Source organism: Eschscholzia californica, unplaced genomic scaffold (genome assembly GCF_041429995.1).
Source record: "Eschscholzia californica isolate CP2 unplaced genomic scaffold, dmEscCali1.0.p SCAF_4, whole genome shotgun sequence".
NCBI classification, from domain to species: domain Eukaryota; kingdom Viridiplantae; phylum Streptophyta; class Magnoliopsida; order Ranunculales; family Papaveraceae; genus Eschscholzia; species Eschscholzia californica.
In genome coordinates, this window is record NW_028238461.1 from 32,244,267 (window position 1) to 32,316,355 (window position 72,089).

At 39.5% G+C, this 72,089-nt stretch overlaps 1 pseudogene across 1 annotated transcript; it reads right to left on the reverse strand.

The window, feature by feature from the left end:
• Window positions 1-3,420: 3,420 nt before the first annotated feature.
• Window positions 3,421-44,895, reverse strand: LOC147544164 (uncharacterized; annotated as a pseudogene). Its single transcript, XR_015223545.1, has 16 exons — window positions 44,775-44,895; window positions 11,362-11,662; window positions 10,954-11,112; window positions 10,585-10,677; window positions 10,382-10,497; window positions 10,117-10,285; window positions 9,250-9,424; window positions 8,977-9,105; window positions 8,155-8,706; window positions 7,416-8,025; window positions 7,016-7,085; window positions 6,356-6,472; window positions 6,013-6,258; window positions 4,626-4,798; window positions 3,782-4,065; window positions 3,421-3,687 (listed from the first exon to the last, which is right to left on the reverse strand). The product of XR_015223545.1 is annotated as an uncharacterized LOC147544164 (transcript).
• Window positions 44,896-72,089: the final 27,194 nt, after the last annotated feature.

A 72,089-nucleotide genomic window follows, 5' to 3' on the forward strand; every position in this document is an offset into this window, starting at 1 on the left:
AAAACACCTAAATGGTGGATTGAAAATTTAGATATTTCGAGTAGTGGAGTTGAATTAGTGAAATAGTGATAGTAGAGGAGGGCGAGCTCCACTAGTCGGCGTTATAAATTACTAACTTCTGATTCAAAGAAAAATAGTACTAATTGTAGACGGTAAAATGTCTACGGGTCGGAAAGTCTAACAGTCAACGGGTGGACGGTCAAAAGTCTTGTCGGGTCGGGTCGGATGCTTCGGGGACCGGCTACGTGTCGAAAAGAACCTGCACACAAAAAGAGAGAAGAGATCGTGAAGCCTCTGGGACACCGGGATGGTGCCGGCCTAAGGGGGCTCCGACGGTCAAGTCAGATACTCGGTCAAATATAAATAAGAAAGTCAAAGTGGGCAATAGAAGGGTAACCGTCGTCGGAGTGCTTAGGTGTCGCGGCTCGTGGAGTTGTCGGAACAGATCCCCACGGTAGTGATATACTTACTGTACTAAAAAGGGTGATGGTGATGATATATTGTCGTTAACTTGCTGGTCGTAAGTGGGGCTTGCGATAAGGTGCTGGTCGTAAGTGGATCGGACGGTGAGGATCGTTGGATGGATGATGACGATACGCCTAGCGTCTTATCGCTAGGTGAGTGATGCGGTAAGGAGGTGGCCGTATTAGGATGACGATACGGCCAGCTAGTTACTGCGAGATAGTGTTACGGCTAGCTAGTTACTACGAGATAGTGCTACGGCTAGCTAGTTACTGCTCAATTCGGGACTACCAAGCTTTTATCCTCCAACTTCTAAGACGATGAGTCAGAGACTTTGGAAGAGTGAAGAGCTCTTTGAGAGGCTTATCGAAGAGAATGGTAGTGAAGATGGATTGGATTACTCGAGTATTGCTGTCGAATATTGCATGAGAGGTATATGAGACTTGAGAGCTTTCTTATGCGATAAGGTGGTGGTGGTAATGGTGTCGATACGACTAGCCAATTACTGTTCAATTCGGGACTACCAAGCTCTTATCTCGCAACTTCTAAGACGATGAGTCAGAGACTTTGGAAAAGTGAAGAGCTCTTTGAGAGGCTTATCGAAGGGAATGGTAGTGAAGATGGATTACTCGAGTATTGCTGTCGAATATTTGATGCCCTTGTCTGAGTTTTGCTTCTCGTATTTATAGTGGTGGAGAGGGATTGCCTTGATGACAACCAGCTAGTAACCGACGTATTTATTCCGTGTCATTACTCCTGAGAGATACGTTAAGGGCTAGAGGATCTGACCATCAGATGAATATTCGAATTTCTCGAGGGACGGCTAAGATGTTACCGCGTGTGCGGTAAGCTACCGGCCGGTAACGCCCGTCTTTAAGTGGCAGATACGGAATATTTACCACTAGTGCGGTTATGGATTGCGCAATAACCCTCTGGCCGTAAGATTGCCTAGCACTGGCAGGTGGCTATCGCGTGACACGTGTCAGATATGCTTAGTGCCAAGCGGGTATGGATTCGGTGACCGGAGTAGCGACTTGGGCCATTATCGGGCCTTCTTATTTAGCCTCGCGGGTTTTACCCTTACAAAGCGGTTGTTCCTTTATTCTACAGGCACCTCGTGGGGCGAATATTTGCCCATACACTAATAGTTTCTTTCTATTTCACCTTTTGTGTGGGAATGCGTTCTAAATTACTAACTTCTGATTCAAAGAAAAGTAGTACTAATAGTTTCTTTCTATTTCACCTTTTGTGTGGGAATTTAGGGCTGATTTCTACTTCCTCTCCCTCCCTCTTACGTGGGGATCGCTATTTCCAAGGCGGCTGTGGGCAGTAAGTGTCTCCACAGACAAGAGGAATAAATGTTCTGAAACTAATTTCCAAAGTTTTTTTTTTTTTTTTTGATGAAGGAACTAATTTCCAAGTTTCATGCAACATTCTTCAATTGAACAAAAAAAAAAAAGTTCTCATACAACATAATAGGTTGGATCCATGAATAATAGTGTGATTACTTTCCAAGATTAATAATAAACTAATTTTGAAATTCATTGCTTCGGTCAAAAAAGTGTGTATTTACACATTAATAATCTAATAAATTTATTTTTTTAGGATAAATTGAAAATATTTCGTAGAATTTTAACAGCAAATAATGATCATTTGAACCTAACATCTTTGATCGTACGCTAATTTCGTTTTTAGGATTTAAAATGGTCCACTGAATCAAAGAAAAAAATTGACAAAATAAAATTGGCTCACTGAACCAATCTTTATTTTGTCAAATTTTTCTTCGCATATGTTGACCACCTTATACCACTATGAACCTCTAAATATTCAAGAATACATGTACTTTTGGATTGCTCGCCTCGGCTATAGTTAGATTCATTAGTTTCGTGAATCTCATTTAACCTAAAAATGAAGCTACCCCAAAACGAGACCAATAGATTCAAATCGCCGACCTATAAATGATAACTATTTGGAGTCAAAACTCTACGGAATATTTTCAAGTTAATAAAAAAGATAATGAATTTATGAGAATATTACTGTACAAATAATCCCTTTTTTCAAAGAATCAATGAATCTTAGAAGTAGTTTGACAAAATAAAACCTCAGCCGAGAGGTCCAATCACAGTCGATGGACCCTTACTTTAGGGCTCTATTAGGATCTCTCCTTGATTCTTTATAAGTCGAACGAATCTCGTCAAGAGAAGCCGATGAAGAAGCTTCGATAAAACATTCCATGTCTTTAACCTCTTTGTTGTCTATCACCATTTTTAGGATTTGATTGAGGAGGCGAACCGCGGGATCTCTTCTTCTTTGATGATTTCATTTCTCCACTACCAATTGCTAGGTAACTTCTGATTCAAAGAAAAGTAGTACTAATAGTTTCTTTCTATTTCACCTTTTGTGTGGGAATGCGTTCTAAATTACTAACTTCTGATTCAAAGAAAAGTAGTACTAATAGTTTCTTTCTATTTCACCTTTTGTGTGGGAATTTAGGGCTGATTTCTACGAGACTTATCTTTTAGATGTTACGAACTTTTTAGATTATGCACATGTTGTTAGATATTCCGATAAAATGTTTAAAAATTGCTCATGGTAACTTATATTCGATACAAGCATAAGAATCTGTCCTCTTCATAGTGTACAAGTAATAGTTGAATTGACAGTACCAATAGTTTCTCGTACTAAAATTTTTCTTTTTTCCATGTTGAGTTTCTTCTTCTTCTCTCATCTCTAAGTATAATTGTTCTTTATTCTTTTCTCTTTCTTGTTTTGGATTTCTGTTTTTCTTTAATCAAACTTTTGCTTTTACCCCCATCCTTTTAGTTAACAATCTCTTCTTCTTTCTCTTACTTGGGTTTTTTATGATACGGGCCAACCAACCATGATTAGTTATTAGTAGAAGTTAATTAAGCAATATAATGAATATTATCAATTTATTTTTCAATCAATCCAAGTAAATGATGTGGAAAGTGTTTCCTCTGTTTCTCTTTAAACTGCCTTGTTCAATCGATTCCATATCCTTCCATCACTTCCCTGGTAGCCTGAGATCACCAGCATTTAATAATGTTCCACTAGGTTCCAGTGCCTTATGTATGGAGGGTCGGTTGTGTAAGAACCTAGTGGTCCACGATACCATTCTCCATCATATGTGATCCGATCCATAGCTTGTTCAATGCTTAAAACCTCACACGGTCTTAACCCGGAATTGCTTTAGCCAATTGTTTCCTGAAAGATCAAAAGCATTACTTCGGTCCGTGAAACGATTTTTCATAATAACAGAAGATTATAGAATACGAGAGACCAGTGAAGAGTTTCTTACCTAAGATCTTCCGGGATGTACTTATTGGGCATGTGGTCAGCTTCCAGTATTGTGGTCAGTTCAGAGCCACTGGCCCAAAGAAATAAAGCGTGGCTAGGAATTTTCACTCCTGGCCAGATACCACCATTAGCTTCTAGAACAGCTAAATCACGCCTCTTGCTCTCAATAGCTTCTTCTTGAAGTTGCTTATACGTCTTCTTCTCATGTCCCTCAAGGGTAACCCAAGGAGGGATTCCTTTCCGTTAGTTTGTGAAAGAAAGCTGTACCAGCAGATCCTAGTCTAACTGGAGATATTCAGACAAGACTAGATTAGGATTTTCGCGTAATGAAGTATAAGCTATCCTAGTCCCTAGAATAAGTTTTCTGAAAACAACATATGAAACATGAAGCCCCCAGATATAAATAATTGATCGAAATATCATACAACTCCAGAGGGAAAGCATCCTAATTGCAGTATGCAGTGCAAAACCTAAGATGCTCGTCAACTAGACCACACATGTGATGCTCCTATCTAGAGACAGCTTCGACAAGAACCTGGATTATTTGTTCTTCAGTCTAAAGTTTGGTATTTGGTTAATATGAGCCTTTTAGCTCCGATATAAAACACATTTCAGATTATTAAAAACGATTGAGTACTTAGAATGGTTCACTCAGTAAAAAGTTAAAATAAAACATGTCAAATAGTACTTTCACTACAAGCATGTTTAACATGTAAATGATATTGCTACTAGTTCCTTAGAATGATATTCCAACATTCAACAGTTCTTCATTACCCCAATGCCCGATTAGGATAATAATCAATTCCAAATTGTGGAAGTACCAGATAGTGGGATACAGAACTAACCTTCCCAAGTAGCAACTGCACTCTCCAAGCCGTAAACCATGTGAATAGGTGCCCACTCATCCATATCCTCCCCCCAGATGAAGGTGTCCTCATCAATCTCAGCTATCACTCCAAGCCCTAATTGGCCATCTGGTGTACCCAAAAGGGAGGATTATTGCGCTGATATTGATTTACTGCAAACAAAATGGAGTTAGTTCTTCTCCCCCACTTAGATTTGAAATCTGTTCCATGTTTGGAAATGATGGTTGTCTTTTATTTACAATATCATTATTGTTCAACTTACAATAAAAAATTAGATGAAAAATGTAATTGCCCTGCAAATATCAAAATCATGCCCTGTCCGCACACTATTTTCGGTATTCGGTGAGGATATGTGTAGGGCATAATATCATTGTTGAAATAGATTACCCGTTTATTTGACCTTGTACTTGGCGATAATAAAAATTGGGAAAAAAGAGGTGGAAAATGACAATGCTGCCTTCAACCTCTTTTACTTGCTGTCATATTATTACGATTAAGGAGGCCAATGTAGCATTGTAGTTCAACTTCTTTGTTGATAAAAGCTAGGGTCCAAACACCCAAAAGGAGGACTGACATATTTATGCCTAATTGGGGTACTTCATATCCATATATTCGTTTTGAAGTTAGTTTCCCAGAGCTTCTGCAACAAAAGTTTGTTGGATTACATCATCAAAATCCTAAAAATCCACAAGGCATATATAATCTGGCCCTGGTTGTGCAACATTTTCCTAGGTCTTATCTACTGAGGTTTCCTTTACACCTCTATTCACCATCCAGGTAAGGCAAAATATCCGTTGGAGGTAACAAAACAAGGAAACTGAAGCAAATGTATCAACATTTATATCTCGTCTAGGCCCATGATGAAGAGGATTTCTTCACACATCATCACTTTTCTGTATCACTACACTGTATAAACAGATGGACACCGAGAACTCGAGCTCCAACTTGGAACAACTATGAATCTGCTCTGAGGAGAAATTACTGATCAGACAAAAAAAAAGTGATGGATATCTCACTCAAAGGCAAAATGACCGGCCCATCACAACCCAAATTAGTCAGGACTCGGGAGAGATTATATCATTACAGCAACACGTGATTAGCTATACGCTCGTCCATAAAACCCAAGCAGGAAATGAACGAAACAAATTTCCCTGTTATCAAGCGACATTTTATGTCACTATATCAACACCTCTCATGTTTCAATGTCACTGACCACCCCTAAAATCATTTCAAACTCGTGACATCTAGCCTTTTAAAGCAAAGAATTTCCAACTGGAAATACCGGAGCTCTACGGAACAAGGCGACAAGAAATAACTAAATAAAATATATTTGTGCTATTGATATGTGTGTGTGGGAGAGGCGAACCTGTAGAGCAATCTTCAAGCAGACATCTCGAATAGGGGGCCGTTGCAAAATCAGGTTCCACACAGCACTGAGGCCTTCAGTAAGTCGATCACCACCAGGAAGTTCCTTGTCAATCTTTTCATTGCTCTCTGGAGAGCATAACAACTCTAACAATTTAAAAGCAGGCTTTGGCAGATACGGAACTTCACCAAACTAAATACTTAGTGATTTATCAGACGCTGGGAAAGAGTCACGGAGAGTTTCTGCCTGCACAGGTTATACTTCAGTTAGATACATCAAGAAAACAAGTTGCTTTCCTTTTCTCGAGTTGCAAATAGAGTTTGGAAGCGTGAACATTACACACCACAGTCAGAAGAAATGTTTCATATACTGAAGTTGCAGTTGTGGATGAGAAGAAGTCGTTCTCTTTTTCTGCCTCTCCAAATAATTTGTAATGTACACGTAATGTCAACTCGTGCCCCTGAAAACATCCAATCATTCAGGTCAGTGATCATGCTTTTAGTCATAGAAACACAGCGATAAAGAAAATCAGTACCATCTCACCAACAGGAAAGTAATTAAGTATTGCTAATCAAAAGCTTAAAGGAAACTTTGAGGCTTATGAAAATATACAAATAAATAAAGCACTGAAAAAATTTAATGCATGAAAACAGCGGGGAACCTTTGACTATTATTCGTCAATGCCCCACGATCCTCACTCTGATTCATAAACTACATCTCTGTGGTATCCTTATCACTCGTTACTGCTAGTGCTAATGGCTTAAGGCCAATGGTTAGAAGTCAGTGGTGCTAGTTGCTACACCCAAGTAACTATGATGCACCCATCACTAATTAGTGGCAAAACAAGTACACTATGTAAGTCGTGTTCACGACAAAATGCAACTACGAAGCTATAACCAACTTATTTTTTCTTGCAATGCTGCAAAATTAGCTTCTTAAGTATATATTTGTTAATCAGCAGAAAAACGTGAGAATGAAAAATACAACTGGGATGAGTGGATACCTCAAAAGTTCAAATAATCTGACAATATATGTTTCTGTAAGAGCTTCCACGCATCTAACTCCAATGCACACTGCAAGTTTTACTAGAGTAAATAAGCTTCCATCTTAATAAACAATAAATAAAGAAATGGTCTTGCAAGTTTCACTTAAACAAACCAGGCTTCCAAGACTACGACTGTTAAATCCCACTCTTTCATTAGCAACCCATACACTAGAAAAACCATGCTAGAACAAGCATCCAAAACCAGGAAAAGCAAGCATTAAGAACATTGGAGTATCTTATAAGAACTAACCGAGTAGGAAAACAAACAGTCACAGAAGTATCGTCATATCTGGTTATAAAAACTTAAAAACTAAATATATATACCATGAAATACCAAAAGATTTATTATCAGTACTACCTCAACTCCCAAACACGCAAGCAAAGAAAACCGAACATCGGAGCCTCCTGCTATAGCTATTTGCTTGTAAGCCTCTATTATACGCATGAAAGCTGATCTTTGTATATGATCTTTTTCTTCGTCGGTAAGATCAATAACAGGTGCAGAGATCTTTGGAAGGATATACTGACTGTATAAAACAATAGGACTCGTCGTGGACACCACACTGTCTGAAGCAGCTACACTTACACCAATTTCCTCAGACCTATCTGCTGACATGGAAACAGACGAAGGGAAGACCGGGAGAACACTGCCATCTGAACTTGTAACTTGTTCAGAATTTGCTCCTAAATCAACATTAGTAAAATGAGCACCACCAAAATTTTCCGGCATAGCATCTTCACAAGAAGTGGAATCCAGACTAGGTATTCCACTTTCCATTGTCCCCATGTCATGGATTTCTGACGGAATAGCCTCACTGCCATCCGTCCCCCCAATTGGACCAACAATGGTATATGGAAGATTAGCATCAATGAGTACCCCCTACTGTAGTTGAATCATTCCTGCTAGAAGAAACTGAAGCTATCTCCGAGATGGGTGCTGCTAGTTGCTCATTCAACTGATGATATTTCTGCAGTTCCCACAGAGAAATGAACATTGTAAATATGTAACACAACAGAGATTAAATAAACTGTACAAAATTAGAGTTATTGATCCAGTTCAAGGTAAATTCATGTTGCCGAGTCGAAGAAATAATTACACTGACATCTTCTACTCCCGATGATTGAGCATGTAAATGTGATGTGACCTGTGAAAACATCGTAGAAAGTGAAGGAATATCTGATACGAGCGACATCAGAAGTGTCGCAAGGGAATTACTGCCACCTATATTTGAAAAAGAATCCATGTTCAGCGTTGGTTCTTCATCTTCTTCAAGTTTAGGAGCAAGCCGTCGCGGATTAGCCATGACTACTTCAGCGAGCAAGTCGGGATAGATACTCGAAATAAGGATCTCCAAAGATCCAGCGGCTTTGTCACCTTGAGCTACTAAAGCGCCAAACATGGCAACAAGTTGCTGCACAGGTCCCGTCTCTTCATCCATCAACGGAGATGTTTTTCCAATCAAAGGACTACTCTTATCTAAATTAGGATTGCTATCCCTATTTGACCTTTCTGAGAAGTCTCCGGTGGGTTTCGCACGTTTTCCAGGCTTGTTGTTATTCTCCTGTGTATAACTGATCTCTTCAATCGCAGATCTCTTCCTGCCGGAATCATGTGTAGATTCACAGGCTTTCATCAAAGGTTTCTCTTCCTGCGCACAACACCACCGCGGTTGCAGAGTTAAGAAGGTACAAATTCAAATAAACATGATGGATCCAAATGCAAATAACTTGCACGATGGGTTTTGACAAGTCATGCTCTTTGCTAAAGATGATCTAATGAATAACCAGATCATATATTACCATCACCATCTCAAGCGAATGGCTTCGCCAACCATATAGCACTATAGCTTATGTATTGTTCAATCACCATACACAAGCATTAATAAGTATGAAACGAGAACAAGAGAGCAGACAAATACCTCAGAAGGATGTGACTCACATTTTCCAGTTTCCGAACTTCCAAAAATCCCTGCAACTTCAGGAGATTCCTGTTCGGCCAAATCTTCAGATTTGATTTCTTTCATTGCACCAACTAGCCGATTGCGCCACTTCAAGAAGCAAACAAAGGTTTTATTGTATTACTTTTACATGCACAATAACAGATAGCACCAACTAGGAAGAATATCTCCACTCCCACCTACAAGCTAAAACTATGTGATTTACTCGTAAGAAAATAAGTAGACGGGACATACTGGCGCAGCACCGAGATGTGTACATTCCAAGCAGGAAAGGAACGCCTTCTTCAAAGCATGATGTACACCAATACCACGTAGCCCTTTGACAACAGAGTTTGACGGATCCAGACCAAGTAAAACTGGCACAATACGCCCATAAAATGCAGGCCTTTTGATTGCAATTGTGGAAAGACTGAAAGAAATATTAAAAAAGACACAATCATAAAACACAGAAAGACAATATTTGAACCTCATAACCAATTCGCAGATTTTATATATATACAGGTTAACAGGGAAACTACAGAACAAGATTACAGACTAAACTTGCATGACGACAATGTAAATCAAACTTATATGCTCTTAGACAAATTTTAAATATGATCTGTAAGATTTTGGGAAACCAAAATGGCCGTTCAAGACTTTACTTTGGGGAACATGATTCTGTTATTAGGACTTCTAATGCTTAGTTTATTATGGATGTCTTTACTCTTCAGATATTTAAAACTCATCAATGTGAAAGAGACAAAGAGCACCAGAGAGGATGGGGAATCTCTTATTTTCCAACACGAATGTCAATTATACTAATATATCTATAATTATACAAACATTCGTATATAAAAAACATATACGCAAGAAAAACCTACTAGTTGAGGTACTACCAACACTGCCCTGATAGATAACAAACTCCTTAGTTTTTGTGCAGAGAATACTCCTTTAATATCATTACCATAACAGATAAACAAATACTGCTTGTGGTACTCTGGTACTAGGTTTTGTAGCATATAATTGTGGTAAGACCATAACATATAACTCTAGCTTAATATATTTTGCGTATGTTCCGTAAATTGGAACAGACGAAATAGGAATACAATACGAAATACCAACCTATTGATGAGAACAATGACTGTCAAATTACTGAGTGACTTCACCATCGGAAACCTAAGCTGATCGAGCAATAAGCCCAGACTTTGACTAGCTTCAATTGATAAATTTCCAACATTTAGAACTGGATGCCCTCCCCGCAACCATGACATATTAAATCCTGCTAGTTTTCCTACAAAATATTGGCAGACAACAGTAATGCACTCTTGCACAGACAGTCTATAATGTGCGTCCAATCTCAACCTTATTTGGGAAAAATCTGATTTACCTTCAGATGATTGATCAGGGGGGAGGCTCCGCAGAACCATTAGGGTCTGGCGTGTAAAGAAGAATATTTGTTTCGACAAATTTTACAGCTAACAATCTTCTCCCATCACTTCCAGGCTTGCAGATGAAAAGCATCAACAGCAAATAAGGTAAAGCTGTGAATGAAAAACAAACGTGAAAATCTCAGACACAAGCTTCAGGTACCTGAAATGCTGATGGGTATACTGTGTCTTTGAACTTTAACATCCAATCCCACGATGATTCGAGAGACTGATCCAACTCACTTGCATACAGACCCTACAACGTTACAAATTAAAAAAATAAATTGGATAAGCAGCGCCTTCCCATGTTAAATATTCAGATGCACTCGGCATACAGCGCGTTACCCTACTTCCTTTTTTCATTCAGAAAATTCATAGAATTATAGTACATTATGACATCTGATCATAACTAGTGAGTACTGACAGTATTTTCATAGCCGGGCAACTCTTAGTGCTTGATTCAACACAACCCTTTTAATTGACTAAAAGTATACTGAAGACACATAAGAGCTAACAATTTTTATACGTTTACCTGAACTGCGACCTCCTCAAGTGTACTATGAAATAAATCTATACCACTGGTGATAGCTTGTCTAGCAACTGGGGGTGTCCCATCTTTCAGGAAAGACATCAAAACAGGTACAATTTCAGGTATGAACTCGGATAAATCGACCCAATTTCACCAACAATCCTGTTATTTTATATATATATATATATATAAAAGAGACAATCAACAGAAAAAGAAAATTTTAGAAATATGGGTAATGAGAAATCAAGGACGTAAAGAATGATCGTCAAAATGAAATCTTGATTCAAGAATAGCCAATTTCACCAATTATCCTATTTTTTTTAACCCAAACTTCAAAACCCCCATTCCAAGTACATGATTATCCTAATTAGACGAAGAAAATTATTTTTTTAGAGAGAGAAAGAAACTTACTTGGCGAGAAATTTCCGAATGGGACTAAACCTATCAGTATGCAATTCGAGGAGATCCGTGATGAACTCAGACAGCAAAGAAGGATCATTGCGCAAGAAAAGGTCCTTCAATTGAATCAAATGATCAAGCTTCAAGGGTTTATTAGTAGCAAGTTTGATCGAGTTCAATAGACTCGCGGCCTTCTCCCTCGTATTCTTTTTTTTTTTTTTTTTTTTGAATTGTTCAGCGTGTCTCGAACCCTTGACCTCTAACTGGAAGATTATATCTCTTACCACTCCAACCAAGGGTTGTTGACTTCTCCCTCGTATTCGTTGCCATCATTCTCACCATTTTTTGTTTCGAAACCCTAATTTCACTAGAGGTAGAGGGTACTAGTGATGCTTAAAAGGGCGGGTCGGGCCGGGCCTAGCCAACCCGGGTTGAAAGTGTCACGGGCCGGGCCTAGCCAACCTGGGTTGAAAGTGTCCCGGGCCGGGCTCAACCCGGGTTGGCTATACAAGGGCCCAGCCCGGGGCTGGGTATAGACCCAGGCCTGGCCGGGCCGGGCCAGCCCGGATTTTCTATAATATATATTTTTTTAAAAAATTTGAAAAACCAAAATTTAAATTAAAAAAATACAAATCTATTGTTTATTTTGAATATAACAAATTAAAACTTTAGAGACGATTTTCAATAAATAATGACATGATTTAGAAATGACTTTTGGAAAGATTTTAGGAATAGTTAATAGGATATAATTTTCATAAATAAGATTTTCATAAATAAGTATAGAAAAGATTTTTAGAAAGAGTTTTTTGAATTGATTTTAGAAATTACTTTGTGGAAATAATTAATAGAGGGTGACTTACATAAATAAATTAATAGGTTTAAGAAAGATTCTATGAAAAGATTTTTGAGAAATGATTTTAGAAATTATATTTTGAAACTAATTAGTAGAGGATGATTTATATAGGCCAACGCTTTGGGGAAAGCTAAATAGTTTCCGGGGTGTGAAATTTTAAAGGAAATATGTAAAATTTTGAAAATTTTCTGCGGAAATATATTTTATGGGGAAATTTTCCACCTCACCTCTCTCTCACCACCTCACCTCTTCTCTCTCTCCTCCATCTCATCTCTTCTCTCTGCCACCTCATCTTCTTGCCACTTCATCATCTTCACCGACAAAGGTCGCCGGTCGGTCAATTTTCCGGCCGACGACCTTCAAACATAAAACATAAAACATAAAAAAGATTTTTTTTTATTTCATCTCTCCTCTCTCTCTAAAACAAATTTTTTTTTTTTTCATCTCCTCTTTCTCTCTCTAAACTCCGGCGAAGGGGGTTTCCCTTCGCCAGAGTTTGTCCGGCAGACCTTCCAGATCTGCCGGAACAGACCATGAAGGTCTGCTCGAACAGATCTTTCAAGGTCTGCTCGGACAGAGAGATGAGATGGAGGAGAGAGAGTAGAGGTGAGGTGAGAGAGGTGAGGTGGAGGGAGGTGAGGTGGAGGGAGGTGAGGTGGATTTTTTATTTTTTCCCCTAACAACTTACAAAATAAAAATGTCAAATAAAATTGACCAATTTTTGACCAAGTCTTCACACCCCGGAAATTATTTAACTTTCCCCAAAGCGCTGGCCTTTATATAAATAGAAGATGGTTTACATAAATAGGTTAACAAGTTTAAGAAAGATTTTTGAAAAGATTTCGTGAAAGTGATTTTAGAAATTACGTTTTGGAAATAATATAGAGGATGATTTAAACAGATAAATTAACAAGTTAGGAAAGATTTTTCAAAAATATTTTATGGAAATGAATCTTTTAGGAACGATTTTGTTGGATAGATCTTTTCGAAAAGGAATGTTTTCAAATTCTCTATGAAATTTTTAAAATAAGGCATGAAAAAAAAAAAACAGGTTTTGACGGGCCTGGCCCGTCGGACCCAAACCATAGGCCCAGCCCGGGCCCAGAATAGAACCCGGGTTGGCCAGGCCCGTTTTTTGTACGGGCCGGCCTGGCCTTTATAACAACACTAGAGGGTACCGTCACCAAGTAACCGAGTTTTAACAGATAATCACGCCATTGTGTTTTATTTTCGCGTACTCAATATTTTTATACACTTTTATATTCCCGTAGCTAAATGTAAGGGTGGGAATCCAGCGGGTTCGGACCGTCTCGGGCATAATATAATCGGGTTCGGACCGATCGGTCACTACAATTGCCTAGTCTGCGACTAGTTGCCGGGCAGATCGGGCCGGAGAGGAACAACCAATTCAGGGCCCGTAGGCCGTCCGAGCCCACCCTGCCCGAGCGGGCTCCATCGGACTCGGGCCGGACGGGTTCGGGTAATTTTATTAACAAAAGTAATAAAAAGAAATAAAAAAAACCCTAAGTTCCAAGTTCATTTAAAAGTAAAAAACCCTAATGTTTCAAGTTTTCTGTGAAAGGTCAAACTGACAACTTTGTAACACATTATTCCGACAGTTTTTTTCAAATTTGAATTCAGATATTCTCTTTTGCTTAATGGTTGTATCCTCTGTGCTTTCCATGCTGTGGATGTTGACTTTGTTTCATGTGTGTGTGGACCTTAGAGTGAGATGAATGAGAATGAAGAGAGAGAGAAATATAAAAGCTACCCATCTCTTCAATCACCTATTTTCTTCAATAATCACAGCATTGATGCCAATATACAACATCCCCCTCCCACCCATTTATATTCATACTAAAAGAAAGACAAACTAAAATAAAAAACATAAATTTACATCAAGAACACCTCCAAACAAAGATAAAAACCCCTAGATAATCATAACATCTAAATGAAACCCTAGATTACAATTTTATGAAAACCTAGGGTACCAAAAGATTTATGTTAGAAGAGATCTATAAATATTTTTCTTACTTCTCCATGCCTTCATCAAGCAAAACAGATCTATAAACATCATTACGAAATTCTCATATTTTTACCCCATTTTTTTTCAACTTCCTGAAGCATAACTAAATGCTACATTCTATCAATATCATTACACCATTATCATCCCAAAAAAATCTACATGTTATACAAGTCTATTGCTTCTCCGAAACAGATCTGACCCAATAGAGTAGATTTATTTCAAAGATTTTACAACTTTCTACAATTTAAAATGAAATAAAATATAAGATAACTAATAACGAATTTGATGTTCAAAGGCTTCAACCGCTTTCTCTGATCTGTAGATCATCATCGTACAACCAACCGAACATTAAACTTTTGATCCAAACAAGGGTCTCATTAGTATTCTAACCATTTTCAGAGAAGAAGAAGGTGAGGGAGACCGAAAATGCGATGGTTTTGGTTTCTCTGAAATTTAATGTGATTAATAGATAGAGGAGATTAGATGAGATGAAGTGGTAAGTGGTTAGGAATTTAAGGTTAGTTCATTGTGGTTTCTGTTTGAGTTAGAGAGAAAAATCTGGAGAGAGAGAAGGGCGGAGAGAGAGAGAGAAAGGCGGAGAGAGAGTGATTAGGTTAGCTTTTAGGGTTTCTGTTTTGGGGGAGGGTTTTTATAAGATATGAAGGGTTAAGTTGTTTAGATCCAACGGCTGAGAACTAATATGAAGAGACGCCCTATCTCAGCCGTTGGAGCTAAACAAATACACGCGGATCCTAAGTTGGGTATCGGGCTCTCCATCGGAGGTTCCATCGGGTTCGTGTATCGGACGGGTAGAACGGGTTGGGACTCGGATTTGAGGACCTAGTCAAGTCCCACCCCTATAAGCCCGAGTCGTCGGGTCGGGTAAGCCCGGCTTAGGTAGCACTCAGTCTGCGGGTCTAAACGGTCCGGGCGGATCGGATCGAGTCCCGAGTTCCCGAACCGTTTTCCCACCCCTACGTAGCTTCGATGGTACTTGCACTAGCGAACAAGAATATGCCTTGGCAATAGAACTACGCCACGCAATATACAAAATATTCTACGTTAGAGATCCTACGTTAAAGGATGACAAATATCGCCCCATGATATGCATAGAGTGACCTTTCTTATCTTATACAAAAACTAGTCAAATAAGCCAGAATGCGGACTCCGAAATCGTGAATAAAATTTTAGATGACTATATGGTGTTCAAAATCACGCATTGAAATTCTAAGGTAGAATCAATCAGAATAACAAATTGAGGTGAAATAAGGAGGTGCACATTGGATTGAACCTAAAGTCTTTTGACAAACAAACATTTTTTAGAAAAAAAAATATATTTGTTTCGAAAATGTCTTTCGTGTCGTCTATAATCTCGCTCAAATTTCGGTAAGAAAATGCGTCAGTAGAAAAATTCTCTCTTCAAATTCTATTTGGATGCATTATGCATACGTTGAGTGTTCAAACAAAATATAGAGAAAGTATTGTATTTTATCTCTAAAATCTATTTGGATATTTACTCCAAGTGAGATTTAGCAGGGACAAAAATTGGATCAATTTGATTTACAAGATTGGTTGGTGGTGGGAAAGGGGAAAAGAGAATTCTTGTTCTTTTAGTGGTGGGTCTAATACCAATTATTTTATAGTGTTATGCTAATTTTAGTTCTCTTTTTGTTTGTTTTATTGAAATCCTACTCCAATTCAAACATCTAAGTGTGAACCCATTTAATAAAAAAGAAAAAAGGATTTACTCCTTCAGTTTTTTTTTGTTGAAACAATTTACTCCTTCAGTTAGTAAGAAGATATAAATACATAGTTTGAGTTCAAATAATTCAAAGTTTAAGGTGAGAAAGATATAAATACACCGCCAGTTCTCCTTTGTTCGAACCAGTCGACTAAATATGGTGCTGCTCCAAGAACAAGAATGAGGGTAGGTATAAAACTAAGAATATAGAAACTAGAAAGAAACACATAAAGGAAAAAAAATACATAATGGCAATTACAGTACCTTGTTGATTCACTCAATTTTTCCTTGTTGACTGAGAGATAGTAAGATAAATAATGCGTGTTTTCTCTGATAGACTCTAAATATGAAATTTTGTTGTTAGAAGTACAAAAATGCAAGTAGTGATTCCGATATCCAAAATAAAGGAAACAAATTAGACTCATTGTTCGTGATATATTATGCATTTATGTTTGTGTGTAATATAACAATTTCCCTAGGCAAAGACTCAACACAAAGGTGATTTATTCATTACGATATATTCGAACTACTCCTTTACTGGTTGTGAGACTGATTACCTTGAGTTGATTTCCAATCTTTCACATGCTTTCGACGTACTCTTGCAAAGGTACACGAGGACCTAACCAAGATGGGTGAGGCTTCATTGAGTCCTTACCACCAAAGTAAACTATAACCAACGACGGTTGCACCAAAGCATCCTTTGACAATATAAAGTTGGTGTTAGAATAAACACAATAACAAGTAGTCAGTATCTTATCTTAAACATGTAAAAATACCTGTGGAAAAACTTGTTCGACCACTTGGAGTGAACGTTATTTTTTCGTGACTATGTTTTTTATTTAGTATTTGTATGAAACAAAGAACATATCCCCCACGGTAATTGAGAATTTGGTGTATAATTGTAATTTTCAATTACGAAATACCTTACTTTGCGAATCAAAATAAAGTAAACACAATATTCCATTTATGTGAACGTTGTTATTTCGTGATTGTGTTTTTTATTCAATATTTGTATGAAACAACGAACAGACTGCCCACGGTAATTGAGGATTTGTTGTATAACTGTAACTTTCAATTTCGAAATACTTTACTTTGCGAATCAAAATATAAAGGGATTTCAAATTGTTTTTCATCATGTAACAAAAATTTAGCTATACATCTTGTTCTTCTTCATCATGCAAGAAGAGTTACATATCTAATCAAGTTTTACTTATATGTGGATCTAAATTTTTTTTTTTTTTGTTGAAAATGTGGATCTAAAACTTAACATAAATAGATTAAAAAGGAGAAAGACGAAACAATCAAAATTTTAACACATCCACATAGGACAAACTGAGACCTATTTGGTCGTACCTTTTTTCTCTCTCTCTAGGATCTCCCTTATGAGACTCCTCAGCCTCTATTTGTTTCCGCCCAGGGAAGAGAGAGAAATTAGTGGGGTACTGGGGTGCCATAAAAAATAAAAAATTTGTTGAATGGAGTAATAGTTTTCTTCCAATAAATCTGCTAAATAATATAGTTTTCTTTTTCATTTTCATAACACTACAACAAAAACAGGGTCTTAAATACCTTAGGGTCCGTTTGATACGTTTGATACGTGTGCAAATGTGAGTAAGAAAATCCAACCTTTTCTAATGGGTAAGAAAACTAATTCTTTCACGTGTAAAATTAAGCTTTTAAATGTTTGGTAGGGATGTAGGAAAACTAAGGGGGTGCCTTTAGAATTTAGTCTATCCTAAACTTTTACAGGAGTGACTTTTGAATTTAGTGCATTGTTATTTTTTGGAGGTGCCTTTAGAATTTCGGTCATCATCTTCCCTAAAACTGGAAGTGCCTTTAATTTTATGGAGGTGCCTCTAGAATTTAGTACATTGTTACCTTTTTGGAGGTGCCTCTAGAATTCCGGTCATCGTCTGCCCTAAAAATTGAAGTGGCTTTAGAAAATTATGGAGGTGCCTCTAGAATTTAGTGCATTGTTACTTCTTGGAGGTGCCTTTAGAACTTCGGTCATCATCTTTCCTCAAAATGGAGGTGCCTTTAGAATTTTATGAAGGAGAGGGTGAGAAATCAGTTTTCCCACCTTTTAGGTGGGGAAAAAAATTAGACTATTTGCCCACTTTTTTTTTCTTAAGAAATCGATTTTCTTACCCATAGTGGTCAATCAAACGGCGAAAAACTGATTTTCTTAAAAAAACGATTTTCTTACACACATTTGCACACGTATCAAATGAACCTTTGTTGTTTTTACTTTTCTTGTCATTTTCATTTTGTGTTATGTGATTCGGGCAGTATTCCATTTCAACTTCGAATTTGAATTAGATATATCACCACAAAAAAGAAAGTAACACCCAAATTTTAGAATGTGATGGTTGATATGGTGCCACATTATTACGAGTAATGATAGAGAACAAGAAAAATTGACACTCTGGACACTCCTATGTCGTGATTCGTGTTTTTGATGATTCTAATCTACTAAACAACGAATCGCGGAAAGCCACATAGGACGTATGTCCAGAGTCTGTCTAATATTTCTTGTTCCCTATCATTATTCCATTATTATACAGAGAGTTCTTAATAAAAGTGGGTCCTCCGGCCTATATAATCCTTTTATTTCATAATGTTAATGTTCGTTTTACATATCGTAAAATAATATTTATATTATCTCAAAGTATTCCTCGGATAGAATATATGTATATATATTTAATAAATAATAAAATTGCACATTAACATTCTTATAGTGACTACAATATTACATTTCAACCGATTGACAGTTGTATGAAGATGAGTCGGCATTTGTTGTATAGAGAGAGAGAGAGATGCAATTTCATTACATGTGGCTTACATGCATCTCCGGCCTTCTATCGGATGATTAGTAAAGTATCTATCGACTAACAGCCTCCACACAAAATCAACTTCATTTCTTGGAAGCCCAGCTAAATTTATTTTCAAACTTTTAGTTGAGTGAGGACGGTTAAGTTATGAATTAGTGTCAAATGGCTACACCAAATGCACCACGTAGTCGATAGAAAGTCGTCGGTAGAGATAGCGGGTGACAGCCGCAGACAGAAAGTCGTCTGTGGAGATAGCGGGCGACAACGTGCGATTTCATTATCTTGTCATCTTCTTATTCTCTCTCTCTCTTTTCTCTTTCCCTCTCCCTTTCTATATCCTTCTCTCTTTGAGTTTCGGCAAAAAGAATGTTACCTTCTCCGAAAAGTATACGTCTGAATAACCAGACGAAAAAAAATATGTCTTCTCTGATTTTTAGACAAAGGTTGTCTGGATCCGGGCTTTGGATCCAGACAAAGCAATCTGGTTATACCAGACGAAATTTCGTTTACTAGAACTAGATGTGGATTCAGGCGAAGGGGTCTCCCTTTCGCGGGAACCATATAAAAGATTAGAGAGGGAGAGAGAGCTTACAGACGGAATTAGCGTCGTCAGAGTAAATGGTCACCGAAGTTGATGGTTGTGGGAAATTACGAACGGATCGTTACTCGGAGGCGATGTCGGATATCACTTTAAACTGCGAGGCCCGACCTGTTGATTTCACGGAATCATGTGGGTTGAACTCCTATCAAATTTCGGATACTCACGGGTTCTAACAAACTCGAGTGTCCATGCCAAATTTAAGCATATCAGTTAGGTTGTGTTTGTTTTTTTCATTAGTGAAATCTGAAAATTAAGCTGAATCGTGCATTTGTCTGAATTGGCTGAATTAGAGCCCATTTTATTCAGACTTCAAAACAAGTCTGAAATGAAGACATAAATTCTGAAATATGTAAAATGTCATATATGCCCATATGTTTAGAACAATCTTTTTTCTCCACCACCACTACCACCACCAAAACAAACCACCACCACCACAGTCCACCACCACCACAGTCCACCCCACCATAGTCCACCACCACCAAAGTCCGCCACCACCACAGGTCACTACTATATACCACCACCGATAACCACTACCACCACCACGCCGCCGTCATAGAAAACACCACGAAGACAACCACAAGAAACCCCACGAAAGCCTCTGTAGAAAAGTATGTGAAAACTCGTCGGATCTGTGAGGGTTTTCTTGGACCCCTAGGGTTTTTCAATCGACCAAAGATATAGGTCATGGATGAAAAGCTTTAATGGTTCCCTAGGGATTGTGGGCTGGTTTTGCTACATATACATATCTAAATCCGTAATAGAACATAGTCCGACCAAATTTTAATCGTATTTGAGAGATGGGTTTAGGGTTATTTGTTCATTATTTAGGTTTTGTGATCTGCTGTGTAGAGAGAGAAAGGGAAGGAGAGAGAGTGAGCAGGAAGAAAATGAGAATCTGCCCCTGTGATTTAGGAAAAATTACACCACTAGCATGAAGGAGTTGAAGGAGATGTCCTTCGACCAAGGTGACAATGCGAACGATTTGTCGGATAGGACAATTGATGTGGAAGATCATCAAGTCCGATTGATTTAGGGATCGTAGAGTTGTAGCTAGAGACCAACTACGATCGTCGAATTACGAAGTAATTCGCGGCTAACTTCGATCGGATCCTACAACGGGTTACACATAAGAGTGACAAATTGATCTAGGATATGACTAGTGGGAGTGAGATATAATCATGGGAGTGTCCCATAAACATATCTCATAGGCCTAAAAAGGAATTAGGCAAAGATAGTACAAAAGGGCCAAAAACAGGGTTTTTGGGCCTAGACCGGTTTGGGTACTTCTAGGACTCGGATTGGGCTGAATTTTGGAGGGTTAGTTGCTGATATAATAAACATTATATCTGCCAATTTTCGTGGTGTTTGGGCACCTCCTCCTTAGGGAATTGAGAAAATACCAATAGTTGCTATTTTCGACTATTTCCCTAAATCTTATTCTAAAGGGTGTTTTAGGAAACCTAAAAGGAGGTGGATTCTTATTAGGGTTCTATATAAACACTCTTAGGGCAGAGAATAAGGTGTGGAATTTCTCTCTAAGCTTTCTTACTCTACCACATCAAGTAGAGAGGAGAAAGTGAGCTAATTCCCAAGCTATCTATCTAGTCAAGAAGAAAGGAGTTCTTCTTTTCCAACCACCATTGGTGTGCTAGCTATACAACAAGGTGGGAGATCAAATTGATTGCTCGTGTCCCAAGTAGAGGAGCTACACTTGAAGCTCTTGGTCTTCTTCAATCAATTCAACTAGTTCGAGGGAAAAGCGATTAAGGTAATCTACTATCTCCATTAGATTAATTACTAGTTTTGCATGTGATCCTGGGAATACTAGTGTAGACATTAGATGTCATATTTCCGCTATAAACACTAGTAGAAGGGTGTAAATCCCTACAGTGGCGTCAGAGCCTCTTGCCATTAACTAGTTTTTGCTAAGAATCGAACTAATTAATATGCTTAATAGTTTGAAAATTGAGTTTATAAAAGTATTTTAAAAGATGTTTTTAAAAGTATTTTAAACTCATAATTTGATGGGATTCAATAAATTTTCAAATTGAGAATCAAATTGATGATTAAAAGTGTTTTAAAAGACTCAATTTCATTGAATTTCAAACTAATCCATGCTTGATTATGTTGATAGTTATATTTGAAAAGGTTTTAAACATAAAATTTGATTAATTATGAATTGGATTCAAAGATTTTTTCAAATTGATTTCAAAATTGTTCTTTGAAAAATCTCAAAAACCTAGATTTTGATCCAAAATTGGTTTGATTAAGAGTTGTTCTTTAAATTTTGGAAACTTTTGAAAAACAAAGATTTAGAATTTTAGAAGTGTTCTAAAAAGAGTAGTTTTGAGTTTGGGAAACTCTCAAAACAAATTTGGAAAAATTTAAAAAGTTTCTAAAAGTTTTGAAAAATTTTAGAAGTGTTCTAAAAGGAATTTCAAAAATTTAAGAAAAGTTTTAAAATTGGAAAATAGCAACTTAAAGTTGCATAAGAAAAAAAGAAATTTTCTTTTTGGAAACTAGGGTTTTGAAAAACCCTAGTGTCCGGCCAGGAAGCTTCCTGGCCGGACCAGAAGCTCCTGGATGCGTCCTCTGGACGCGTCCAGAGCAGCTGCTGAGACGCGTCTTGAAGACGCGTCCAGAGCAGCTACTAAGGACGCGTCTAAGACGCGACCAGCAGCTGCGAAGGAGCTTCCTGGACGCGTCTAGGACGCGTCCAGAGCACTTGAAGACGCGTCTGGGAGGTTCTGGGTGTCTCGGACTAGTCCGAGACACCTAGTGCTGGTCCGGTCCAGTACCAGACACGTCTAGGACGCGTCTGGTACATAAACTAGCGTCCTGGCTCCGGCCAGGACGAGACCAGGCCTTGATAGGCCTCGGCCAGGACATGCCGGCCCTATGGGCCGTGCTATGTCCGGACCTTGTCCGAGCCCTTTTTGGGCTTGGGCCGGGACTTGTCTAGGACTTGTCCCGGGCTTTTTCGAGGATTTTCGGACCACGAAAAGGGACCATCATTCGAGTGGGAGTTTTTGCCAAAATTTTTTTTCCGATTCCAACCAAATAATTCCAAAATCAATCCGGGCCATCCAAGAGCCCAAAACGGATTTCTCTTTAAATTGATTTATGAAATCATTAAGAATCGAACTAATATTTTTTCCGAAATTGACCCGGGCTTTCTCGAGCCCAAAACGGAGTTTTTCTTAAAGATGAGTTTAGAAATCATAAAAGATAAAACCGGAAAGCACCATTAGTTAAATTCTTCGAATTTAGACTTAAGGTCCGTAATGTGACATGTGATGTCAACAAAAGTATGTCCCAAGATAATCATGCATATATAATTCTTAGCCTTGATATATTATATGATTGCATGTGATGTGAATGCGGGAAACTAGTATGGCCATAGATTTATTTCTTTATTCTTGTTTTAAGCACGGATGGGTGCATGCTTTGTAATTAATTTTAATTTCAAGTTTATACGATCTGCGAATCGTTAGAGTCTTGTAATTAGAGTTTAGGGTCTATGAGTCCATTGAAGAAACTCGAGGATGAAATCCAAAGGCGAGTGGGAGAAATCAATGGAGGTTCAAAGATGGCGATCTAAGACGAACCAAAAGGCGAAACAAGAAGAAAACCAAGGGTGATTAGATCTTCTAGGTTAGGGGCCATACTAGGATCCATGTCTGCTTGATTTACTTTCTCGCGCGCATTTACTTACTTATTTACGCTTTATGTCGTGGATGTTAGTTAGGCTAAATAGTTCACTATAACAAACGCCAGACTAGCGTAAAAGTCCCCAAAAGTAATCTTGAGTAATCGCCTATCCAGATTAAGACACTCGTTGCGCCCTTGTTCGAGGAAGGTGGGTCGGCCTTCGCAGAGTACCTCCTCTACCTTGGGACAATGCGGGTAGGTCTATAGAAGAGGCCTACACGTCTAAATGGTTCTACTCAACGAGATCAGCAAGAGAGTCTTGGATACTCGAGGCAAAAGGATAGATTAGTCATTCATTAATGAAATCTATTAACCAAGAGTCATAAGGTATGATCAGTGAAGGAATTCACTCACCCGGAACGACGGAGTCAAAGGGTAGGGCCTTCGTCCGCTTTACTTCGAAGAACTGGGGTCTTGGAATCACTTATTCAATCGGGGACGATTTTTATTGAATAATGTGGGAAAACTAATGTTTTTCAAAAACGATAACGAGTTTTAAAACTTTGCCATTTCTTTATGTAGTTTTAAGATGACACAAACGATTTCAACATTGAATCACACCTAAGGGAGGTGCTGATCCACTTCCTAGAATGGAAGAATGAATCCGAGAATAATTCTCAGATTCAAAAGGAAGGTCACTAGAATACCCAATCCCAATGTTGACTCATACAAGAGAAGGTCAAAAGCCATTTGCAAGCAATCGTATAACATTCTCTTTGGAAGAATAATGAATGCTAGCATAACCATTAAGACAAACTGAGGAAGAATTTCCCACAGTCATAAATGGAGAGGTACGAGACCTCCAAGGCAATCTAAAAGTCATCCTAACGGAAGATAACAGAATACATCTATCACCCAATTCAATATTGATTGAACAAAGATAGATAAGACCTTAGATGAGTCACTCAGGTTGTTACAAACAAACTGAGCAGAACATACGGGAATATCCAGTCTAAGAAAGGTTCTTGAGATTTGGTACAAAGAATCTAAGAAATAGATTCAAAAGGGCAAAAGGATCAGTCAAGTGAGACAAACATTTGATCAAAGAAAAGCAGCTACCGAGTACATGATCAAGAGTATTTCTCATTACTGTGAATGTTTCTGAACAATGGCTAGACCATTTAAAAGGAAACTACCTTTAGCACCTGGAGGACAAAAGGAATGGAATTATGAATTCCGATTCCGTATCCTTGTTAAAAAAGTTAAAAACAAGTATCGTAAAATTCCTTCATCAGGTATTTAAGACCAGATGAGCGGCTCAGTGGGAGCTCAAGGAAATCACATACTTGACTAAAAGAAGTAAAGATCCAAGAGGGAGCAGAAGCAGTAATGCTAGGGATGCTGAAAGGGATCGAAGTCTTCTTTTAGACACTGATCTAGCTTAGAACTTAATAGTGATTATTTTGTTCTTCTAGAAACGTCTGATGTTTTAAACCAGTGATAAAATTAACTGAAGGTTAACATTGATAATGGCTAAAATCAAGAGATTCAAACTCATTAAACTTCAGCATTGTCAATTGGGTCTTAAGGACTAATTGACAAAGTCACCCTTTTCAAAAGGCATAAAGACTAGTAATCTATTAGGACTCATACGGTGTTATGCAGACCTATAAGTTTACTTGCAGAAGCTAACGAGAGAAACTTCAAATACGTACTCTGACAACTTCATGAAGTATGGAAACGTACAAATCATAAAGTATAAGTCAGAATGTTTGAAAGGTTCAAACAAAGTACAAACCGAAGTAAAGAATCACTTTGACAAGATAGTGAAAACTTGAGTCAAACACTTGATAACCATCAAAGGAGTTGAGAAACAGTTTCCCAACTCTGCTCCATGGAACACATCCGACGGATGGTGGATTCAGTGGGAACAATCGAACATTGCTATGCATAATTCGATCAAAGATGGGTTTAAGTCAGTCTTCCGAATATTTTGGGACATATTCTATAAACGATTGTTTTCACACTTACCAAAATTCCGTCTAAAGCTAAATTTGTAAAAGCATTACAAAACTAGCTAATATCTGACGCAATTTCTTTTTTAAAAAGTAATTTGGGCTTCTTCCATAACCAATCAAGAGAACAAAGTGTTTGTTGCTCATGATAGTATTCTTCTAATAATTAGCACACCTAGTAGTCTGGGAGAAAACACTAATTATTACAAGAATAAGTGGGAGAAAAGTACAAGTCGATTTAATTCGATCATGAGAAAAATCATGGAGGGTCATGAAGAACAATCATGAAACTTGTACAAGTCGATTAAATTCGACCAAGAGCAACAAACTGCGACTCCTTGGAAAAGGAAAGGTTAAAGACATGATCTTATAAACCCACCGCACAAAAGCGAATGTCATTCGCCGGAGAACTCTCAAAACAAGTGAAAGTGTCTCTAAAGGAATATCTTAAAGTAATTGAGAAAATTCCAAATTGTTGTTCAAAAGCCCTAAAAGGTCAAATCTCAAAGACACAGAAAATAAAGGTTATTTCTGAAGAGATAAAAGACCTGCGCAGAAACGGAAACTGACTCTAGATTTTGGCTAGAACCCAAAATCATCGTGGAATCCATATCTCGTCAAGACATGAAGCTTGATAATTTAAGTCAACAAAAGACCTAAATTGGTTTTCCAAAATAGAAAACTGAGAAGGATGGAAACATTCGTGTTTCCCGAAACGAGACAAGAAGAATAAAGATTCTTCCAATCAAGTTATGTCCACAAGCATGCTTCAGAAATCTATCGACGGATTAAAAGCACGCATGAGTTAGAATCTTCAATTCAAAAGGCAATCAGAGAAATTTGATTCCTGGAGAATGAAGAAAATCTTGAATCACGAGTTTCAAGAAGGTAAGTGGGAGTAAACAAACCTTCCGGGTCCGTATGCAGACTACATACAAAAGATTGAGTACGACATAAGGTGTTGTATGACAGTAACGAACTGACTCAATAAAGGACCACACACAAAAGGATAAAATGCCATTTTGGGCATCTGAAGATCTATAAGCATAGATCAAAAGGATGATAGGATTAGAGAGACTCAGTACGCTGAGATGCTTGAGATCCGAAACAGAAAATCTAAGACTCGGAAAGTCTAAAAGAATTTCGACCCAAAAACTCATGACAGAGGGCGTTGCAAAACTCGGAGTCTAAAAGACACCGATGAGCTAGCACGCATGAGAGAGACATTTATGTTCGAAAACATAAAGTCAATCATGTTGGACATGATTAGCATTTAAACATCCGAATTCGGATTGGAAAACCGAAACACTACTTAGTACATCCTAGAAGGCTAAAGGATGAAGTAGTACAAAGTTGAACATGTCATCGTAGCAAACTTCCAGACATGGAAGGAAAGTAGGCTAAAAGTGTTTTAAGCCGGGAACTGTTGCAAATACTACACAAAGAATTAAAGGCCTTAACTCTAGTAAAGATTACTAGATATTATCAAGGTTGAAGATAGTAATCTTCAAATTAATTGATAATAAGCAAAGTTTAAAACCGACTACCACGGTAGTCAAACTAAACTGTCACCTAAGACATAGTATGAGATTCATACACAGTCTAAGGCATGAGGTATAAATTTTAAACCTCGACAAGTAAAACTGAGTGGGTAAAAGGAGTTTTACGGAAGAGGCTCAGATTTACAACTCTCGTTATCAGAAATAATAAGAATTATTTCACCAGTCGTCTAAACTTGGTTTAGTGTTTAAACGACAGTCCATCGATAATAAAACGTTCCGAATAGGTTTGTCAGATACGTGATCTGATGAATGAAACCCTATTAAGTGAACTTGGAATATTTATTATCAAAAATCCCTGGTCCAGGTCATTGCATGGACAACAATGACTCACGAAGACTAGCACGGGAGTCGATGGGTTAGCGCAGTTTCATGGGCTATAGGAATAGTATATTCTATTCGACTACGTGGGTGTATAAAAGGTTTATACACTGGATAACCCTCAAATGAGAAGTACATCACTCGTGATGAACGTCAATACTTCTCATAAAGACAATTGGAGAGATTCCTCAAAACATGAGTGCTCCACTCATCTTATGTAAGGAATGCCCGACTTTGGTTCCGTTAAACGCCGCGCCGTAAAAGGAGGTTATAAAGACGGATACTGGGAAGGACATGATAGAAATAAAGTTGCTATTTTCGACTATTTCCCTAAATCTTATTCTAAAGGGTGTTTTAGGAAACCTAAAAAGAGGTGGATTCTTATTAGGGTTCTATATAAACACTCTTAGGGCAGAGAATAAGGTGTGGAATTTCTCTCTAAGCTTTCTTACTCTACCACATCAAGTAGAGAGGAGAAAGTGAGCTAATTCCCAAGCTATCTTCTAGTCAAGCAAGAAGGTCTTCTTATTATCCAACCACCATTGGTGTGCTAGCTATACAAGAAGGTGGGAGATCAAATTGATTGCTCGTGTCCCAAGTAGAGGAGCTACACTTGAAGCTCTTGGTCTTCTTCAATCAATTCAACTAGTTCGAGGGAAAAGCGATTAAGGTAATCTACTATCTCCATTAGATTAATTACTAGTTTTGCATGTGATCCTGGGAATACTAGTGTAGACATTAGATGTCATATTTCCGCTATAAACACTAGTAGAAGGGTGTAAATCCCTACAATTATCAAGGTTGAAGATAGTAATGTTCAAATTAATTGATAATAAGCAAAGTTTAAAACCGACTACCACGGTAGTCAAACTAAACTGTCACCTAAGACATAGTATGAGATTCATACACAGTCTAAGGCATGAGGTATAAATTTTAAACCTCGACAAGTAAAACTGAGTGGGTAAAAGGAGTTTTACGGAAGAGGCTCAGATTTACAACTCTCGTTATCAGAAATAATAAGAATTATTTCACCAGTCGTCTAAACTTGGTTTAGTGTTTAAACGACAGTCCATCGATAATAAAACGTTCCGAATAGGTTTGTCAGATACGTGATCTGATGAATGAAACCCTATTAAGTGAACTTGGAATAATTATTATCAAAAATCCCTGGTCCAGGTCATTGCATGGACAACAATGACTCACGAAGACTAGCACGGGAGTCGATGGGATAGCGCAGTTTCATGGGCTATATGAATAGTATATTCTATTCGACTACGTGGGTGTGTAAAAGGTTTATACACTGGATAACCCTCAAATGAGAAGTACATCACTCGTGATGAACGTCAATACTTCTCATAAAGACAATTGGAGAGATTCCTCAAAACATGAGTGCTTCACTCATCTTATGTAAGGAATGCCCGACTTTGGTTCCGTTAAACGCCGCGCCGTAAAAGGAGGTTATAAAGGCGGATACTGGGAAGGACAGGATAGGCATGAAGTTAAGTGGGAGTGCAAGAATGGATTGTGTCACCCTAATCACATTAGGTACAAAGTATCTCAAGGCCACTTGATGAGTAGCAACTGAAAATGCGTGGCCGCGCTCAAACGGATTAAAGTTAATCGTTTGTCTTTTACAGTTGTACTCGGATATCAAGAAAGTCTGAATGACGTGACGTATCAGATGGGATACTAAATTGACACGGGAATCGAGGCATTGCACTTGTTCTAAGTCCAAGTGGGAGTCTGAAGGAGTTGAAGGAGATGTCCTTCGACCAAGGTGACAATGCGAACGATTTATCGGATAGGACAATTGATGTGGAAGATCATCAAGTCCGATTGATTTAGGGATCGTAGAGTTGTAGCTAGAGACCAACTACGATCGTCGAATTACGAAGTAATTCGCGGCTAACTTCGATCGGATCCTACAACGGGTTACACATAAGAGTGACAAATTGATCTAGGATATGACTAGTGGGAGTGAGATATAATCATGGGATTGTCCCATAAACATATCTCATAGGCCTAAAAAGGAATTAGGCAAAGATAATACAAAAGGGCCAAAAACAGGGTTTTTGGGCCTAGACCGGTTCGGGTACTTCTAGGACTCGGATTGGGCTGAATTTTGGAGGGTTAGTTGCTGATATAATAAACATTATATCTGCCAATTTTCGTGGTGTTTAAGCACCTCCTCCTTAGGGAATTGAGAAAATACCAATAGTTGCTATTTTCGACTATTTCCCTAAATCTTATTCTAAAGGGTGTTTTAGGAAACCTAAAAGGAGGTGGATTCTTATTAGGGTTCTATATAAACACTCTTAGGGCAGAGAATAAGGTGTGGAATTTCTTTCTAAGCTTTCTTACTCTACCACATCAAGTAGAGAGGAGAAAGTGAGCTAATTCCCAAGCTATCTATCTAGTCAAGAAGAAAGGAGTTCTTCTTTTCCAACCACCATTGGTGTGCTAGCTATACAACAAGGTGGGAGATCAAATTGATTGCTCGTGTCCCAAGTAGAGGAGCTACACTTGAAGCTCTTGGTCTTCTTCAATCAATTCAACTAGTTCGAGGGAAAAGCGATTAAGGTAATCTACTATCTCCATTAGATTAATTACTAGTTTTGCATGTGATCCTGGGAATACTAGTGTAGACATTAGATGTCATATTTCCGCTATAAACACTAGTAGAAGGGTGTAAATCCCTACATAGCAAACCACAACCCACCGGCAAAACCACAACACCAGCAGCTCAAGCCACCACCATCAGACCACTGCACCACCAACATTAGACTACAACACCACCACCCTTAAACCACAACCCCACCACCAACATTAAACCACAACACCACCGCCAACATTAGACCACAACACCACCACCTTTAAACTACATCACTACCACCAACATTAGACCACAACACCACCACCCATAAACCATAGCACCACCACCAACATTAGACCACAACACCACCACCCTTAAACCACAACACCACCTCATTCAAACCAAATCAGCACCACCTCTACAAAACAACCATCATCCTACACCACCACAACCATCAGCCTGCACCACCACACCATCAGCCCACACCACCGCTATCTTCTATCAGAGACAGAGATGGATACCACCACCACCACCATCTTCGGTCAGAGGCCGAGAAGGCCTGAAATATTAACCATTACCCACCACCACCATCTTCGATCACATACTAAAAGAAGTCCACAACACCACCATCTTCGATCAGAGACAGAGAAGGCTTGGAAATCACAGAAGTGGGAGAAAGGGGGTAAGAGAGAGAGGTAGAGGCGGTAGAAAGAGGATTAGGGTTTGCTTAGGTTTTTTTTATTTAAACAAGGGAGGAGTGAGAAATTAGGAGTTAGGGTTTGTTTGGCTAAAATATGAAAGAGGGTTATAAGTGTCAAAAATTATTTTCAGACAGAAGAATTCAGATTGAAAAACAAACGTACTAACTTGTAAAAGTATTTATCCAATTCAGATTCAACCATTTCAATTCAGCCTATTCAGATTCAGCTAATTCAGATTCAGACAAAAAAAAAAAAACAAACACAACCTTACTTGAAAAATAATTCAGACTTTTCAGATTCAGCCATTTCAGTTCAGCCAATTCAGATTCAGACTCACATAGAAAAACAAACACAACCTTAGTCTATGAATGATCAAAAATAGGACGTATATATTGCTTTTTTAACCACTTTTTGGTAATCTCATAAAAAAAGAAAGATAAGACTCCATCATTTCCTATGCATGCAGTTCTGTTGTAAAAAAAAAAGATACACATGCCCCCTCCTCCTCTAGCTTTGCCTCTCTCTACTTTTTCTCTCTCTGGGGATCGGTACCAAGCTTCAGGAGTTAGGGTATGAGTCAACTTGCACTTTTGTCTCTCTACTTCCTCTCTCTCTACTTCCTCTCTCTTTACTTCCTCTCCCTCACTCTTACGTGGGGACCGTGAAGGAGTTGAAGGAGATGTCCTTCGACCAAGGTGACAATGCGAACGATTTGTCGGATAGGACAATTGATGTGGAAGATCATCAAGTCCGATTGATTTAGGGATCGTAGAGTTGTAGCTAGAGACCAACTACGATCGTCGAATTACGGAGTAATTCGCGGCTAACTTCGATCGGATCCTACAACGGGTTACACATAAGAGTGACAAATTGATCTAGGATATGACTAGTGGGAGTGAGATATAATCATGGGAGTGTCCCATAAACATATCTCATAGGCCTAAAAAGGAATTAGGCAAAGATAGTACAAAAGGGCCAAAAACAGGGTTTTTGGGCCTAGACCGGTTCGGGTACTTCTAGGACTCGGATTGGGCTGAATTTTGGAGGGTTAGTTGCTGATATAATAATCATTATATCTGCCAATTTTAGTGGTGTTTGGGAACCTCCTCCTTAGGGAATTGAGAAAATACCAATAGTTGCTATTTTCGACTATTTCCCTAAATCTTATTCTAAAGGGTGTTTTAGGAAACCTAAAAGGAGGTGGATTCTTATTAGGGTTCTATATAAACACTCTTAGGGAAGAGAATAAGGTGTGGAATTTCTCTTTAAGCTTTCTTACTCTACCACATCAAGTAGAGAGGAGAAAGTGAGCTAATTCCCATTAACTATCTATCTAGTCAAGAAGAAAGGAGTTCTTCTTCCAACCACCATTGGTGTGCTAGCTATACAACAAGGTGGGAGATCAAATTGTTTGCTCGTGTCCCAAGTAGAGGAGCTACACTTGAAGCTCTTGGTCTTCTCATAAGCAATTGGAAAGGTTCGAGGGAAAACTAGCGAACAAGGTATTTATCTTTCTAGTTTTAGTTAATGATTATCATAGGTTTATGCATGTGATCCTGGGAATACTAGTGTAGATATTAGATGTCTTAATTCCGCTATAAACACTAGTAGAAGGGTGTAAAACCCAACAGTGGCGTCAGAGCCTCTTGCAATTAGCCTATCTTATCTAAGTTTTGGACCAATTCCATGCTTTCCTAGATAGATTATTGTGTCAAAAGATTTCAAAATTTGTTCTTGAAAAGAGTTTCAAAACCTAAATTTTGATCCAAATTGGTTTGATTAAAAGAGTTGTTTTAAGTTTTTGGAAACTTGTGAAAACAAAATTTGGAAATTTAGAATTGTTCTAAAAAGAATTTGAAATATTTAGAAGTGTTTCAAATTTTGGAAAAAGCAATTTAAAATTGCAACACAAAAAAAAAAAAAAAAAAAGGGGAAACTATTGAGTTTTTTAGAAACTCAATAGGTCCGGCCAGGAAGCTTCCTGGCCGGACCAGTAGCCTGGAGGACGCGTCTGGTAGACGCGTCCCAGATTACTGTTGGATGCGTCTGAGGACGCGTCCAGCTGCTCCAGGTCGCGTCTTCCAGACGCGACCAGTAGCTTAACCAGGACGCGTCTTCCAGACGCGTCCAGTAGCTACTACCAGACGCGTCTTGGAGACGCGTCTGGGGTCCTGTGTGTCTCGGACTAAGTCCGAGACACCTAGTGCTGGTCCGGTCCAGCACCAGATGCGTCTAGGACGCGTCTGGTGCTTGGACTAGCGTCCTGGCTCCGGCCAGGACGAGATCAGGCCTATTGGCCTCGGCTCGGACATGCCGGCCCTATGGGCCGTGCCATATCCGGACCTTGTCCAAGCCCTTTTGTGGGCTTGGGCCTGGACTTGTCTAGGACTTGTCCCGGGTCTTTTCAAGGCTTTTCGGACCACGAAAAGGGACCACTATTCGAGTGGGAGTTTTATCCAAATTTTCTCCCAAAATTCCAATCCAAATATTTCCGAAATTAACCCGGGCCATTCAAGGCCCAAACGGAATTTCTCTTTAAAATCAAATTTTAAAATCAAACCAAGACACACCATTAGTCTAATCTTTTGATGTAGACTTAAGGTGCATACATGACATACGGATGTCGACAAAAGTATCTCCCGGATATACATGCATATATAATTGATAGCCTTGAAATATATTATATGATTGCATGTGATGTGAATGCGGAAACTAGTATGGCCATAGAATTTATTTCTTATTCTTGTTTTGAGCACGGATGGGTGCATGTTTTGTAATAATTTTAATTTCAAGTTTACACGATCTGCGAATCGTTTGAGTCTTGTAATTAGAGTTTAGGGTTTATGAGTCCATTGATGAAACTCAAGGAAGAAATCCAAAGGCGAGTGGGAGAAATCAATGGAGGTTCAAAGACGGAGATCTAGACGAACTAAAAGGCGAAACAAGAAGCAAACCAAAGGAGATTAGATCTTCTAGGTTAGGGGCCATACTAGGATCCATATGTGCTTGATTTACTTTCTCGCGCGCATTTACTTACTTATTTATGCTTTATGTCGTGGATGTTAGTTAGGCTAATTAGTTCACTAAAACGAACGCCAGACTAGCGTAAAAGTCCCTAAAAGTAATTTTGAGTACAGTGCCTATCCAAATTAAGACACTCCTTGCGCCCTTGTTCGAGGAAGGTGGGTCGACCTTCGCAGAGTACCTCCTCTACCTTGGGACATTGCGGGTAGGCCTATAGAAGAGGCCTACATGTCTAAATGGTTCTACTCAACGAGATCAGCAAGAGAGTCTTGGATACTCGAGGCAAAAGGATGGATTTTACACTAAACATGTAATCCATCAACCGAGAATCATATAGTATGATCAGTGAAAGTATTCACTCACCTAAATCAATGGGAATTAAGGGCAGGGCCCTAGTCCGCTTAATCCTTGAGAGATGGGATCTTGGAATCGCATTATTCATCTAGGGACACGTTTTATCTTGAATAATGTGGCAAAAACTTAGGACTTTTTGCAAAAATTATCGAATGTAATACTTAGCAAAATCCTTTTTCTGTTTCATGTAGTTTTACTATGGCAAAAATCAATCTTTTCAACCTATGTTCAATCCTTGATGAGGACAAATTGAACATGGATAACTTCCTTGATTGGGAAAAGAGATTGAGAAGTGTTCTCAAATCTACAAACAAAGAAAGCATACTGGATACCCCTATTCCAAGAATAACTGCGAACTCAAAGGATGAGGAACAAAAGCAGGCCAAAAGTATCCGGATGAAATCAATTTCAGTAACTTGCCTTATGTTGGCAACCATGGAGCCTAATCTTCAAAAGAGATTCAGGAAAATGGATGCGCATACAATCATCCGTCGATTAAGGGACATGTCCCGAAACAAATCACGGTTGAGGAAGTACGGAACTTCTAAGGCAATCCGGAGAGGCATTGGAATGTCTGAATCAAAGAAAGAACTTCAACTGATTCAGAAGAACAAAAGGAAAAAGGAAGGAACTCACGATTCCGACCAAGGTATCTATGTTATCGAAGTTAACTTAGCAAATACATTTGATTCTCAATCCTGGGTATTCGATACCGGATGTGGTGCTCATATCATTTATGATGTGCAGGGCCTTAAGGGAATCAAGTATTTATCTGGAAGGGAGCTTGTCCTACGAGTAGCAAATAGAGCAACGGTTGCTGCGAAAGCTGTAGGAACTTTCAGTCTACCTCTAGAAACTGGTCTAGTTTTAGAACTTCATAATTGCTATTATGTACCCTCTATTTCTAGAAACATTATCTCTGTCTCAGAATTAGACAAAGAGGGATATCACCTATTAATGAAAAACCAGCGTTGTTCTTTATACAAAGGTGAAATGTTTTATACCAGTGCTAAGCTATACAACGGTCTCTATATTACGAATATTGAGAACAAAGTCTTCAACATAGAAACCAATAGGCTACGGTCAGATGATTCAAATCCAAGTTACCTTTGGCATTGTCGTTTGGGTCACATTAACATGACACGCATGAAGAAGCTCCATGGACTTCTAGGTTCGTATAATTTAGAATCATATGACACATGCGAATCATGTTTAATGGGTAAAATGACGAGGTCTTCTTTTAAAGGAAAAGGAGACCGAGCCAAAGAACCCTTGGAACTCATACATACGGATGTATGCGGACCAATGAGTACTCCGGCGAGAGGTAACTATGGCTACTTCATCACGTTCACGGATGACTTCACTCGTTATGGTTACATATACTTGATGAAGCATAAGTCCGAATCGTTTGACATGTTCAAACAATTTCAGAACGAAGTAGAGAATCAACTTGGCAAGAAAATAAAAGCCATTCGATCCGATCGAGGTGGTGAATATTTGAGTTAAGAATTTGACGATCATCTTAGGAGTTGTGGTATAATATCTCAACTCACTCCGCCAGGAACACCCCAGATGAATGGTGTTTCTGAAAGGAGAAATCGCACCTTGTTAGACATGGTTCGATCTATGATGAGTTTAGCAAATCTTCCAAACACGTTCTGGGGGTATGCTCTAGAAACGGCTGCTTTCACACTTAACCGAGCTCCGTCAAAAGCTGTAGAAAAGACGCCATATGAGTTATGGTTTGGAAAGATTCCAAAGCTGTCTTTTCTCAAAGTCTGGGGATGCGAAGTTTATGTAAAACGCTTACAAGGAGACAAACTCGCACCTAAATCAGACAAATGTCTCTTTGTGGGCTATCCAAAAGAGACAAGCTAGGGGTTACTACTTCTACCACGAATCTGAGAACAAAGTGTTTGTTGCTCGAGATGGTGTCTTCCTTGAAAAGGAATTCCTTTCCAAACAGACAAGTAGGAGAAATGTAGATATCGATGAAATTCGATATGAGCAACAAATAAACACAGATATAGAAATATCAAGAGGTTTAGCGGCTCCTATCTATACACAAAGTATGGAAGAGGAGAATGAGGTCGAGAGAGTACCTCCCGCTCAAGTCGAATCAAATTCGCAGGAGACATCTCAACTAGTTGAGAACACTCCAAAAGTTGCTCAGGCCCCTCGTAGATCTCAAAGGCTCCAGGAATTATCTCAGAAAACAGATATCCTACTGTTAGAAGATAATGAGCCGAGTACCTACAACCAAGCTATGACGAGCCCCGACTCCGAAAAATGGCTAAAAGCCATGAGATCGGAAATGGATTCCATGTCAGAAAATCAAGTATGGAACTTGATCGATTTGCCCGATGGAGCAAAACCAATCGGATGCAAATGGGTTTTCAAAGTAAAAACTGACAAGGATGGAAACGTTAGCGTTTTCAAAGCTAGACTCGTGGCAAAAGGATACAAACAGATTCATGGCATAGACTATGATGAAACCTTTTCACCTGTCGCAATGCTTAAATCCATTCGGATCATTCTAGCAATTGCAGCTCATTATGATTATGAGATTTGGCAAATGGATGTCAAAACCGCCTTCCTGAACGGACACATGGAAGAGGATGTGTACATGACACAACCCGAAGGTTTTGTAGATTCCAAAAATGCTGGAAAAGTTTGCAAGCTTAAGAAATCCATTTATGGACTCAAGCAAGCAAGCCGGAGTTGGAATCTTCGATTCGACGAGAAAATCAAAGAATTTGGATTTCTCAAGAATGCAGAAGAATCTTGTGTTTACAAGAAGGTTAGTGGGAGCGACCTAGTTTTCTTAGTCCTTTATGTCGATGACATATTAATCATAGGAAACAATATTCCGATGTTGGAATCAGTTAAAGACTGGCTTCGGAAATGTTTCTCTATGAAGGACTTAGGGGAAGCAGAATACATATTGGGAATCAAGATCTATAGAGATAGATCAAGGAGGATGATCGGACTTAGTCAAGAAACTTATATAGATAAGATTCTTCAACGGTTCTAGATGACAAACTCCAAAAGAGGATTCCTTCCTATGTCACATGGTATGGTGCTTAGCAAAGATCAGTGTCCTAAGAGTCCTGATGAGCTAGCACACATGATGAAAGTACCCTATGCTTCGGCAATAGGATCAATCATGTACGCCATGATCTGCACTCGCCCAGACGTCTCATATGCTTTGAGCATGTGTAGCCGTTACCAATCAAATCCAGGCCAAGCGCACTGGCACGCCGCCAAGAATATCCTAAAGTACCTGAAAAGGACTAAGGATCATTTCCTGGTATATGGCGGGGAAGATACACTAAAAGTTGTAGGCCATGTGGATGCAAGCTTTCAAACGGATAGAGACGACTTCAAATCACAATCTGGGTTCGTCTACTGTCTGAATGGAGGAGCGGTATGAAGGAGTTGAAGGAGATGTCCTTCGACCAAGGTGACAATGCGAACAATTTGTCGGATAGGACAATTGATGTGGAAGATCATCAAGTCCGATTGATTTAGAGATCGTAGAGTTGTAGCTAGAGACCAACTACGATCGTCGAATTACGAAGTAATTCGCGGCTAACTTCGATCGGATCCTACAACGGGTTACACATAAGAGTGACAAATTGATCTAGGATATGACTAGTGGGAGTGAGATATAATCATGGGAGTGTCCCATAAACATATCTCATAGGCCTAAAAAGGAATTAGGCAAAGATAGTACAAAAAGGCCAAAAACAGGGTTTTTGGGCCTAGACCGGTTCGGGTACTTCTAGGACTCGTATTGGGCTGAATTTTGGAGGGTAAGTTGCTGATATAATAAACATTATATCTGCCAATTTTCGTGGTGTTTGGGCACTTCCTCCTTAGGGAATTGAGAAAATACCAATAGTTGCTATTTTCGACTATTTCCCTAAATCTTATTCTAAAGGGTGTTTTAGGAAACCTAAAAAGAGGTGGATTCTTATTAGGGTTCTATATAAACACTCTTAGGGCAGAGAATAAGGTGTGGAATTTCTCTCTAAGCTTTCTTACTCTACCACATCAAGTAGAGAGGAGAAAGTGAGCTAATTCCCAAGCTATCTTCTAGTCAAGCAAGAAGAAGGTCTTCTTATTATCCAACCACCATTGGTGTGCTAGCTATACAACAAGGTGGGAGATCAAATTGATTGCTCGTGTCCCAAGTAGAAGAGCTACACTTGAAGCTCTTGGTCTTCTTCAATCAATTCAACTAGTTCGAGGGAAAAGCGATTAAGGTAATCTACTATCTCCATTAGATTAATTACTAGTTTTGCATGTGATCTTGGGAATACTAGTGTAGACATTAGATGTCATATTTCCGCTATAAACACTAGTAGAAGGGTATAAATCCCAACAGTGGCGTCAGAGCCTCTTGCCATTAACTAGTTTTTGCTAAGAATCGAACTAATTAATATGCTTAATAATTTGAAAATTGAGTTTATAAAAGTATTTTAAAAGATGTTTTTAAAAGTATTTTAAACTCATAATTTGATGGGATTCAATAAATTTTCAAATTGAGAATCAAATTGATGATTAAAAGTGTTTTAAAAGACTCAATTTCATTGAATTTCAAACTAATCCATGCTTGATTATGTTGATAGTTATATTTAAAAAGGTTTTAAACATAAAATTTGATTAATTATGAATTAGATTCAAAGATTTTTTCAAATTGATTTCAAAATTGTTCTTTGAAAATTTCAAAAACCTAGATTTTGATCCAAAATTGGTTTGATTAAGAGTTGTTCTTTAAATTTTGGAAACTTTTGAAAAACAAAGATTTGGAATTTTAGAAGTGTTCTAAAAAGAGTAGTTTTGAGTTTGGGAAACTCTCAAAACAAATTTGGAAAAATTTAAAAAGTTTCTAAAAGTTTTCAAAAATTTTAGAAGTGTTCTAAAAGGAATTTCAAAAATTTAAGAAAAGTTTTAAAATTGGAAAATAGCAACTTAAAGTTGCATAAGAAAAAAAAAAAATTTCTTTTTGGAAACTAGGGTTTTGAAAAACCCTAGTGTCCGGCCAGGAAGCGTCCTGGCCGGACCAGAAGCTCCTGGATGCGTCCTCTGGACGCGTCCAGAGCAGCTGCTGAGACGCGTCTTGAAGACGCGTCTAGGACGCGTCCAGACGCGTCCAGAGCACTCGACCAGACGCGTCTTGAAGACGCGTCTGGGAGGCTCTGGGTGTCTCGGACTAGTCCGAGACACCTAGTGCTGGTCCGGTCCAGTACCAGACACGTCTAGGACGCGTCTGGTACATGGACTAGCGTCCTGGCTCCGGCCAGGACATGCCGGCCCTATGGGCCGTGCTATGTCCGGACCTTGTCCGAGCCCTTTTTGGGCTTGGGCCGGGACTTGTCTAGGACTTGTCCCGGGCTTTTTTCGAGGCTTTTCGGACCACGAAAAGGGACCATCATTCGAGTGGGAGTTTTTGCCAAAAAAATTTCCGATTCCAACCAAATAATTCCAAAATCAATCCGGGCCATCCAATAGCCCAAAACGGATTTCTCTTTAAATTGATTTATGAAATCATTAAGAATCGAACCAATATTTTTTCCGAAATTGATCCGGGCTTTCTCGAGCCCAAAACGGAGTTTTTCTTAAAGATGAGTTTAGAAATCATAAAAGATAAAACCGGAAAGCACCATTAGTAGAATTCTTCGAATTTAGACTTAAGGTCCGTAATGTGACATGTGATGTCAACAAAAGTATCTCCCAAGATAATCATGCATATATAATTCTTAGCCTTGATATATTATATGATTGCATGTGATGTGAATGCGAGAAACTAGTATGGCCATAGATTTATTTCTTTATTCTTGTTTTAAGCACGGATGGGTGCATGCTTTGTAATTAATTTTAATTTCAAGTTTATACGATCTGCGAATCGTTAGAGTCTTGTAATTAGAGTTTAGGGTCTATGAGTCCATTGAAGAAACTCGAGGATGAAATCCAAATTGATCTAGGATATGACTAGTGGGAGTGAGATATAATCATGGGAGTGTCCCATAAACATATCTCATAGGCCTAAAAAGGAATTAGACAAAGATAGTACAAAAAGGCCAAAAACAGGGTTTTTGGGCCTATACCGGTTCGGGTACTTCTAGGACTCGGATTGGGCTGAAGTTTGGAGGGTTAGTTGCTGATATAATAAACATTATATCTGCCAATTTTCGTGGTGTTTGGGCACCTCCTCCTTAGGGAATTGAGAAAATACCAATAGTTGCTATTTTCGACTATTTCCCTAAATCTTATTCTAAAGGGTGTTTTAGGAAACCTAAAAGGAGGTGGATTCTTATTAGGGTTCTATATAAACACTCTTAGGGCAGAGAATAAGGTGTGGAATTTCTCTCTAAGCTTTCTTACTCTACCACATCAAGTAGAGAGGAGAAAGTGAGCTAATTCCCAAGCTATCTTCTAGTCAAGCAAGAAGAAGGTCTTCTTATTATCCAACCACCATTGGTGTGCTAGCTATACAACAAGGTGGGAGATCAAATTGATTGCTCGTGTCCCAAGTAGAGGAGCTACACTTGAAGCTCTTGGTCTTCTTCAATCAATTCAACTAGTTCGAGGGAAAAGCGATTAAGGTAATCTACTATCTCCATTAGATTAATTACTAGTTTTGCATGTGATCCTGGGAATACTAGTGTAGACATTAGATGTCATATTTCCGCTATAAACACTAGTAGAAGGGTATAAATCCTAACACGGTATGTTGGAAAAGTTCCAAGCAGAGCACAGTTGCAGACTCTACCACTGAAGCAGAATACCTAGCGGCCTCGGAAGCTGCAAAGGAAGGAGTTTGGATCAAGAAGTTCCTGATAGAACTTGGTGTCGTACCTGGCATGGAAGAGGGCGTGACTCTCTATTGTGACAACAACGGAGCTATAGCCCAAGCCAAGGAACCAAGAGCGCACCAAAAATCCAAACATATCCAAAGGAAGTACCACTTGATTAGAGAAATCATAGAAAGAAAAGATGTGGTAATTTGCAAGGTTCATACGGATGATAACGTTGCAGATCCGTTAACCAAACCGTTACCTCAGCCCAAACATGATTCACACATGAGGGACATTGGTATAAAGCGCATTGGGGAATGGCAACAAATGTAATTTAGATTCATAATAGAGTTTATGTGCCTAATTACTTACATTCGATAAATAAAATAAAAGAAATTTTATTTTGTCCTTAAAATTTGGTTTGGTATTTTAAGAGACAGTCCACACGATAAAGAAAACGCTCCGAGTAGGCTTGTCAGATACGTGATCTGATGAATGAAACCCTACTAAGTGAACTTGGAGTGATTCATTATCAATTCCCTAGTCCAGGTCATTGCATGGACAACAATGACTCACGAAGACTAGTACGGGAGTCGATGGGATAGCGCAGTTTCATGGGCTACAGGAATAGTGTATTCGATTTGACTACGTGAGTGCATAATAGGGATTATACGCTGGAATAACCCTCAACGTGAGAAGTTCATCCAAAGAATGATGAAATCGTCAAACTTCTCACAAAGACAAGATTGAAGAGATTCCTCAAAACATAAGTGCTCAGCTCATCTTATGTAAGGAATGTCTGACTTTGGTTCCGTTAAACGCCGCGCCGTAAAAGGAGGTTATAAAGGCGGATACTGGGAAGGACAGGATAGACATGAAGTTGAGTGGGAGCGCAATAATGGATTATGTCCTCCTAACCATGTTAGGGTACAGTGTCCTCGGGCCACTTGACGAGCAACAACTGAAAATGCATGGCCGTGCTCAAATGGATTAAAAGTTAATCATTTGTTTTGACAGTTGTACTCGAGATCAAGAAAGTCTGAATGACGTGACGTATCAGATGGGATACTAAGTGACATGGGAATCGAGCATTGTACTTGTTCTAAGTCCAAGTGGGAGTCTGAAGGAGTTGAAGGAGATGTCCTTCGACCAAGGTGACAATGCGAACGATTTGTCGGATAGGACAATTGATGTGGAAGATCATCAAGTCCGATTGATTTAGGGATCGTAGAGTTGTAGCTAGAGACCAACTACGATCGTCGAATTACGGAGTAATTCGCGGCTAACTTCGATCGGATCCTACAACGGGTTACACATAAGAGTGACAAATTGATCTAGGATATGACTAGTGGGAGTGAGATATAATCATGGGAGTGTCCCATAAACATATCTCATAGGCCTAAAAAGGAATTAGGCAAAGATAGTACAAAAGGGCCAAAAACAGGGTTTTTGGGCCTAGACCGGTTCGGGTACTTCTAGGACTCGGATTGGGCTGAATTTTGGAGGGTTAGTTGCTGATATAATAAACATTATATCTGCCAATTTTCGTGGTGTTTGGGCACCTCCTCCTTAGGGAATTGAGAAAATACCAATAGTTGCTATTTTCGACTATTTCCCTAAATCTTATTCTAAAGGGTGTTTTAGGAAACCTAAAAGGAGGTGGATTCTTATTAGGGTTCTATATAAACACTCTTAGGGCAGATAATAAGGTGTGGAATTTCTCTCTAAGCTTTCTTACTCTACCACATCAAGTAGAGAGGAGAAAGTGAGCTAATTCCCATTAACTATCTATCTAGTCAAGAAGAAAGGAGTTCTTCTTCCAACCACCATTGGTGTGCTAGCTATACAACAAGGTGGGAGATCAAATTGTTTGCTCGTGTCCCAAGTAGAGGAGCTACACTTGAAGCTCTTGGTCTTCTCATAAGCAATTGGAAAGGTTCGAGGGAAAACTAGCGAACAAGGTATTTATCTTTCTAGTTTTAATTAATGATTATCATAGGTTTATGCATGTGATCCTGGGAATACTAGTGTAGATATTAGATGTCTTAATTCCGCTATAAACACTAGTAGAAGGGTGTAAAACCCAACAGACCGTTGTTCCCAAGGCGGCTGTGGGTAGTTAGTGTCTCCACAGACAAAAGGAATAAATGTTCTGAAACTAATTTCCAAAGTTTTTTTTTTTTTTTATGAAGGAACTAATTTCCAAGTTTCATACAACATTCTTCAATTGAACAAAAAAAAAAAGTTCTCATACAACATAATAGGTTGGATCCATGAATAATAGTGTGATTACTTTCCAAGATTAATAATAAACTAATTTTGAAATTCATTGCTTCGGTCAAAAAAGTGTGTATTTACACATTAATAATCTAATAAATTTATTTTTTTAGGTTAAATTGAAAATATTTCGTAGAATTTTAGCAGCAAATAATGATCATTTGAACCTAACTTCTTTGATCTTACGCTAGTTTCGTTTTTATGTTGGATCCATGAATATTTAGAGGTTCATGGTGATTTAAAATGGTCCACTGAATCAAAGAAAAAAATTGACAAAATAAAGATTGGCTCACTGAACCAATCTTTAATTTGTCAAATTTTTCTTCGCATATGTTGACCACCTTATACCACTATGAACCTCTAAATATTCAAGAATACATGTACTTTTGGATTGCTCGCCTCGGCTATAGTTAGATTCATTAGTCTCGTGAATCTCATTTAACCTAAAAATGAAGCTACCCCAAAACGAGACCGATAGATTCAAATCGCAGACCTATAAATGATAACTATTTGGAGTCAAAACTCTACGGAATATTTTCAAGTTAATAAAAAAGAGAATGAATTTATGAGAATATTACTGTACAAATACACCATTTTTTCAAGAATCAATGAATCTTAGAAGTAGTTTGACAAAATAAAACCTCAGCCGAGAAGTCCAATCACAGTCGACCCTTACTTTAGGGCTCTATTAGGATCTCTCCTTGATTCTTTATAAGTCGAAAGAATCTCGTCAAGAGAAGCCGATGAAGAAGCTACGATAAAACATTCCATGTCTTTAACCTCTTTGTTGTCTATCACCATTTTTAGGATTTGATTGAGGAGGCGAACCACGGGATCTCTTCTTCTTTGATGATTTCATTTCTCCACTACCAATTGCTAGGTAACTATAAATCTATAAATTTACAAACAACTCAATTGAAATTACAGATCCAACAAGATGACCAATTAATATTTGTAATTTTTTTTGAGATAACCAAGGTTTGTAATAAGTACTATTAAGATATTAAAGTTTCTCACTTTCACTTTATCAATTTTATAGGTCCTCTCTCTCTCTCTCTCTCTCTCTCTCTCTCTAAAACACATAGCAATCTCTTTCTCTTCTCTTTCTCTCTCTCTCTCTCTGAAACACATAGCCATATCTTTCTCTGCTCTCTCTCTCTCTAAACCAGTTGCCAAAAATGGGGAAGACAATCAAGCAAAAAAATTGCAAAACCAGACCAATTCTAACTCTCTCTGTCTCTAATGGGATAAGAGAGCGCTCGTACCATTCTCATACCCACATTCCCCTCCCCTCCCCCATTTTATAAATTCATTTCCATCCTCCTTCCATTTTATAACAGAGTAGGTCTCTTGAGAACGAAAACTAGTTGCGCTCAAGCCAACGAAACCATCCCTGGTAGCGACGACCAGGGGCCTAAGGAGAAGTCCTAGCTAAGCTAGTTGCGCTCAAGCCAACGAAACCAACCCTGGTAGCGAAAGCAACGACTAGTTGCGCTCAAGCCAACGAAACCAGCCCTGGTAGCGAAAGCAACGACCAGGGGTCCAGGGAGAAGTCCTAGCTAAACTAGATGCTCTCGAGCCAATGAAAACAACCCTGGGAGCAACGACCATAATCAGGGGCAAAGTCCAGACCCAAAAAAACATTCAAAGTTGTGCAGTTACACTAATTTGTGCTCTATTTTGCAGAGGAAATTAGTAAGGCTAGGTCATACTAGAATAAGTCTAAATTGATATTTTTGTAGGAACAATCATTCGGAGCATGCGTAGTAAGCTTAGGGGAAATGCATTTGTCAGTTAGGGATGGACTAACTACAATAAATACCTTGTTTGTGAGTATGCAATAATAGGACACTGAAGGTAAGTTCAATCAAAGAAGATGGAAGCAGAAGCATAAAACCGACCCATTATAGTAATAAAAAATAGCAAGACCACGATTCAAGCAGCCGAGAAAAAGAAAGTCAAACATCTAAAATAAGAAACAAACACAGAAACTGAGACGAGTCATGGTTGTTCATCAAAAGGAGAAGGATCACGATGACCGCCAGAGCCAGGCTGGGGGACAGAAAAAGTAGAACCTTCGTCAGAGTCGTCATCCACATGAACCACGGAGGTAAAAGCTTCGAGGTCCCATTCGTCATCACTGAAAGGGAAGTCCTCCTTCAGGCCTCGGTCAGCAGATACAACATCGACAAACATAGCCACCGGATCTTTGTCGATATACGCAGGGGAGAAGAATCCTTGGGAGCATAGAAGCGACGAGCTGCCTCCCAGGCAACTTGACTACCCAGCTTACGCTGCTTCCACTTGATAGCCTATATTTCATCCCCACATTTGAAAGAAGATACTACCTTCGCCTGATTCGCCTCAGCAAGTTCGAAAATGTTTTGGCGAGAAGCTTTGAGGGCAGTATTATCTTTTTCTCTTTGAAGGACCAAAGCGGTCTCCTTCTCCTTAAAAGCCTCGAGTTACTTTTCCAGAACTAAAACACGAGCATCAGACTGAGAGGACTGATGAGCATCACTGGCTCGAGATTGCTCCGCCTCCAGCTTCCCCCACTCTGTTGGGTTTTACACCCTTATACTAATGTCAATGGAGGAAATAAGACATCTAATGTCTACATTAGTATTCCCAGGATCACATGCATAAGCCCATAATAATACTAAGCAAAACTAGAAGATGAATACCTTATTCGTGATGTGACACGAAAATGTCACATTTGGAGAGCCTAACTTAGACTAATTAGTCTTTTTCGAGTGTTATCAATAATATTTTATGTGTTTTTCATGTTAGGTACTTATTTTGGAGTTAAGCGTGTGATTTGGAATAAAAGGAACGAATTGTCACTATCATTTCATGTGCCGAAAACGAGAGAAAAAAACTTCAAATAAATCAAATTACAAGTAGAGGCAATGGCGAGTCCAACGGTGAAGACGGAAGTCAATTCCGAGTTCGGACGAGGAAGTTGTGAAAGATAGAAGCCAAGGTCTTTTCTTGAAGGCACCTCTTTTGGTTCTAATTGTAGAGGCTAGATTAAGGCACTCCCTTGGTCTTTAATTCAAAGCCCAACATCTAAGCCCAAGTTCAAGAATACCCAAAAAAGAAGGAAGGTGTAGAGATTTTATGAGCACCCAATTTGGGACCAAGTCAAAGTAGTCTAAAGACTTAGTCAAGTTGACTAAGTCTAGGGTTTGAACCAAGTTACGTTACTATTCATCTTCTTCTGGATCATCTTCTACCATAGAAACGAGGAAAGAGAGGGAGAAAGAGAAGGCTAAGAGTTTAGGGTTCTTGTTCTTGAAAGAGAGGGTTTGAAGAGAAAGATAAGAGAGAAGGGGAGGTCCGGCCAAGCTAGGTCGGCCTAAGCTTGGCCGGAACAGCAGCAGCTCGGGACTCTTGGGAGCAGCAGCTGCTGCTCGGGCTGTAGCGTCCTCCCGGTCGGAACGAGCAGGGATAGCACGGGAACAACAACGGCAGCACGAGCATGGGAGCTGCTGCATCTGGCCAGACTTGATGCCTCATAGTTCGGGATGGAGCTGCCATGCACGGGATGAAGCTTCTTCGGCTCGGACAAGCACGGGAAGGCCGCACCTAGCTCGGATATCCACGGGACAGCAAGCAACCGACTCGGGCAGTGGCTTCTTGGCCGGACTTTCATGGATTTGGCCGGATTTCATCAACTCTTTGGCCAGAATTTTCATGGTGTTCCGACCACTTTCTTGGCCGGAAACCTTATGGCTTTTATTCCCCATGTTGTTAGCTAGCTTCCCATGTGGTTTGATTTGATTTTGGTTGAAGATTGCTAGAGAGAGAAAGCTAGGGTTTAGCTTTAATGGAGGTTGAGTTCTAAATGGAGAAGATGATGATGGTCACTATGGGGAACCCAGAATTTGCTAAGGGGAGATCGGCTGCAACTAAAAACTCATATTTTCCGACGACCTAAGCCTCAAACCACATCGAAAAAGGGGGATTCTCTCATCATTTTCATTCCATTTCTTATTCGATCACCATGTTTAGCTAACTTTAGTATGTCGATTATATGAGATGAAATGTGATGAATTCGTGATTATGTTTAACATGATTTGATGTTTTGATTACAAATTGATGTTCATTTATTTCGATTATCGTTTCGATCGTATTTTCATGTGTCTTGTCAAGCACTTCGCATAGTTAATAGACGAAACGAAGTATTCGATATCGATCGTAGTCTAAGTCATAATTTCATGTGTCTTGTCATGCACTTCACATCGTTTCGATAGTATTTTCATGTGTCTTGTCAAGCACTTCGCATAGTTAATAGACGAAACGAAGTATTCGATATCGATCGTAGTCTAAGTCATAATTTCATGTGTCTTGTCATGCATTTCACATAGTTAGGTGACTAGGCGACACTTTCGATGACTCGGGATTAACCGAATTAGGAGTTTGTTTGACTAAGTATGATCTCCGGATATACGTAGTACTTAGAAACATCTACTTTAAGAGTCGAACATCGATTACACTTCGACACATTAAATCGGACTACACATAGTCGTAGGTTTATCATTATGGATTCCCGGACTTCGACACCTCTCTCACTTATTTGTTGTCCGAATCGAGTCTTACCGTCTCCCGACTTTTGTTCCTCCGACACTTCTCTCGAATCTCTCTTGCCCGTTTACTTTGTTTATTTGATTAATTTTACTTGTTTTCTTCTTTTGTTTACTTATTCGATCAAAAACCCCCATTATCTTTGTTTCTTTCCTTTTTAGTCTAAGTTAGCTTGTAATATCTAGACCGAGGGATAAGACCCTTCGATATCCAAACTACCTTCCTATCCTTGGATCGATCCCGGCTTTGCCGGATTACTACTTGATACCTCCGCTTGGGTGTGCAACCTTTTCGGGTGCATCAAGTTTTTGGCGCCGCTGCCAGGGATAGGTTTAGTAGTTTGGATAGCGTTAGTTGTTTTGTTCATTAGTTTAGTGTTATTTGCTTCTTAGACGTCTTTATTTTATTTTGTACTTTCTTAATTTCATTTCTTTTTTAGGTACCGTTTTATAGGAAAATAGCCAAAAGTGATATAAAGGCGAAGGAAGAGGAAGGAATCAAGAAGCTAAAGAGGAAAAGCGAACGAAGTGAGAGGAGCATTTTCTAGTATCGCATTCTAACTCTTCCTTTTTACTTGTGCGTGATTGTTTAGTTCTGTTAGTGTTAGTCTCCATTTTGTGATTGTGTGTTAGCATCTTTGAACATTGTGAGATCATGGCAAGTTGGTCATTTGATGAGAATGACCTTATGCGAACCCTTTCCAACACTAGTCGACCATCTACAAGTCATCAAGACTACTCAAACTTATATAGGAATGGTCCGACTAGTGATAGGAATAGGCGAGTTGAGCCTGCCCGACCTAGGATGACCATGGGTGAATATCGACGGATGTATGGAGTCGGTCAGACTCGTCGTGAATATGGTTTTAGAGATTATGAGCATGAGGGTAACCAACCCCGTAAGAGTCTTCGAGACTATCGACAAGCATATATGAACGGTTCATTTAGTGATGACAATTCCCGACTCGATGATTCTACTCAAAGAGTCGAGTCTAGGTATCTACATGAAGGTAGTGAAGAAAGGACCATGGAGACTATTAGGCCGGTTTGTGCTATTTGTGCGAGCTTAGACCATTTGACCGAGTATTGTCCCATGATTCGTGTTCCGCGAGAGTCTTCGTCTAGTTATACTCATGTGCCTTATTACGAGGAGATGTCTGAAGACACTCTTCAAGCAATTTTAGAATACTAAACTAGATTTAATCGAGATATAACAGAGATCACGGAACAACTTCTCAAAATTGTTGATAGACTTGAGTCAGAGCCTATCGTCGACGAGGAAGGGGTTTGCGCACCCCAAACTCAAGAAGAGACTATGAATGATGGTGAGGGTAATACACCTAACTCTAGTCTTAAGTTAAATGTCGAATAAGCTCTTGACAGACCCTTAGACCATGAATTGTCCGATAACCCTTATTGCTCACTCCCTCGACCATTGTTATCTCACCATGATTCGACTACATTAGATTTTTATGTTGAGGATGATAGCTCTACGAGCAAACTTGAGAATCACACAATGTTGAACTATCCAATCTTTAACACTTGTGATTATTTGGATGGGTTATGTAGAATGGAAGGTGTTATGCCTAACTTTGAGGCTCCCGATGCCTTTAAGGATGTCGATAACATAGTAGTTGAAGAGATAGCGGATAACTTGTTGGATTATTTACCTAAGGAACTTATGGACCTTGACTTGGTCCCCGAGCCTATTGCCTTACCCTTAGAGTCTAGTTCGACCTTCCACGTGATCTCAGACTCGGTTGTTGACCCCTTTTGGGATACTTCGGACGTCTTCCCTAGCATGTCTAGGGACTTAGTGGATATTTTATCCACTAAGCTTGAGTTTGACTTTTTGCCTTCGACTGACCTCCTCTCCCTTCACTTATATGTCGACCCTTTTGATGACTTTTTAGTCATCGCCCCTAGCATTTATGCTAACTTAGTGGACCGTGCATCCACTAAGTTTGGGGATGGTTTCGTTTCATTTTTCGTCTCACTTGCACGTTATAGCCTGTACATAGTTGTGAGACGATTACCATGTGTATATAGCTGTCTTTGGGTTGACCCCCAAATCTTCCGTCTTTTGCTATATGATCGTTAGCCGATTAAGATGGGGCCTTGATGTTTGTTGGTAGCATCTATCGAAACCCTCTGCGAGACATAACTTGTGCTCTTGTGAGAAAATAAGAAAATCAAAGGCTAATTGCATAGCTCAATGCAATCGTGTATACCCGCGTTAGTGGTAGACTTTATATGGTCATGTCTTTTTTGTGCTTCATTCTCATTATATTTTTGGATATTTTAGGAGCATTTCTTATATGCTTTACTGCTAAGGCATGGTTTTTTCCAAGTTTGGGGATGGCGTGAGCTTGGCATCAACTTGGAACCTCTTTATACATGAGCCTTGGTAGTATCATTTTTTATCTCCTTCGGTTATGGTAATATCTCTCCACTCTTCTCTTTAAATTGATGTGCCTCTTTATCTTTTGGTGAGTGTATGCTTAGAACATTGAGGACAATGTTAGTTTTAAGTTTGGGGATGCGGGATATGACCATAACCAATGCATGACCATGGGTTTCAAAGACAAAAGGGTTCAAATTAGCCAAAATTTGAAAATTTTGAACATTTTGAGTAGATTTGCATGTGATTGTAGTGATGGTTTTAAGAATGTTAATGCATATGTGTCGAGTTGATGAGTTTTGTGATTGCTATTGACCTTTGCATGAAAGTCGAGTCCTTGAGTGTTTGTGTTATGCTATGGGAGTAACATCTTAGTGAAGAAGAAACATCTCTAAGAGACCTAGAGTAGTCATTAGTGGAGACTTAACCCATGTGAGAGTTCAAAGCCTAAATTGTCCTTCGAGTGTACTCTTCCGCGCTAACTCCGAGTAGAATGAAGAGCTACTCAACCTCATAACTATTAAAAGAGCTCATTTGATCTCGTGTGCTCAACTTCCTTAGCCACTAGGAGTGACATTAGGATAGCGAATTAACCTTGCCCTTGTAGTCCATGAAACCCGATAAGAATGCCAACTAGAGGGAGGCGGATACTCCATCACCATCCATCATCTCATATCCCGAGAATGAAGACATGAGAAGAAAGAATGAAGAATGTCAAAAGCAAGTATGAAATGAAAAGTTGATTGCAAGAATAGAGTTATGTGTGTTGTATTTTGTTTTGGTTGATTGTATTTGTGTTATGAAAAAGAAAAAAGAAAAGAAAAAAAAGAATGAAAAAAAAAAGAAAAAGAAACGAAAAGAAAGAAAAAAAAAATGAATGATGAATAAAGTTGTTTATGTTATGTTTGAGCATGTTAGCTCTTTTGTGTGAGTGATGTGATTGTATATATGTGTGTTTGTGCGTATGTTCATGAATAAGTATTCGAAGCAAGAAACAAATGTGGAAGTGCTTAAGAGGTTCTATCATGAAGAGATCGACATTCTCGGGAATCCACCATTTCATCCATCTCTTGTATTCTCTAACCTTTAGAAGACATTTTTAGAGGGTAGAATGGGTGAGAAGGGTGAGTGAGCTTCCCCACTCCATTTAGTGGCTAATTCCTTTTCGAAGATTATTCGTTCCAAAATGTTGTCCTCACCCCTTTTTATGTGTTGAGTCCGTGTTAGTGATCACACTCACACATACGAGCGAACCATTCTTGAGTGATTTCATATTTGGAGTGTATGTCCGTGAGGCCGAAGTCGAGGCGAAATGTACTAACCTAGGAATCAAGGTTTTTTGACTTCGGAACATAGATGTTGCTCATTATGGTATGACACTTGCATTTTAGGGTAAGATCATTAGTGAAGGGGCCTTTAGCTTTTACAAGAACTTATTTACTTGATTCATTATGTGTTGACATGCTTAAACCCTTTACTATATGAATCATGCTTATCTATGATTTCGATGTTGGACCCTTATGTCTCATGAGACTCGATGTTTGTGGGTATCATCTATGGAAACCCTCACGAGACGACACTCGTCCTCTAGGGGTAACCTAGAGGTTTAAAGGCTTGTTGCATACTCTAAATGCAACCGGGATGCCTCCGAAAGTGAGTTAGGCTTTTATTTTGTTTTATTTGCTCGAGGACTAGCAATGTTTAAGTTTGGGGATCTTGATGTGACATGAAAATGTCACATTTGGAGAGCCTAACTTAGACTAATTAGTCCTTTTCGAGTGTTATCAATAATATTTTATATGTTTTTCATGTTAGGTACTTATTTTGGAGTTAAGCGTGTGATTTGGAATAAAAGGAACGAATTGTCACTATCATTTCATGTGCCGAAAACGAGAGAAAAAGACTTCAAATAAATCAAATTACAAGTGGAGGCAATGGCGAGTCCAACGGTGAAGACGGAAGTCAATTCCGAGTTCGGACGAGGAAGTTGTGAAAGATAGAAGCCAAGGTCTTTTCTTGAAGGCACCTCTTTTGGTTCTAATTGCAGAGGCTAGATTAAGGCACTCCCTTGGTCTTTAATTCAAAGCCCAACATCTAAGCCCAAGTTCAAGAATACCAAAAAAGAAGGAAGGTGTAGAGATTTTATGAGCATCCACTTTTGGGGCCAAGTCAAAGTAGTCTAAAGACTTAGTCAAGTTGACTAAGTCTAGGGTTTGAACCAATTTAGGTTACTATTCATCTTCTTCTGGATCATCTTCTACCTTGGAAAAGAGGAAAGAGAGGGAGAAAGAGGAGGCTAAGAGTTTAGGGTTCTTGTTCTTGAAAGAGAGGGTTTGAAGAGAAAGATAAGAGAGAAGGGGAGGTCCGTCCAAGCTTGGCCGGCCTAGCTAGGTCGGCCTAAGCTTGGCCGGAAAAGCAGCAGCTTGGGACTCTTGGGAGCAGCAGCTGCTGCTCGGGCTGTAGCTTCCTCCCGGTCGGAACCAGCAGGGATAACACGGGAGCAACAGCGACAGCACGAGCATGGGCAGCTGCTGCATCTGGCCGGACTTGATGCCTCATAGCTCGGGATGGAGCTGCCATGCACGGGATGAAGCTTCTTCGGTTCGGACAAGCACAGGAAGGCCACACTGATGTGACACAAAAATGTCACATTTGGAGAGCCTAACTTAGACTAATTAGTCCTTTTCGAGTGTTATCAATAATATTTTATATGTTTTTCATGTTAGGTACTTATTTTGGAGTTAAGCGTGTGCTTCAGAATAAAAGGAGCGAATTATCACTATCATTTCATGTGCCGAAAATGAGAGAAAGACTTCAAGCAAATCAAATGACAAGTATAGTCAATGACGAGTCCGACGGTGAAAACGGTATTCAATTCGGAGTTCGGACGGGGAAGATATGAAAGAAAGAAGTCCGAGGGTATTCTAGTCCTTTGTGAGAATTTGAAGATGTAGAGACAAGGATGGAGGCACTCTCTTGGTTTCTAAATCAAAGCCCAAGAACCCAAGGAAGTATGACAAGGAAGAATTATATGGGCATCCTCTCTTTATGGATCCAAGTCAACAAAGTCTAAAGAAATTGACTAAGTCTTGACCTAGGGTTTGAGTAGTAAACACAAGTGGGAGTTTACTATTCATCATCTCCTAGCTTGGGAAAGAAAGTAAGAGAGAGATTAAGGAGGCTAGGGTTTGCGAGTGTTCTTGAGTTTGAGCTAGAGCTCGGGATGAGCAGCAACCATAGGAGCTGTTTGGAGCTCGGGACGCATCCACGGGAAGCACGCACTAGCAGCCGGGAAACACGAACAGCAGCAACCGGAACGAGCAAGGAGGCGGCCAGAAGAAACTCCGGCAGCAGCTTCCTCTCGGCAGCAGCTTCTCCGAGCTCGGGACGCCTTCACGGGATGCGGCTGCAGCTCAGACGTGCCTGGGACGCGCGCACGGGGCTCAGGACAAACTAGGGAAGGCCGGACAGCACCCTTTGGCCGGATCTTCTTGGTTCTTGGCCGGAATTTCATGCTTCTTTGGCCGGATTTATATGAGTTTTCCGACAACCTTTTTTATCCGAAACCTTAGGGCTTTTGCTCCCCATGTCTTGATCTAGCTTCCCATGTGGTTTGATTTGATTTTGGTTAAAGATTGCTAGAGAGAGAAAGCTAGGGTTTAACTTTAATGGAGGTTTGTGATAAATGGAGAAGATGATGGTGGTCGCTATGGGGAACCCAGAATTTGCTAAGGGGAGATCGGCTGCACATTAGAGACTCATATTTTCCGACGATCTTAGCCTCGAACCACATCGAAAAAGGGGGATTCTCTCATCATTTTCTTTCCATTTCTTATTCAATCACCATGTTTAGCTAACCTTAGTGTGTCGATTATATGAGATGAAATGTGATGAATTCGTGATTATGTTTAATATGATTTGATGTTTTGATTATAAATTGATGTTCATTTATTTCGATTATCGTTTCGATCGTATTTTCACGTGTCTTGTCAAGCACTTCGCATAGTTAATAGACGAAACGAAGTATTCGATATCGATCGTAGTCTAGGTCATAATTTCATGTGTCTTGTCATGCACTTCACATAGTTAAGCGACTAGACAACACTTTCGTTGACTCGGGATTAACCGATTATGATGTTTGTTTGACTAAGTATGATCTCCGGATATACGTAGTGCTTATAGATGTCACCTTAGGAGTCGAACATCGATTATACTATGAAACATTAGATCGGACTACATATAGTCGTAGGTTTATCATTATGGATTCCCGGGTTCGACACCTCTCTCATTTATTTGTTGCCTTCCGACTCTTGTTCCTCCGATACTTCTCTCGAATCTCTCTCGCCCATTTACATAAATTGTTTAGTTAGTTTTATTGGTTTTCTTTTGTTGCTCTTTTAATGAAAATCCCCATTTATCTTTGTTTTCTTTCCTTTTTAGTCTAAGTTAGCTTTTAATATCTAGACCGAGGGATAAGACCCTTAGATATCCAAACTACCTTCCTATCTTTGGATCGATCCCGGTTTTGCCGGATTACTACTTGATACCTCCGCTTGGGTGTGCAACCTTTTCGGGTGCATCAAGTTTTTGGCGCCGCTGCCGGGGATAGGTTTAGTAGTTAGGATATCGTTTGTTGTTTTGTTCATTAGTTTAGTGTTGTTTGCTTACTTAGACGTTTTTTTTTTCTTTATTTGTTTTTGTAGTTTCTTATCTTTTTATCTTTTTAGGTACCAATTTTAAGAAAAGAGCCAAAAGAGACATAAAAGCGAAGGAAAAGGAAGGATTTGAGAAGTTAAGAAGAAAGGCGAACGAAACGAGAACACTCGAAATTATCACATTTGAGTCCTTTAACTTGGACGAGTTAGTCTGTTTCGGGGTGTTGTTCTAATAGGTTTATCGATTTTTCTTGATTAGGTACTTTCTCTGGAGCTGTACCAGAAAACGGGTAAAGACGGAAGAAAAACGCGAGAAGGGAAATTAGGTCATTTGGATCAGGCCTGTTAAGTAAGGGTGTACTTTAGTCGAGCATTTAACGAGCTGCTCGAGCTTGGCTCGACTATTGCTCGTGCTCGACTCAGAGATTAATGAGTACGAGCTTAACACGAGCCCAAAATCATGCTTGTTTATGTAAACAAGTCGAGTTTGATCACTCTTTAGTGTATCTCGAGCTACTCGTGAACAACTCGTCTAACATACTATCTATAATAGAGAAATACATGATTAAGTATTTGTATTGAAACTTGTACATGGAATATCAACCATTAAAAGACTATTTGAATATGAATCATTAATCATTATTGTTATATGTGACAAATGATCATTGAAGTATTTTGATAATTTAGGAAGTTGGTTTAATTTTAAGTATTTTGATAAACAATCTTAAAACAACGTGGGATCGATCTCTTCCAAAAATATACGAGTCGAGCTCGAGAAAGTGGACAATTACTCGACTGAGCTCGAACTCGAGCAAACAGTCAAAGACACTAGCCGAGCTTGAACAAATCACTACCCGCATCGGCTCAACTAGAGTACACCCCTGTTGTTCAATGAGGTTTGATCAAAATAAATGGAACAATAAAAAGTAAGGCCAATGGGAACCCGACGATGAAAACGAAATTCAAATCGGAGTCCGGACGAGGAAGTTATTAAAGATGGAAGCTAAGGGGCATTATGTCTTTTCTGGAAACTAGAGGAATGTAGAGAAAAATATGAAGGCACCCTTGGTTTCTAAATAAAAATCAAAGCCAAGTCTAAAAGTAGAAAGAAGAAGGCAATAGGGAATTTATGAGCACCCCCTTTAAGAAGACCAAGTCAAATAAAAAAGACTAAGTCAAGGACTTGTTTAGTGTTTGGATTAAAAAAAGAAGACAAATCTGAGTTTGAGGCAGGCTAGGGTTTTAAGTTCTTGGAAGAAGTTTTGGAAGTCTTGAAAGTCCAAGAGAGAGAGAGAAAAGGAAGAGAGTTAGCGGTCTAGATTTGGCCAACAAGACACTAAGTCGACCAGAGTTATGCCAACACCACAACTCCACGAGAAGGCAAGTGGAGCGAACCAACATCAACAGGAACAAACTGAGAGTAACAACTCCATTCTTCAAGCATTTTTATAGAGCAGCTCGGAATTCTTTAAGTCGGCAAAGGACTTCATCAGCAGCTCGGGTAGCGGCTGCAACAGTGCGGGATAGCAAACATAAGCCAGATCTTCAAGCACTTTGAAGGATATAGTCCTGCGATCTAAAGGAGATGTCCTTCCGAAGGAGTGTCCTTCGACCAAGATGGCAATGCGTACAATTTTTCAGTTAGGATAACGATGACTTTATCCGGAAGATCATCTAGTCCGGCCCAATTAGAGACCGGAATGCTTAGCTAGAAGCCGCTTACGATCGTCGGATCACTTCGGTAATCCGCAACTAACATAGATCGGATCCTACAACAGGTTACACCAAAGAGTGGCAGCTTGATCGGAGAGAGTTGACTCATGGGAGCTTGCCTATACATGGATATGATCCAGTCTGATAGTGCCAAAAGATAGAATGAATCGGGCTCGAAAGAGGAGACCCGAAAAGTGCAAAACCCACTGGGTGGGTACCCGAATCACACCCGGTTAGGGGAAACACATGGCCGGCCGTTTGATGTCAACGGGCCGGGCATATCAAGCCCATAATGGGCTAATATGGCCCTCCATAGCACTTGGAGAAACCCATTAGGGTTTCGGGTCAGAAAGAGTTCTGACTGTTTACTTTTCTGGACTCTTATGGAAACCTAATTGGACCCAAATTCTAATTAGGGTTTCTCTATATAAAGGTCATTAGTGAACAGAAAAAAGGTTGGATTTTTCTCTGGAGAAAACTTTATCTCTCTCACAATATACAACTTGTGGGGAGAGAGGGTTTTAGAGAAAAAAACTCTCAATATATCTATGGAGTCAAAAGAAGAATAGTTCTTCTTCTCAATCTTCAATGGAGTTCTAGCAGACAACAAAGAAGGGAGATCAAGTTATTAACTCGGGATAAAGTTAATGGAATCTAGTTCGTGGGAAAGCGAATTCAGGTATTCTTCTTTCAGTTTCTAGTTTATTATTAGTTCATGCATATGATCCTGGTTAATTAATGTTAAACATATGATGTTTGAGATTCCGCTTACAACACTAGTTAGATGATTAGTATGTATTAGATACGTACAAAACCCTACAGTGGCATCACGAGCCGTTTGCATGTAAATAGTTTTGACTATAACGAATTAAATTCATACTTGATTTATTAGATAGATTAGTTTGAATATAGATTCAGACAAGTTCTTGAATAGTTTGAATAAGATCCAGACATGTTCTTGATTAGTTTGAATAGAGATTCGAACACGTTTTGATTAGTTTAAATTAGATTTATATGTAATCAAAACATGGTTTTGAAAGGGTTTCAAAGCATAGAAATCTTGGATTTTGAGTTTGTTGAAAAGAGTTTTCGAAAACTAAAGTGCTAGGGTTTTTGGTTTTTGATTTGGGATTGAAAAACCACTGTCTCATCAAAAACAACACCTAAATAGTAGCAATTGCAGGAAAAAGGAAGAAGAAGACAAGAGTTTAGAAGTTTCTAAACTCTTGTCCCGGGCCAAGCTGGCCGGTCGCGTCCAGGACGCGATCCAGCCGCGTCAAGGGCGCGACATTGTCGCTCCTCTCGGACTAGGAGTCCGAGATATACTCGGACAAGGATCCCGATGGATCCGCGTCCGAGCATATCTAGTCGCGTCTAAGACGCGAGCAACTATGCCCGACCAGACGCGTCTGGGCATACCTAAGTCATCTCGGACTTGGACTCCGAGATGATCTAGGATACGAAAGTCTTGGTCTAGGACCGAGACCTCGATCATGCTCCCATACGCGTCTAGGACGCGTCTGGTGCATCCTAGCTTCTCGGACTTCCTGTCCAAGAAGGCTACAACTCGGTCAGACGCGTCCTAGGCCAAAGAAGGCGTCTGGCCTAGGGCCAAGACGCGTCCGGTCTGGCCAGTGCTAGGGCTAGGTCATAGACTTGTCACGGGACGACCCGGGATAGTCAAGGGGGATGTTGACCAAGTTTGACTTGGGTCTTTCGAGTATGACTCGGGCCTTAATACGAGTGGGAGGTCTTGGCTTTTCTTCTTCCGATTTCAACCAATTTTTCCGAAATCGACCCGGGCCATCCGAGGGTCCAAACGGAGTTTTTCCTTGAATCGATTTTAGAAATCATTAAGGAAGAAACATAATGTGCAATTAGTCCATATTTTACGAAAATTAACTTAGAAGCATGTTAGACATAGATATGTCACAATTTCCCACAAATAGCGAACCTAGAAACGAATCTAGGATATATACTTTATTTTATGAATGTCATATTTTGTATGTATATGTATGTGAATGCGTAGAATAGTATTGCCTTTAGATAAGTAATCGACTCTTGTTTCTAAGCACATAGGAGTATGTGCCTGAATAATACTTAGAGTATAGGGTCGTAGAATCCATTGATGAACCGAACGATGAGATCATGGTTCAAGTGGGAGTAATCAATGAAGGTTCAAGGACGTAAATCCAAATGAACCATAGGCAAACAAGAGGTAACCTAAAAGATTAAATCTCTTAGGGGCTATACTAGGAACTAAGTAATTCCTTACTCAAACTCACATAAACTTTACGTATTAAGTCATAAGTGGTTACGATAGAGTTCACAGTAACGCATAATTGATCAATTACGTAAAAGTCCCCAAAAAGAATTTTGAGAAATGCCTACCCAGAATAAGATACCTGCTGCGCCTTGTTCATCGACGGTGAGTCTGCCTCCGCATGGTGCCATCTTATACCTAGGGACAGTACGGGTAGATCTATGAAGAGGTCTACATGTCTCAACGAGTCAGCAAAAGGATTTTGGATTTCGAGGCAAAGGATGGATTGAACACATAAATGTGTTATTCATCAACCAAGAGTCATAGGAGTATTATCAGTAAAGAGTTACTCACCCAGGACAATGGGGTTAAGGGCAGTGCGCTAGTACGCTTAACCTCAAAGAAATGAGGTCTTGGAATCGCATTATTCAACCGAGAGCGGTTCAGTGAATAATGTGGCAAAAACTATGTTTTTAATAAGTTTTAGGATTTTGCCTTTTCTTTTAGAGTAGAGTATATATGACTATTAGAAAATAGTTTTCCAACCTTCGTTCATCCCTTGAGAAGTACTCAAACGAAACTTATTTTCTTGATTGGATTAGAATCCGAGAAACGCTCTCGAATTCGAAACAAAGAAAACGTTTGAGAACATCCCATTACTAATGTTCGCTGTTAGCTCAGTTAGTGTACAACTGAAAAGAACATTGAGGAACGTTTGGATCTAAGAAACAAGTTCTTCAGATTCAACAACCAACGGAATATAAGAAGAGTTCTTATAATTCATAAGGACAAAGGGTCAGAGTTTTAAAAGCAATGGCTAGGCCATTACAAGAAACTACCATAAGTACCTGGAAGACAAAGAAACGGAGTTGAGAATTTGGTTCTTGCATCTTGTTAACAAAGTTAACCTAGCAAGTTTAGTAGATTTCCTTCATGGGATTTACATACTTGACTAAAAGGAGAAAAGATCCAAGAGGGAGCAGAAGCAAGTAATTGTTAAGGATGCTGAATTAGATCAAAGTCTTCTCTTAGACACTGATCTAGCTCAGAACTTAATAAGTGTTTTATATTCTTGTAGAAACATCTAATGTTTTAAATCAGTGCTAAATTAACAAAGTCGGTTGTAGGAGAACTGAAACGTTAACAATGATACTATAGGCTATGATCAAAGGATTCAAACCAGTCAACTCTGGTTTTGTCATTGCGTCTAATTGACATAAGACACATGAGGAAGATCCAATAGTATGGACTTCTAAGTCTAATGATTTTGAATCATACTACACATGTGAATTTTGTTCAAAGAGACTATTTGACAAAGTCACCTTTTCGAAAGGAAGCTATGACTAGTGAACTAATAGTCTTCATACATACGGATGTATGTAAAACTATTAATACACTAACTAGAGTTAACTAGAATCCAGTTGACAAAAATATAAGTCATTCGATTAGATCGAGATGGTGAATATTTAAGTCAGAAATTTGATGACCATCAAAGAAGTTGAGAAATAGTTTCTCATCTTGCTCCAACAAACACATCATATGGGTGATAAGTCCAGTGGGCGTAATCGAACATGTTAGACACTAGTCGATTAATGATGGGTATGCCAATCTTCTGGACACTTTATGGGATATATTCTCAAACACGGTCGTTTCTCCTACCTAACTACATTCCGTCTAAAGCTCAAGAAACATAGGAGATTCTTCTACAATCCATCAGAGAACAAAGAGTTTATTGCTCGTGATGTGTCTTGCTTGAAATAAGAGTTATTCCAATAAGACAAGTGGGAGAAATTTAGGATATCGAAGAAATTTGATAAGAGCAACAAACTGAAAATGTTATTACAAACCAATGGTTGTATACGGATGTCAGAAATTGCGGTTCCTATCTATTCTAGCCAATAGATATGGAAATAAAGGTAGAGATAGTATATCTCGGAGATCCTTCCGCATAAGTCGAATTAGATTCGCATGAGAGCCCTCAAAGAGTTGAGAGCATCTCTAAGTTGTTCAAACCCCTCGTAGGCCTTGAAGGCTCATAGATCTGTCTCAAAGGACCAAATACTACTAAAGAAGACATGAGCTACCTACACAAGAGCTATGACGGAATCACTCTGAAATATAGCTTGGAGCCATAAGATCAGAATGGAATCCACGTTTAAAATCAAGTTTTGGAACTTGATCTATTTGCTTAAAGGAATAGCTCCTGTTATGTACAAATAGGTTTTTCAAAGTGAAAAACAGACAAAGATGGAAACATTTGTGTTTCCTAAAGCTAGACTAAGAAAGAAGGTCACAAAATTCATGGTATAGACTATGATTTTTTTAAAGACCATCTCTCAAGTCGTGATGCTTAAGACCATAATGATCAATCACTAAGCAAAAGAATGTTCACACGACACATTCCGAATGAGAGTTGACCCTCTTGAAAGCTAAATGATAATTGCAATCTTTAGAAATCCATCAAAGGATTGAAGCGGGCAAGTAGGAGTGCGAATCTTCGATTCAGCAAAGTAATCAAGAGTTGGTTTCTTTGAGAATGAAGAGAAATCTTGAATTCAGGAAGTTCAAGAAGGTTAGTGGGAGTGACCCAGTTTTCTTTGGTACGGTATGAAGACGACATACTAGAGATTGAGAACAACATTCTGATGTTGAAAACAGTTTAGAACTGGCTCAATAATAAGGACCACACACAAAAGAGTAATTCTACCAAAGTCTTAGGGAACATAGCTTGGCAAGATTCAGAATTCAAGATATTCTGATGAGCAAGATTGCATGAGAAAAGATGGTTATGCTGAAAGCATAAAATCGATCATGTTAGACATGATTGGCGTTCACCCTGACGTCTCATAATACTTGGAGTATCTATGGTCGTCACCAATCAAATTCAGATAAGATGATCTGGATTGCCTAAAGTTCTTGAGAAGAATTTTACTCGGTAGGAAATTAAAAACGGGGTAAATGTCATATGTTGCAAACCTCCAGAATAAGATGACAATCTTGACTTGGAAGAATAATAAGCTAGAAGGGTTCTAGGCAAAGACTGTTGCAAACTTTATAAATAAAAGAAAATAGTCAAAGCTTGAGGAACTTTAATTTAGTATTGGAATACTAAAGATTGTCATCGGGATGATAATCAGCAAAATCCACATAGATTAAATCTACTAACTAGACTGTCACCTAAGACTGAATATGGAAGTGATTCCAGAGTCATAGGCATTAAGCTTTCTTGAAAAGCTTAGACTGGTAAACTTGAGGGTGTAAGGAGTTACACTGGAAGACTTAAGATTTATAAACTCTTATTATCTGAAATAATTTAATTATTTCGTCCTTAAATCGTGGTTTAGTATTTAACGTACAATCCAAAGTAATGAAGCATTCCAAGTAGGTTTATCAGATACGTGATCTGATAAATGGAACCCTACTAAGTGAATTTGGAATAGATTCATTATTAATTCCCTAGTTCAGGTCATTGCATGGACAACAATGACTTAAGAAGACTAGCATGAGAGATTGACTGATAGCGCAGTTTCATGGGTTATGCGAATTGGGAATTCGAGTCAATTACTTGGGTGTATGATTGGGAATATACACTGAATAACCCACCATGAGAGTTCTTCATGAGTAATGAAATATGTCATGAACTCTTATAGGCAAAATTGGAGAGATTCATTAAACATGAGTGCTCCACTCATCTCATGTAAGGGAATGTCAAACTTTGGTACCGCCAAATGATGCACCCGAAAAGGTTGCACACCCAAGCGGAGGTATCAAGTAGTAATCCGGCAAAGCCGGGATCGGTCCAAGGATAAGAAGGTAGTTTGGATATCGAAGGGTCTTATCCCTCGGTCTAGATATTAAAGGCTAACTTAAACTAAAAAGGAAAGGAACAAGGATAAATAGGGGTTTTGATCGAATAAGCAATAAGAGAATAAAACAAGTAAACTAATCAAACGATAAAAGTAAACGGGCAAGAGAGATTCGAGAGAAGAGTTTGGAGGAACAAGAGTCAGGAGGCAACAAGAGTCGATTCGGGCAACAAATAAGTGAGAGAGGTGTCGAAGTCCGAGAATCCATAATGATAAACCGACGACTATGTGTATTCCGATTTAATGTGTCAAGGTAAAATCGATATTCGACTCCTAAAGTAGATGTCTCTAAGTACTACGTATATCCGGAGATCATACTTAGTCAAACAAACGTCTAAATCGGTTAATCCCGAGTCATCGAAAGTGTCGTCTAGTCGCCTAACTATGTGAAGTGCATGACAAGACACATGAAATTATGACTTAGACTACGATCGATATCGAATACTTCGTTTCGTCTATTAACTATGCGAAGTGCTTGACAAGACACATGAAAATACGATCAAAACGATAATCGAAATAAATGAACATCAATTTATAATTAAAACATCAAATCATATTAAACATAATCACGAATTCATCACATTTCATCTCATATAATCGACACACTAAAGTTAGCTAAACATGGTGATTAAATAAGAAATGGAAAGAAGATGATGAGAGAATCCCCCTTTTTCGATGTGGTTCGAGGCTAAGATCGTCGGAAAATATGAGTCTTTAAGGTTCAGCCGATCTCCCCTTAGCAAATTCTGGGTTCCCCATAACGACCACCATCATCTTCTCCATTTAGAACACAACCTCCATTAAAGCTAACCCTAGCTTTCTCTCTCTAGCAATCTTCAACCCAAACCAAAATCAAACAACATGGGAAGCTAGACAAAGTGATGGGGAGTAAAAGCCCTATGGTTTCCGGCCCAAATGATGGCCGGAAAACCTAGAAAAGTCCGGCCAAAATGATGAGGATTCCGGCCAACCCTAAGAACCATGGAATCCGACCAAGATGAAGGTTCGGCCAGCTCCAAGGTGCTGTCCCGAGCGCGTCCCATAGCCGTCCCGTGTCTTTGAGCTGTCCCGAGCATGAGCTTCCCATCCCGTGCTTGCTGGTCCCGGCTGAAGATGAAGATCGGACAGCAGCTGCTGTTCGGAGCATCCTTGCGTGAAGATGCGGTTGCTGTCCCGTCTGAGCTGTGCACGTCCCGTGCTCCTGCCGGGCTGCTGCTCCATTACTCTAGTGTTGCAGCAGTCCCGAGCTGCAGCTCGGGCTGCTGCTCGGCCGGCCAAGCTAGGTCGGCCTAGTGTTGGCCGGCCAAGCTTGACCGGCTTCCTCCTTCTTCCTCTCTCTTTTTCTCTCTCTCTCTCAAGCCTTCAAACTCAAAGAACCCTAGAACTTGGTGATGAAGAACCAAACCCTCTTGCCTCTTTCTCCTCTCTTGCTTGGTTGTTGAATGATTCAAGAAGAAGATGAATAGTCCATTGGGTGCCTCCAAAATCTCTTCCTTCTTTCATCTTCTTTGGGCTTGGGTTTTAGACTTGGGTTTTAATCTTCACTTGGAAATCAAGAGGGTGTCTTCTAGAATTATAACCAAAGGAGGGTGCCTTCATAGCATCTTTGTTTTAAGACCGAACCTCGACTTCTTTCTTTCACAACTTCCCCGTCCGAACTCGGAATTGACTTCCGTTTTCACCGTTGGACTCGTCTTTGAATCGTCTTCTCATTTGATTTGTTTGAAGTCTTTTTCTCTCGTTTTGGGTGCATGAAATGATAGTGATAATTCGCTCCCTTTATTCCGAATTAAGTTCTTTATTCCAAATATGGTACCTAAACAAGAAAAACACATAAAATGTTATTGATAACACTCGAAAAGGACTAATTAGTCTATGTTAGGCTCCTTAAATGTGACATTTTCGTGTCACATCACCAAACGCCGCGCCGTAAAAGAAGGTTATAAAAGCGGATTACCAGTAATAACATGATAGACATGAAGTTAAGTGGGAGTACAAGACTGGATTATGTCCTCCTAACAAGGTTAAGATTAGTATCTCCAGGCCACTTAAGGAGAAGCAACTGAAAATGTACGACCGTACTCTAATGGATTAATAGTTAATCATTAGCTTTGACAGTTGTTCTGCAGATCAAGAAAGTCTGAAAAGCTATGACGTATCAGATGAGATACGAAGTGACATGGGAATCGAGCATTGCACTTGTTCTAAGTGCAATTGGGAGACTGAAGGATATAGCCCTTCGATCTGAAGGAGATGTCCTTCTGAAGGAGTGTCCTTCGACCAAGATGGAAATGCGTACAATTTGTCAGTTAGGATAACGATGACTTTATCCGGAAAATCATCTAGTCTGGTCCAATTAGGGATCGTAATGCTTAGCTAGAAGCCGCTTACGATCTTCGGATCACTTCGGTAATTCGCAGCTAACATAGACCGGATCCTACAATGGGTTACACCAAAGAGTGGTAGCTTGATCAGAGAGAGTTGACTCATGGGAGCTTGTCTATAGATGGATATGATCTAGTCCGATAGTGCCAAAAGATAGAAAGAATCGGGCTCGAAAGAGGAGACCCGAAAAGTGCAAAACCCACTGGGTGGGTGCCCGGATCACACCCGTTAGGGGCAACCCATGGCCGGCCGTGTTATGTCAATGGGTCGGGCATATCAAGCCCATAACGGGCTGATATGGCCGGCCACAGCACTTGGAGAAACCCATTAGGGTTTCGGGTCAGAAAGAGTTTTGACTGTTTACTTTTTCTAGGACTCTTATGGAAACCTATTTGGACCCAAATTCTAATTAGGGTTTCTATATATAAGGGTCATTAAAGAACATAAAAAGAGTTGGATTTTTCTCTAGAGAAAACTTCATCTCTCTCACAATATACAACTTATGGAGAGAGAGGGTTTTAGAGAAAAAGCTCACAATCTATTTATGGAGTCAAAAGAAGAATAGTTCTTCTTCTCAACCTTCAATGGAGTTCTAGCAGACAACAAAGAAGGGAGATCAAGTTATAACTCAGGTGTCTCAAGTAGAGGAGCTACATATGAAGCTCTCATCTTCTTCGGGATAAAGTTAATGGAATCTAGTTCGTAGGAAAGCGAATCAAAGTATTCTTCTTTCAGTCTCTAGTTCATTATTAGTTCATGCATATGATCCTGGTTAATTAGTGTTAAATGATGAGTACGTAAAGTACACCATTTTTTGGCCTTATTTTACAGTCTTTACGTGTTAATTTTTGTGGAATCAATTAATTTACATGGTTGTTTTAGGAAACTCTCAAAAATACAAGGAAGCTATTAACTGGACGAAGTTGGCGAAAATATATTTTTGTCTTGGATTGTATGGGAGATTGAAGGATTAATCCAAAGTTGATATAGGGAAATTTTTTAGTCAGCTAGATTATAGGGGGCATTCCCAAAAAGATTACAGGGACTAAAACGTAATTCATGGGTGAATGAACAAATCACGTGGGCATCAGTCGCACTTTTCCCTTGTTTCCCAATAACTAGAGGGCTTGAATTAGACTGTTCGGATCCCCACCCCCTTGCATGCGTTAATCTTGACCCAAAGCTTACATCTGGTTGAAGATCATAGGAGATAATTGACGAACCTCCAAGTGTTCGTTTAGTTTTACTGACATTCGAAGAAGAAAGATAATCATGGCACTTTCAGCGTGCGGGTTAGAGTATGCAGGTAGGATAGTAATTATGATTCTGATTTTCGAGGTGTTGTTGATCTTTCCCAAGAGAAGGAGCTCCTCCTTTTTATTCTGTCCCTGGGTGTTCTTATCTTTTCTTCTGATTACACTTAAGAGCCGAAGCTCAGACATCCACCACATTCTTCTTACCCCTTCCAGACTCATGTCTTCTTCTCCCTCTGACTTCAACGTGGATAAACTTTCAAGCAACATGGCCCTCCAACTCAACCTCTCAGACTATGGTAATCTCACAATCAACTACCCTAAACCTGCAGAAAATCAAGAGTTGAAGGAGATCTCTTCGGGCTTCATAGCTAGATTATGCTGTCAATACAACTATGGGATAGGTTTTAATAGGCGTCATCTTTACTACCAGTCGAAGTTCTTTAGGGAATGCCAGGTCACTCCTATCAACCAAGGACATAACTACTTCCTGATCAAACCGAGCAACCAAATAGTGATGACATAGATCAATCAAGGACGACCCTGGATCATCAGAGGTCTGTTGATTGTCATGCAAGAGATTGAATTTCCTTTTGGTGGAGTGCTTCCAGAATTGATGCAAGAGCCTATGTGGTGTCACTTCTCTGATCTGCCATCCTCAATCCAGAACCAACATGACTTAGAGATCATATTCTCGTGCATGGGATATATTTTGCAGATCCTACCGAAGAACTTCCATATGTTAACCAAGCCTTTCATCAAGATTCAATTCATGTATGATGTAAGAACTCCTCTTCTCTCTACTTTAACTTCCATTTTCACTGATGGGGGTAAACCCATCAACTTCAGCTATCTCAGGTTCCCTAAAGCAATTTGCCATATATGCCGCATTGTTGAACACCCGATGACCCCTTGTATCAGAACCACTCCTAGACAATCTGTCACACCCATGGAATCCAGTTCAAGCCCTTCTCTGCCTGTTTCGAATTGGGCTCTTACAGTTGCAGAGATGCCTCCACCCCCCAAAGCCCTCTCCCCCCACCAGGACCTCTATCAACAGAGGGGTAAGAGGAAGGATCCTCAAGGGCTGATTGAAGTTAAAATTGAAGAAGGGGAGTTTAGGAAGTCATTTGCTAAGAAACAGAGAGAGATGTTAGTGGGAGGCAGCTCGTCCCAAGGTGGTATCCAACAGATTTGGGTGTCTAAAAGTTCAACTGATTCGTTGGGATTCACTCCTCCGATTAATGATAGCTGGTATTGCTCTCCTCCTGAAGATGTGGACAGTACTGAAGAAAGAAGGAGGCACATCTTTGCTGATTCATTGCTAGATTCTCCTGGTCAAGTGTCGGAAGCAAGGTCGGGTGGTGGAAAAGAACAGTCTAATTCTCTTGTTTAGACTGCTGTTAGTTCTGTTTAGTCCTGCTAGTTCTAGTCTTTAGTTAGTTTGTTAGTTTCTCTTTTGTTCGGTTAGTGTTTGTAGACTGGTTCTGTTGCCTAGTCTGATTGGCCGGTGGCAGTCAGATTAGTGTTTTTGGTTTTTGTTATTATCTTGTTATTATCCTGGAGTTTCAGACTGGTCCTGTTTATGGTTTATAGCTTTTATCTGTTAGTAGTTTAGTGTTTTGTTCTTTTCTTCTCCCTGTTAGCTTGCTTCTCCTTCCTTGTTTGCTGCTTTAGAGTTTTTAGCTGAAAAGGGAGTAGTGGTGGAGGGGGCCTTCTCTTCGGTGGAGTGCTTCTATAATTTGTGGGGGCAGACGCTGCGGGTTGGGCTTTACTTAGGCCCAGATAGGCTTGAGTGCCCCTAGCCGTTTGTTTTATTCTTTTGCAGATGATGGATAACCCAACCATTTTGAGTTGGAATGTTAGAGGCGCCTCTTCCTTTATTACGAAAAAACAGATTATGGCGCTTATAAAGAAACATAATCCGGACGTCATATTTATTTCGGAGACGAAAAATAAGTCTAACACTATGAAAAAGAACATTCCCATCCACAAAACCTATGCTAACTACTTCGTGGATCCGATGAATAAAGCGGGAGGGCTTGCTCTTTACTGGAAACATCACCTTGATGTCAAAATTATGCACGCCGATAGCAATATTATTCAAGCGGGCATCAACATTCCCAAATATCAGCAATCGATTATGATGACTGGCTTTTATGGCTCTCCTAATTCTAAGAGTAAACTAAAACCTTGGAAAACCCTTAGGAACCTCCAGGACAATTCGGAGATCCCCAGGATAGTAATAGGGGATATGAATTGCATTCTGGACCCAAAAGATAAATGTGGCGGAGCTACAGGGTCTCACTCTTATACGGACAAAATCAAGGATATTATCACAGATATGGGTCTCACTGACCTGGGCTTTCAAGGTCACCCGTACACTTGGAATAACAAACAATACGGGGACAATCTAATTCAAGAGAGACTTGATAGGGCCTTGGTAAATTTTTCTTGGCTTGATCAATTCCCGACGTCCACTATTACTCATTTAGAAGGAGTAGGTTCTGACCACTTGCCCATTTTCCTGACAAACAAGGACCAGAGCCAATCCAAGCCGAGACCCTTCAAATTTATCCGTACTTGGATGAACCATCCGGAATGCTTCAACTTCATAGAGGACAACTGGACTATTATTAAGCAGACGAGTATTCCGAATAACATTCAGAGGGACCTCAAAACTCTCAGCATAAAACTTACTTACTGGAACAAGCAGGTGTACGGAAACATAGAGAATAATATTACTAAAATCACAAACAAAATACAAATATGCAAGTCTAGAGAGGAATATACTAGTCTTCAATACGAACTTGAAAACCTGTACCTCCAACAAGAAAGTATTTGGAAGGAAAAATCGCAAAATAACTTCATCTCTCTTGGAGATAAAAATACTAAATATTTTCATTCGCAGGCAATGCAGCGTAACAGGAACAATAGGATCAGTGCTATTAGGGACAGCAATGGTGATTGGAAGGACGACATTCACGAGATTCAAGATATCTTCTCTTCCCACCTCCTGACCATCAGCACTACTTCTCATCCGAAGGAAGACACAGATATGAACAGACTGTTTAGCCCGTGTATTACTCCCAATCAGAACATCAGCCTGGTGGCTGTTCCATCCAGAGAAGAGATAGACTGGGCCATTAACAGTCATAAGAAAGAGGCTGCCCCGGGGCCAGACGGTTATCCCCCTTACTTCTTTCAATCAAATTGGAACACGGTAAATGAAGAGATCTACACATTGGTGAAAAACTTCTTCACTTCGGCTTGCCTCCCTCCAGGTATTAATCACACGCACATTTGCCTCATCCCCAAAACGACCACCCCCCAAACCCCGGCAGATTTCCGCCCCATAAGCCTGTTGAATACCACTTACAAAATAATCACGAAAGTTTTAGCGGAAAGATTCAAAACAACCTTAACCCACATTATCTCCCCGTTTCAAGCAGCTTATGTCCCAGGCAGACAGATCACTGATAACATCATCATGGGACAAGAACTCATACACTCTTACAGGAAGATGAAAGGGGCGTCGGGGTATTTCAGACTTAAGTTAGATATGTCCAAGGCTTTCGATAGGATTGAATGGAATTACCTCTTCGATATTATGAGAAAGCTGGGTTATTCGGATCACTGGATTCACATGATTCATGAGTGTATTGCAACCTCGTCGTTAGCAGTCCTCATCAACGGACGTCCAGGCAACACTTTCTCCCCTTCTCGTGGTATCAGGCAAGGTGATCCCCTCTCGCCCTTCCTTTTTACGCTGGCTATGGAAGGCCTTGGCCGTAAGTTAATGGACTCTTCTAATCAAACTCGGTTTATGGGCTTCCCCACTAATCACGCGGGCATGGAGATCTCTCACCTGCTCTTCGCAGATGACTGTATTATCTTTGGCAGGAACTCATTAGACAATGTTCATAATCTTAAAAAAATCCTGCAGGAATTCAGTGATTCTTCAGGGCAAATGATAAACTATACTAAATCTAATATCTTCTACTCGAAAAACTCGCACCCGAAGTTTAAACGTATGATTATGAGAACTCTGAAAGTGAAATATACGTCTACCTCGGAAAAATATTTAGGGTCTCAGCTCTTCATCGGAGCACAGAAAACTAAAGTCTTCAAAGACTTACTAGATCAAATACAGAAAAAGCTAACTAAATGGAATCATAGTTTTCTGTCCCAAGCAGGTCGCACGGTGGTCCTATCGGCCATAGCTGCAGCCGTACCCCGATATCAGATGCAGTGCTTTGCAATTCCTAAGGGCATTAGTAAAAGCATCAAGTCCGCCCAGCGGAACTTCTGGTGGGGTAAGTCTAAAGGTTTGTGTCTTAAAGCCTGGTCACATAATTGTTTACCGATTGACCAAGGGGGTCTAGGTATACACCTCCCTGAGATAGATAACAAAGCATTACTCTCCAAGCTAGCCTGGAGGCTCAAAACTAACCCGGATGGTTTATGGGCCAAACTTCTAAAAGATAAATACTATCCTCACTCCATCAATCCGGGCCCGGCGAAACCCCACCATTCGTGGATATGGAAGAATATCAGGAAACACTACTCTTACATTGAAGAGCTAGCTCAATGGGAGGTCCAATCAGGAACTGACATCAACATTTGGGAAGATAACTGGATTCCTGATCTAGACGGAAAGGTGAGCAATATCTATAACTCTAATCTTACCAAAGTTTCACAATTGATAACGAATAACAATTGGGATGAAGCCATCCTAAGCGAAAATTTTGATAATGACACCAAGAATATCATCAAATCTATACTAGTGAACCCTGCAGGTAAAGATCACCTTAAATGGAAACTTTCGAAATCTGGAAAATTCACGGTTTCTTCGCTTTACAAACACTTAAATACCGACAGTAATAGCCAGCACAATACCTCTCGTAACTGGAAGTTCCTATGGTCCATTCCAGCGATTCCTCGGGTCAAATTATTTCTCTGGAAAATATGTAACTCGGCCCTTCCAGTGAGAGAAAAAATAGGGAAGTATATTAACATCAACAAGAGTTGTCCAAATTGCAATTCCATCGAATCTATTGAACATGCACTGTTACACTGTGCATTAGCAAAAAACATTTGGTTCCATTATAGCATTATCTCGGAGAACATTAAGTCCGTTAAGGATTGGATCTTTTCCTGGGAAACTCATCCTGACAGATGTCAAACAGAGGAGAACATACACTTTTCGACTATTCTATGGATCATATGGAAAACCAGATGCGACCACTGTTTCCAACATGAGATCAACGGAACCCAAAAAATTATAAAGATGATAGACCATTTCCCTAAGATGAGTACCAAACAGTCTAAACAAAAGCAAAAAACCGAAAGACACATGGAAACCCCCTACCTACGGCTTTATCAAGATTAATGTGGATGCTTCATTCACTAACCTTTCATCCAGCGTTGGCATTAGCATGATTTCTCACGATGACAATGCAGATTTTATTCAAGCCCAGGTGGAAACTACCAGAGGCAGAAATAGCGAAGAGTGCGAAGCTAAGGCTATTCTATTGGGTCTGGAATGGGCCAAATCTCAGAAGAAACACTCAATCATCATAGAAAGTGATAACTACAATCTCATCAAACATCTTAGCAACAAACACCATACCATCCAATGGCAGTCTCTGATTCATATAAAGAAGATCCGAGAAAGCAAGAAGGAGTTTGACGAAGTTCAGTTCCACTACACTCAAAGAACAGCTAACTCAGTCGCAGATAAATTAGCGAAGTGGGCGAGAAAGCGTAATAGAAGCAAAGTGTGGGACAATATTCCGTGTATTTTAATTGACAGTTACTGTAATAACGCTTTAAGGCATTAATGAATTTTCAGTTCAACAAAAAAAAAACGAAGGATGATGCCATCCTTTTAAATAGGTGGTTACTGTGAGGGATTACATAGAGCGTCCCTAGCAAGAACTTTTGAGTGCCCGTAGCAGTTTCCACCCAAGAATTCTAAAATTCCGGTCGGTTCCTATTAACAGAAGCTATTACATGTAGAAGATGCTAGGGTTTCGAACAGAAGAGAAGAAAAGTTTCGAACAGAAGAGAGGCTAGGGTTTCGCAAAGAGAGAAATGAGTTAGGGTTTTCTAACTATCCATTTATATGTGGACCAGTCAAGACATTTTGACTGATAGTCAAACCCTGGTCGTGGTCCTCTTGGTCAAGTCAGTTCGTGTCTGAAGGCAGCCACAAGTCAGCAAGTCACATTTGTCTGAAAGCACTCACGAGTCAGCTGAAATAGAA